The sequence below is a fragment of the Lycium barbarum genome, chromosome 10 (genome assembly GCF_019175385.1).
Source record: "Lycium barbarum isolate Lr01 chromosome 10, ASM1917538v2, whole genome shotgun sequence".
In the NCBI taxonomy this organism is placed as follows: domain Eukaryota; kingdom Viridiplantae; phylum Streptophyta; class Magnoliopsida; order Solanales; family Solanaceae; genus Lycium; species Lycium barbarum.
This window is the reverse complement of record NC_083346.1, coordinates 5,771,936-5,844,024: the sequence shown is the minus strand read 5'-3', so window position 1 is coordinate 5,844,024 and position 72,089 is coordinate 5,771,936. Positions and strand designations below refer to the sequence as shown.

The 72,089-nt window shown below is 35.5% G+C and overlaps 3 protein-coding genes across 8 annotated transcripts; all 3 read left to right on the top strand.

Annotated features, from left to right (window-relative positions):
- The first annotated feature begins 2,040 nt into the window (after positions 1–2,040).
- LOC132612648 (uncharacterized) lies at positions 2,041–3,429 on the top strand. The gene has a single exon (XM_060326763.1). The coding sequence runs from the start codon at positions 2,041–2,043 to the stop codon at positions 3,427–3,429; it is 1,389 nt and encodes a 462-aa protein (XP_060182746.1).
- Positions 3,430–22,643: 19,214 nt separating this feature from the next.
- LOC132614293 (pentatricopeptide repeat-containing protein At1g28690, mitochondrial) lies at positions 22,644–30,751 on the top strand. Of its 6 annotated transcripts, none has more exons than XR_009572242.1 (5): positions 22,644–24,375; positions 24,461–25,877; positions 26,293–26,399; positions 26,578–26,631; positions 30,152–30,751. XR_009572242.1 is itself a non-coding variant. In XM_060328706.1 (2 exons), the coding sequence occupies exon 1, from the start codon at positions 22,792–22,794 to the stop codon at positions 24,367–24,369; it is 1,578 nt and encodes a 525-aa protein (XP_060184689.1). In that variant the 5' UTR covers positions 22,644–22,791; the 3' UTR covers positions 24,370–24,375; positions 30,152–30,751. The 6 variants fall into 6 exon arrangements, 1 of the variants encoding a protein (XP_060184689.1); XR_009572241.1 differs by adding an exon at positions 29,592–29,823 and having other exon boundaries at positions 22,644–25,877; XR_009572243.1 differs by adding an exon at positions 29,592–29,844 and having other exon boundaries at positions 22,644–25,877.
- A 20,960-nt stretch (positions 30,752–51,711) lies between these two features.
- Positions 51,712–53,412, top strand: LOC132612647 (uncharacterized). Its single transcript, XM_060326762.1, has one exon. The coding sequence runs from the start codon at positions 51,712–51,714 to the stop codon at positions 53,410–53,412; it is 1,701 nt and encodes a 566-aa protein (XP_060182745.1).
- The last annotated feature ends 18,677 nt before the right edge of the window (positions 53,413–72,089 follow it).

Below are 72,089 nucleotides of genomic sequence, written 5' to 3'. Positions count from 1 at the left end.
CTTTTGTATTTGTTGTATTAATGAACGGATGGACCGGGTGTGCTATATATATAAAAATGGTTTTCCCGTTATGATTGTGAGCCTCCATAAGATTTATTTAACATTCGGGGACGAATGTTCTTAAGGGGGGAGGAATGTTATGTCCCGCGTTTTCGCAAAATTGGAAATCGAGAAATAACTACGACTTGGGTGTTAGAAGGACATAATTTGATTTTTTGTAAATATGACTGTGTTGGTTGTGAAATCTTTAATGCTAAGACCTCGGGGAAGGCCGAGGATAAATTTGGAATTTCGGAAATTAGTTTCGGGAATTACAAAACGGGACTTTTCTCGAATTGGGCCAAGAAAATTCAATACAAAATAAGCCCAAGAGTTGTAGGGTGGCCGGCCCCTTGTCATTGGCCCAAACCCATTTTAAAAGGGTCATGTTTAAAAGGGTCATGTACGGAGATTTGAAACCTTCTGGTGTTATGCTGTGTGTGGCGCCAGCGTCGGAGTGGCGACCACGTTCTTAAGCGTTTGCATGATTTTGTTTGCATAAAATATATGTATATGATTTCGATACAAATTCTGACATACCAGGTTGTACCCCACTTTGATATCTGATTTGCTTTCGGTTTTGATCCATATTTCTGTACTCCGTGCTTTACATACTCAGTACATATTTCGTACTGACCCTCTCTCTGGGGGCTGCGTTTTATGCCCGCAGGTGCAGATATCGGTGATCCTCCGCAGTAGGCTTCACTTCTTGCTTTCCGAAGTACTCTTACTTGGTCCGGAGTCCACTCTTGGTACAGACTCCTCTACTCTGTATATACTTTGTATATTTGACAGTTTGGGTACGGCGGGGCCCTGTCTCGCCATATGTTTTTGTTTTGAATTCATAAAGGTCTGTAGTCATCTTTGTGGGGCGAGGGTCCTATGTGTATGTTGTCTGATTTTGCTTTCGGGTCTTAAAGCGGTCTGTTTGATATGATGGCCCCAAATGGCCCTTCTGTATATATATTTGTATTTTGACCGGCGATGCCTATTCCGCCGCTTTGTTTGAGTTTGATTTGATATGACCGCTTAAGACATATTTTCGATATAAATTATGTTGATATAACTTTTGAAAAACTTTGAACTAAGTTTGGAATTGGAAATGAATATGCGATTTGGTCTGGGTACCCAGGTAGGGTGCCAGTCGCGGCCCACGGGGCTGGGTCGTGACATAGGTCCTCTAATCTAAGTTAAAAAAACTCTGATTTAGGCTAAAATTGGTCTTTGGTCTTGATCAAACTATTAAATTGGGTCCTTTACTGAAGTGGGTTTGAAGTAATTTTTAAGCTTTTTGGTTCATTCTTTAGTGTTTTATTCATTTGGGTTTCTACCATTTTTGTTCTTTAGCTAATGCTTGTTGGGTTTGTGCTTAGTTTTGTTGATATTTAGTTTATCAACATATGTTCAACTCATTTACTGCAACTATTTTGATGTTTATGTGGTGTGAGTAGAAAATGAGTTGTACTTAATTCATATTTTCTGGTGTGAATGCATTATATTGGTTTCCATTATACGCAGTCTTCTCAGTTCTCATTTTGCTTTATTGTTAAACTTCTGTTGTAACTCCTATTTTGCGTTTTTTTTTAATGTCTAGAAAAGACTGGCATTTTGTGAATATTGTGGTATGGATGCACTATGCTTATTTCCATTATGTTTGGTTTTATTATTCTCTTTTTTTGGATCAGGTTCTTCAACATTTAAGCAAAGGTCAAGCATATTCCTAGTGAAAATATAAAAAGAAAGTACGCAATTTCAAGTATTTTTCGTATTTATATAGTGAATGGTAATCCTTATTTCAATATTGGCATTGTATTTGTGCTTTGGTTGGAACTTTTATTGCATGCTAACACATAATCGTTGAAAGTGCTTTCATTTAAATAGAAAGCTTGTGACTTTTCTTATTATATTTGGATCTTGTCAAATTATTTTCCTTTTCGGTCAAAACAACTTATCATCATTTAAGCTCTAACATGTATTTGTCTTTGTGTCAGAGAGCACAATATGAATAATTCTAATCGTGAGTGGACGTATGATAGAATATTGGAAGATGAATTTATAAATCCTAGGTTTATTGATGGGGTTGAGGACTTCGTTGCATTTGCTAAAAGACATCCACAATGCATGGATGGTGGAAAGTTAAGATGTCCTTGTAATCATCGTAAGTGTCGCAATAAAAACATTTTGGATGAGTTTACAGTCATGTCACATCTTGGGACTTTCGGCTTTGTACCGGGTTATTACTGTTGGTATCACCATGGAGAAAGTTATCCATATCCAAGCGTGCTTAATGATCATCCAGGAGAAGCTTTGGGTGAAACTGTGAATTCTCAGTCTGATAATGCATTTCGGTCTATGGTTTTTGATGTTGCTGGGCCTTCTTATGATGGCAACTTGGAAGAAGACCCAAATCCAACAGCACAACATCTTTATGATTTGCTCAAAGCATCAGAACAGAAAATTTGGGCGGGAAACCCACACGGACATTCACAATTATCTGTCGTTGCTCGTTTATTGAATCTAAAGGCAGAACATCATTTTTCTGAAAGGTTGTATGATGAGTTATGTCAATTTCTATCAGAATTGATGCCAACTGACAACATAATGACAGGTACCTTCTATAGTACCAAAAAGCTAATGCGAGGATTGGGTTTGCCGGTGGAGAAGATTGACTGTTGCAAAAATAGTTGTATGATTTATTGGCGTAAAGATAGTGAACTTTTCAATTGCAAGTTTGGTGCTCACACTCGATTCAAGAGATCAAAACATCGACGTTCCAAGCAGAAGACTAATATTTCTTATAAGCAGATGTCTTATTTTCCTTTGACTCCGCGTCTGCAAAGGTTGTATGCATCTAATGCTACTGCAAAGCATATGAGATGGCATTCTGAGCATGAAAGGGATGGTGTCATGCGTCATCCCTCAGACGCTCCTGCTTGGAAGCATTTTGATCAGGCATATCCATGTTTTGCATCCGAAGTAAGAAATGTTAGATTGGGTTTGTCTACTGATGGGTTTCAACCGTTTGGTCAATCAGGCAGACAATATTCTTCTTGGCATGTGATAGTTATGCCATATAATTTGCAACCCTGGATGTGCATGAAGGATGATTACATGTTTTTATCTGTGATTATTCCTGGTCCAAAAAACCCAAAACAAAAAGTTGATGTCTTCTTGCAACCCCTTATTCATGAGTTAAATGAATTATGGGAGGAGGGAGTCCAAACATATGATGTTTCAAGTAAGAATAATTTTCAAATGAAAGTTGCATTGATGTGGACAATAAGTGATTTTCCAGCGTACCTCAATGTTGTCGGGTTGGAGTACAGCAGGAAAATTAGCTTGTCCTTATTGCAAGGAAGACTCAGATGCTTTTTCACTAACCAATGGTAGAAAGGTCTCATGGTTTGACAATCATAGAAAGTTCTTACCATCGGATCATCCGTGGCAAAGGAACAAAAAATGGTTCAAGCCAAACAGTACATAAAGTTGTATCAACTGAACAATTGGGTTTACAAATAATTAGGGAGATTGAAGATTTGGGGATCATGAAAGTCATAGAACTTGGTTCTGATGCGATAAATGCAAGAATCTCAAAGAACAGTGGTTGTGGTTGGAAGAAAAGAAGTATATTTTGGGACTTGCTGTCATACCCCCCATTTTAACCGGGTTGATTTAGGAGTACAACATATTGGTGATTCCTATTTTTTTTGTTTTAAGGAGTCGCCACCTAATTAATTTAACGGTGAATTAGGACACCTAAATGTTAACTAGGGTAAAGTTTAAAAAACTAAACCTCTGTTAATAGTCTGCTTAACCAATGTGATTCTAGGTAAGGGTTCTATATTATCCTAAAGGGAAGGTGTTAGGCATCCTTTAGAATCCGTTAACTACGGTTATCCGACCAAACTTAGGTTAATTAATTAAGATTAAATATATGCTTAATTCTTAAGAAGAATAGGTTGTAAATGTTATTGAGGTTTTAAAGGAAAACATAATAATGCTATTTAAACTAACTTGTAGGAATACATAATAGTCCACTTAAAATAAACTTATAAATGTCGTTAAGCTTTAAATAATAATATTATTTTTTGTTTAAATGGAAACTTGCCAAATATAATGATTTTTGCATATAAATAGAAGCTTTTAGAGAAGACTTAGCCAATTTAATCTTAGGATAAAATTATATTGTATAAATACGGTGGTGCAGAAAATCTAGCTTTATTTAGATGGGATGCGAAAGTATATGGGTTTTCTTTCTCTTATGCCAACTCTATTTAACTACATTTGGCTTAAACATGTATGATTAGAAGAATCTTGAAAAACAAAGTTTATAGAATATATTTAAGTTTGCTATTTGGTGACGTTTTGAAACGTTTATGATAAAAATGTGATTCTCTTTACTTAAAATGTATAGTCATGCCATTTTGCAAAAAAAACGAAAGCATGAGAAGAAGAGAGTAACTTATGAAATTAATTGTTAGTTTCTCTTAAATTAGCTAACTATAACTAAGACTAAACCCCACTAAATTCACTAGGATTCATCTAAGTTAAGAAAACAAAAAAATAAAAAAAAAATAAAGAGTTAATCATGCCATACAAATTAAATGCACAGAAATAAAAATAGAAGAACCAATATAATTTAATGGGCTCAACCCATTTTCAGAACTGCTGCTATTTTTTTTTTTGTTTGGACTTTGGCCCAGCATTTTATTTGCCACGGACAGAGCTGATGCGAGGGAGATTTCGTTGGGCTTTTTCAGCCCAACACCGAATGCAAAAGGAGACAAGTCCCTCGGACTCGTATGTGATAGTCATGCATAAAAAAAACGGAAGAAAAGGATTAGTATATGATTCAAAGAATCTTAATAAGAAAGAGTCAGACAAGATGTTCTATTCCTTGAAAATGTAATAACTTGCTTCAAGATCCGCAAATAGATAAAAATGACAAAAGTCGAATTCCTATTTATCAAAATAAAATAGTTCAATCTAATTCTAGTGAAGAGGAAATAGAACCAGCAACTCTCACCTAAATCACGTTTCAAATACGAAAAGGACCAAGTATCCAATTCAAAACAGAACAAAACTAAGGCTTTTATGTTGAACTTGGACAGAATCGAAAGGGAAAAGCTGCGAGATAAACTAAGCCAGTTCATGCTTGTATTTTAAAATCTCTTAAACCAAATGACAGGAAGAGAACAACATACAAGGATCATACTATGAAAGAATATATTCAGTTTGAAAGAACATAGTGAATTTAGTCCAGAAGCAACTGCTAGATAGCAGCAAAATGAAGCAACCAAGAACACTGTTAAGTAGCCATAAGCAGTAGCTGTTATGGCAGATATAACAAGAAGGGGGCAGTCCAAGAATACTGTAGTAAATTGAGTAGTACATGATGAACATTATTCTCAATCATTTCAAACATACTCTATACAGTTTTGGAATAAACACAGGCTAGATCTAAACAAATCCCATCAAGTTAGATCTATGATCCTTCATGCTTAAACAAAAAACCAGAATTTCAAACAGGAAGAAACCGTGACACTTGATACAGGCATTCCACAAAAAGGAGCATAGTACCCCTATTAAATTTTTGCTCGCTCTTTTAAAATTCAGCAACCGAAACGACAAGTTAAAACAATGAGCTTATTAAACACATCAACAATCCTGCTTAGACAGCATGATATAAGCAATGCAGACAAAGCTAATAATAATCATACATGGATGAAATGATTCCTGGAATGTATACAAACTGGTATGCAACTTATCATGAAAGGGTTCAACATTGGTGCTTAAGGTGAGCTTATACTACCAGATACCAAAACAGCCACTTAACTAATAGGAGAAAGGCATGATTATATACTAAGTTACCCCTACTCAGATTCAACTTTCAAAAGAAAACAAGGGGCAGTTAGAAGTGTTCATAATACACAAAAAGAAAGAAAAGTTTCTTTCATACATTTCAGATCTGTAAAATAAGTGGAAATTACAAGTTTCTCATAGAGCTCGAACACAGTGAGATTTAAGCAACCAACTCAGCCACACCTTAAGTTAAATCAGAAACCTCTTTGATCTCTAAATTAAGCTTTTTGTGCACTGAACAAGAAATTGAAAATGCCTACTCCTTAGCTGGTTAAACAATGCATATATTGAATTTAAACACATTTTCTGGCATCCTTATTGTAGAACTAACCAATGAACCAGACGACTTAAGATTCATATCTTATTAAGCAGGCCATATAGAGTTTCAAATTTATTTAATGAGCATGAAAAGCCTTAATCAATTCAAATACTTAAATTACAACAAATAGCCACATTTCATAGTGGTCTAATTGAGGGGCAATCATCAATTTTAAAAAAAAAAAACAAGGGAAAAGAGGGATCTGAATGGTTTATAGTTTATATGCTACTCAAATACAACCACCAACTGAAAAATGATGAAAAATAACAGGACCAAACAGAATTCAGCAACCAACATCGACATGTTGTATAATCACTTTATCGTATTTAAATCTAAGCAGATTACATTCGTCGCAGGGTACATTACTTAGAACAAATAGAGTAAAGAGGGATAGTTCAGAACTGTTTTAAACATACATACAATATACCTAAAATATACATATCAGGGTGTGTACATCTGGTGTATATCGAATGTATATCTTCTTCTTATCTTGTTAACCCACTATATATCCTATGTATATTCGGTTTTGAGTGTGTCCTGAGTCTTGGAAATTCAGTCTTAAACATCCGAACTACAATAGACATCTTTCAAATTCACTTAACGATTGATATCCTATCCTAACAGCTCCCAAACATCAAACAAATAACGCGACAACACAGAAACTACATAACCACTAAACATATAGCAGAGTAAACTAAAATCTTAACCAAAACAGAAATTAAAGACTATGAGTAATAATGCATTAAGGTTTACCTCTTTTGTGTGCAGCGAAGTGAGGTGCGGAGTCTCGATTTACCCTCGAAACACCACGAACTTCCAAGTTGGTATCATTTGGATTCGAAGCAGTAAAAAAAGGGAAAAAACGTCTGGTATGTTTTTCGATATTAATCGATATTATGACTGCTAAAAAAAAACAACTAATTCAGAGGCTGAAGAACTCAGTATTACCTAGTTCTTGGGAAATTTCATGAATCCCAGAAAAATCCTCTCTATTTTTAGGGATTTCGGGTTCCCCTCTTGTTTTTGCAAGGTAATTTTTGGGGGTTTTAAAACCTGTCTAATTTCGAGGGATTGCCCGTTTTTTTTTTCTCCCCATTTGATTCAACTCAACAACTTATTTATAGGTTTTTTTTTTTTTAGTTTTGTTTGGAGGAAGAGAGAAGAGCGGGTGACAAAGGGAAGTGGGAGCGGGGTGTAGGCGGCGGTGGTGGGGTTGGGAGATGATGAAGAGGAGCGGCGGTGGTGGGGAAACGAGAGAGAGGAGGGAGCGAAGAGAGAGAGAAAGAGGAGAAAAAGGAAAAAGGGGGGGGGGGGGGTGTCGGCTGAAGGAAAAAATATGAAACCCTAAGGTTTCATATTTTGTTAAAAGGGTATTTGGGCCGGGTCGGGTACAAATCAAACGGGTATGGGCTGGTCTGTTTGAATGAATAGTGGGCTAAAAAATGTTGGGCTGGGTATTAAAAATGTGGATTGGTCCGAAAATTGGGTTGGTTTCACAAATTAGGCTTTAGCCCAAAATAGTTTTAGGATTTAATTATGGACTGAATTAATATGGATTAAAATGTTACTTAATATAAAATATGTAATTATTAGTGCTCAGATAATAAAAAATGGCGTTGTAATAACCGTGCAATAATATTTCGAAAATTCACAGTAAATAAACACTATTATTTAATCATGCAAAGATAAATGCGATGCGTGTGCGTAAGCTGGTAAAATGCCGAAATAATAAAAATTGTGAATAATAATAATAATAATAATAATAATAATAATAATAATAATAATAATAATAATAATAATAATAATAATAATAATAATGATGATGATGGCTAGTAACTGTAATGGATTAATGAAACGCCGGTATTGATAAGAGGCTAATTATAGAAAAAAATATAAATATATATTTTTTAATTTTCCAAAAATATTAGAAGCATAAATAGGTATTTCGGAGGAGAGGCGGGACAAAATTGGGTGTCAACACCTGCCTTACTGGAAGACAAATCTTATTAGGCATAACCTTGATGTGATGCACATAGAAAAGAATGTGTTCGATAACATTTTTAACACCTTGATGAATGTCAAAGGGAAAACAAAGGACAATGCAAAATCTAGAGCAGATTTGAAATTACTTTGCCATCGTCCAGAGTTACATCAGGATGAAAGTACCAAAAAGTATCCAAAAGCTTGTTATATGTTAGACAATAATGCAAAAGAAGTGCTTTGTAAGTGGTTGCAAGAGTTAAGATTTCCTGATGATTATGTGTCTAACATGGGAAGATGTGTTGACATGAACAAGCTTAAACTATTTGGTATGAAGAGTCATCATTGTCATGTGTTTCTGTAACGCCTAATACTTATTGCATTTCGAGAACTGCTTCCACAAAATGTGTGGCAACCATTGGCAGAGTTGAGTCTTTTCTTTAAAGATCTCACCTCTACTACAATAACAAAGGAACAAATGGGACAATTAGAAAGAAATATTCCTCTCATCTTGAATAAGCTTGAACGTATTTTTCCTCCTAGCTTCTGGGATTCTATGGAACATCTTCCTATCCATTTAGCTTACGAAGCACGTTTAGCTGGCCCAGTTCAATACCGATGGATGTATCCGTATGAGCAGTAAATCAAATTAATTATATATTATAAGATATGTAAATGAACCCAAATACCATATTTGACATACTTACTTTAATGTATGAAGGAATCTCCGAAGGTTGAAGAATAATGTCAAAAATAAGAATAGACTCGAAGGTTCTATATGCAATGCATGTCTGGTTGAAGAAACATCATCGTTTTGTGCGCACTATTTTGAGTCGCACATTTCAACAAGGCATAGGAAAGTGCTACGAAATTCAGATGATGGTGGGGTGGGAGAGGGCCATCCTGGAATGCTTTCTATTTTCAAGCATGCTGGTAAGGGTTTTGGTAAGAAGAAAAAAATGAGGTTAGATGATAAAGAATATCATGCAGCTCGCACATATATTCTATTGAATTGTGATGAAGTGAAACCATATATAAAGTAAGTTAATCATGATTAAAATATCAATATCAATATCATTTACATTTGATATTGTTAAATCAAATTAGCTTTCTTTCTTCAGAATTTATGAAGATAACTTAAGACAAATTCAACCATACATTCAAGATAGCGAGATTGATACTAAACTTGAAACAGAGTTTGCATCTTGGTTGAGAGATACGTAAGTATTAATAGGTTTACATTATTCTTTTTTTGTCCATAAAATATAATCTATGTGCATGCTTAATTACTTATAATGTCAATAGGCACGTGATCCTTCATCCGCCATCAGCAATCAAATCATGAAGGATCTTGCGGAAGGGCCATTGCATAAGGTTCAACCCTTTAACGGATATGTCGTAAATGGTTACAAGTTTCACATCGAAGAATACGGTTCAAGTAGATCTACAATGAATAGTGGTATATGTATCAAGGGCTCTAGCCACAGTGCAGATGATATGGATTACTATGGTCGATCGGCAGAGATTTTGCAGTTAGAGTATCCTGCATCACCATTTAAGTGAACCATGTTATTTAAATGTTCTTGGTTTGATCCAACACCTAAACATGGTACAAGAGTACATCCACAATATAACCTTGTTGATGTTAACAGGAGAAGGACTTTTAACAAATATGAACCATTTATTATGGCTGTGCAAGCTACCCAAGTGTATCTTGAAACATATCCTACTCTAAAGAGGACAGGGAATGAATGGTTGGCTGTTTGCAAGATAAAGGCACGCTCAGTTGTAGATGTTCCAAACATAGCAGAGCAACCTCATACATTGAGCGATCCAGCTTTTCAAGAGGATGATAGTCAAGTGCATGAAATTGATTGTAATGCAAATGAAACATTTCAAACACTGAATGACCCAAATCGTGTGCTCGTTGACATGGAGGAGGATGATGAGGAAGAGGAAGAGGACGAGGACGGGACGAGGATGAGGATGAGGATGAGGATGAGGATGAGGATGAGGATGAAGAGAAGGAGGAGGAGGAGGAGGAGGAGGAGGAGGAAGAAGAAAGTGAATAATAGTTTGTGTGTTTTGATGAGTCTGATGAATGTACCTTTTAATGAATTTGGTCAGTAAGTTAAGCTAATGTTACTCTAGAAAATTTAGATTGTTTTAACTTTAAGTAATCGTATGTTATAAGCAGTTTTCACTTTTTTAATTATGTCCTTATATCTTGTAATTTGTGTTGGACATCTAATATTTTGTATCTACAAAATGAACTAATATAATTTGAAAGCTAGTTGCTTTATTTTCCAAGAACTTTGTTGCTGCAGTTGTTAAACTTTATCATGTTTTGAATTATTTCATTAGTTGTTTTGTTTTTATTCAAAGTTGTGCAAGGCATAGGTAATTGACACTTAAGAATATAAGTGATTCACCATCATCAGTTGCCGGTGTTCCTTGTACTCCTACTATTCCAAGCACTCCAGATATCTCTATTAGGTCTACTAGCGGCTCATCGACATCTAGTCGGTTGGTCATCTCAGTTATAGGAGAAAAGTAAGAAAATCTGTTTTTGTATAAATGGTTTTAAGTTTTAAAAAATATAAATATCAAGAAATGTGTTATTTATTTGTTGTCAATTTTGTTTCAGGTTTGTTCCTAGTGGTCATTCTATTTCGAAGAGCATCACAGAAACATTCAAGGAACGACAAGATGCTACTGGTTACTCATAAAAGGATGTTAGTGAATCCATTCATAAATTCTATTGGCATGAATTTGTGGTAATTATTTCTCTACATTAAAAACTTATATAAGTATTTTTCCTTTTTTTTTTTATTAATTAGCCCAGTGAAATTCTGGGTTGGAGTTTATTATAATCATAGGAGGATGTTATAGCCTTACCTCAGATTCCAAAAGAAACTGCAGATGGTATATGTGCCATCACAACAGCAACTGCAGATGGTACATGTCCAAAACAAATTTTGTTTTTACTACCTATTTTAGCTAAAAATTAGCATGTAAATATATCGACTTCATGATGTTTGGTTAAGTATTGGGCTCGTCAAAGATGTTACCAGTATGTTGTTGCGCCACGTTTTGAAATTTCCTATCGGAAACTTGTTTTGTTTAGTTTCGTTGGTGGTTGGTTTGTGACCTTAAAGCTTGTTTTTGTAAAGTTTTCAGTGCTGAATGTTTCTCTTAGTTTTGAATTATTTTCTCAGTCTTACAACATGAGTATGCTGCTCATTTAAGCTATAGCACTATTTTGAAGGAGTGTTCCTTTTTTGTGGTGAGATGAAGGGGCTGCTTAGATGTAATTTTACTAAAAAAGAAATTCGGTTTGAACTAGGTCTTGATGTCTGAAAAGTAAAAAGCTACTTGTTTTTTTTTTTTTAAATAACCTACTGCTTTGATTAGAGAAAAAAATTACTATTTTTTAGAGAAAAAAATTTACTATTTTTTAGAGAAAAAAAGTTACTATTTTGATTAGAGAAAAAAGTTACTATTTTTTTAGAGAAAAAGGTTACAGTTTTGATCAGGGAAAAAGTTACTTGTTTTGATTAAAGGGAAAGTTACTAATTCGTGAAGATTAAATCTGTTGAATATGTGATTAACTTCGTCCCTCGCCTAATTTCTGTTTTTTAAGGCTTATTAGAATCTACCCTGCCTTGTTTTTCTTAAAAAAAATGATGTTTATGTCACTGATCGAATTTTTTTCCAGAAATTATATCAGTGGAACCCTTCTGAGACTACCGTAATCGAACACACCTGGGGTAAAATGGCATCCACCTTATACTCTAAGAAATTGCACCGTTGGCGAAAACGTCCCAGACCTACTTTTGTTCCAGAAGATGTATGGGAAAGCTGGAAGACATATTGGGCCTCTGACAAATGGCTGGAAAAATCTCGTATCGCCACTCAAAATCAACACAGTGAGACCGGTGGTCCAGGCACTGGTCCAAGCAAGCATACTGGTGGTTCTAAATCAACAGTGGAGCATACTATAAAATTGGTAACAAATTCAACTTTTTAGTAGAGTAATTCTCTAATCTTATCTTGTACTTCAATATTAAACTCTATTTTCCAAGCAATAGACCTACGTTGTCCTGCAAATTCATGGGATGTCTTTAAGAAGCTGCACAAAAGAAAGGATGGCAGCTTTGTTGATCCCAAGTCTAAGAGCATTAATGTAAGTTTCTTTTGTAACTTAACGATCTGCGGAACGGTTATAATTTTGGGTTAATTTTTGCAACGAGTTTTTTTAGTACTTCCATTTTGGGATTAGTTACTGGTTTACACGACCTGTTTGCAACCAATATAGCCAAATTGCCAATATTTCCCCTGAACCATCTGCACATGAAAAGAGCAGCCTTTGTGCAGATTTTCTTGTATCTTAGCAGGCTCAGCACACCAGCGACAGAATGATATTTTGTCCATATTGTACCTTATAATCCCCTGATGCCTTTAGAACTTTTTAAACCATCTCCTATTTGCTAAAAAATAACTAAAAATCTGAAAATTGCATCATAATTAACTGTAAAGACTAGATTTTGATCATGAAATGACCAAAAAAATGGTTAAGTGAAGTGGTGAAATCTGCGAAATTTGATTTTTGCATATATGGCCTTTTCTGTTGTTGTGATACCCTATGACATCTGGTGCTTTCCTTGTATTTCTTCCCAGTTACTATCTCTGCAAACCAGCAAGTTGATCCTGCACATTCTTCAGTCCAACTGCTGCACCAGTCTTTGTTGTCCTTCCCATTTGTACATAACCTTGTATATCTGCCTTAGAACTAGGAGAAAAGCCAACCTGCATTCTATCCCTGTAATACTGGTTCCATCTTTGTATCTTAATCTCCACTGTAGTTCTAAACCAAGTATTATCACTACATTCACCATAAGTTGTCCACCCTTCAAGGGAATGAGCACTAGGTGTTAATACCACCCATTGAAGCATAGTCAACCAATGGATCAAGTGTGTCTTACCATGTAGCATCCTGAATTGTACCACATGATTTCCTATATGTAGGATCAAGAGGATACAATATGTGATGATAAGGGACTTTAGCTTGGACATCAGCCTATACAACTTAAATTTTTTGTCCTGGTGCCTTGACATGTTCCTTTATCTACTAAACCATCAGAAAGTCATGTTATTTTCTTTTGCCTCATCAGCTAAAAGTTTATCATTGTGTTTTTCAAGTCCTACCATAGTTCTTATGGAAGATAAATTACTGGGAAAGTGATACGTGATTGTTCTAGGAGAGTAGGAGTTGTCGAGTTCATGTGCAGTTTGTGTATATATTACTTTCTTATCTACTTGTATATTTTGCGAAAAATTTGGGCATAATCTCCTTGATGTATCGAGACATAGTTTAGGTAAACAACAGATATTCTAATACATTCAAAGTACTAAAAAGTTTATATTATGAATGCAACTCTACATTATCAGCACAATTAATTGGTTCCAAGCTAAGTATAAACTTTGCATAACTTACATTACAATTATATCCAAACGGGTCCCTAAATTAGATGGCTGGATGAAAAATTTAACTCTAAGCAATTAATAATTAGTTTGACTCTAAAAAAAGAAGTGTGATTTTTTTTCCAATTTATTCATTACCAAGAAGTGTGATAAGAGTATATCCCAACTCCAAAAATATTGTTGTTCTTTTATTCTCCCCACAAATATACTCTCTCCTATCTGCCTTTATGGATGACTCATGGCTATTAGTACTTTCACATTTAGATGTTTGGCAAAAATGCTCAGTATCTAACAAAGATTCTTATCCTTAAAGCCTTGGAAGAAAAAAAATAAAAGAAAAAAGATTTGTCACATCTCAAGCTCCCATGGATCGCATAAATAGATTTTGGTAGAAGTTCACTCTTGAATTGCGATAATTGAGTGAATTTTGATACAACACTAATGTAGCTCTGAAAGTTGCACTGCTCTTGGCAGATGATAAGTAGACTGGCTAGTTGCTGATGTGTTATAAGACCTTATAGTTTTGGCTGAAATAGAGGAGAACACTTTAGTGTCTGTTCCAGACAAAAAGCATTCAGATCTGGAAAAAGCACACAGCTCTGAGGACACATGCCTATGTCTCTTTAAATATGGACCTATAGTCTTTAAATTAGGAAGACTGTCACAGACTTGAAGGTTTAGATTCTTGATTCCACCACGAGTGTTGTTACTTTGGCTTACTCTCAAAAGTAACAGCTCCCTCATTTCCACATTTGATAACCTAAAAAGACTTGTATTTGAGAAAAAGAGTGAATAGGGAATAGGTAATAGGTAATTGGAGATGTGAAGTGCAGATTATATAAGAGTTAAGATGAGTCAGTTTCAGTGGTTTAAGAATTTCAAGGTGTGCATTTGCTAGCTGCATCAATGGATGCTTGGTTTCAGTGGTGTGCATTTCCACTCATGCACTAGGTATATTGTTGTTGTTGGTGGTGGTTCGGTATTCGGTTTATCAATTGTATATACCGAATCTTTTGGGAAATACACTGAGTATGTTGTTGGTGTTGTAATTGTATATGCAGACCATACCAAAGTTAGTTTGGTACAGTTCGGTATTTCTTATTCGGTCCGGTACGGTTCGATATTTCTTATTCGGTCCGGTACGGTTTCGGTTTGGTAGAATTCAAGACTCAACTTCAATTAAAAAGGAACTTCAAAAATTAAACATAATCAATCTGTTTTTGCTCGATTTCTAGTCGTAGTTAGGAATTCCATGAACAAATCTGTTTGTTCAGATGATCAAAGAAATCGAGGAATGCTATACTGAATCTCAAATTAAAATGTTAATTATTACTTCGAGTAATAATTTGGATCCAATTTGGAAAAAGAAAAAACCTTGACGAGATTGAAATCATACACTTAAGTGATACATGTTGAAGTAGCAAACTCAAATAGCAACTTCAGTCCTGGTCGAACCAAAATCATGTGATGAGAGGAATTAAATTCATTTTTTCTTGAAAGTGCAGCTTGAGTAAATCATGAGAAGCAGCTAAATTTAGAAGAAGAAAAAATTAGGACATTCTATAGCTGATAAGATTATCACAACATTTTTGAAAGACCAGGACACTTAAATAGAGACTTAAGAAAGGTTGGACCACATCATTTCCAGAAGAACCAGTGGTATAAGCAAAGTTTCAGAATTCCACCACTTGTGTTGTATGTAAATTTCCTTGCATAAATACCTGCAAAAAAAGAAAATAGAGTTAGAATAAAATACCACCAAGTTCTCCTCCCATAGGACTGGAACATGATAGTAGAAACACTTCCTTCTTTCCACACCAGCAATCAACTCCAACCATATTTTCTCCTTTAGTTAAGTAACACCAGTAACCATCAGGACCCTAGTTTGCTATAGTTCATTAATGCTGCATATGTGCAGAACTTGTGCCCCATTCTAGCCTTTAGCCCCATGCGTACCAATCACACACTGCTCCACCCAAACTTCAGTTGCTGCAGAGTTTTGCCAAGTTACTGCATGAGAAATTGCAGAAAAATTAGGCAATTCTGCAAATTCAAAGTTGTAATGTGCCATGTTGACATTCATGTAATGCCTTATATTCTTGTCCAAACGAGATCTCCTGTAGGCATGGTCTGTATCAGCAGTAACATCTCTCCTTATTTAAATGCCCACATTACCTGCAAACTAGCACAAACCAGCAATGATTTTTGTACCATAGCTTATTCTCATAGTATTCAATTTTTAAAATTTTCATATCTGCTCCTATGCATGTAGGCTCAATGAACTAGTAGCATAAATCTTCCATATGAATAGACTCCATGATGCAAGTCTTCTTCTCCTCCATGTGAAATTGTATTTCAAAATATTCCTGATGTAGTTATTTTTCTTGTAATATGTACTTATTTGTGGAAATCTTGGTGTTTGGTAGTTGATTATTTGGGTATTTTTAGGATGAAATGGAGGCTAGGGTGGCTACTGCTATAAGCTCATCAGATGATTCACAAGAAGTTCAAGAACTCGATGTAAATCGCATTTACTTGGATGTTGTGGGTGGAGAGAAAAAACGATGTGTGTATGGATTGGGCTCTCAAGCTTTGACTATGTATAAAGATTATAATTCTATCACTTCATGCAATATAGTGACTGATCGTGCTGCTGATCAAGAGCGCATCAAATTACTTGAGGAAGAGATGTTGCGAATGAAAGAAAATCAAGAGAGGATTCTTCAGGAGCGTGTAGAGGCGGAAGTGCAACAACGCGTAGAGAATGAGGTCTCAGATTGGTTTAAGTCTATGGAGGATCGATGGTCTCACATGATAAGCGTGATGGAGTTATCTTCTCGCTCATCTGATAGTCCTACTCTCCCTAATAGGGACTCACCAAATGCTTAAGTGTTTAAAATTTTAGACTTTGGTTAGTTGGATATTCTAAGTGTTGTTTTCAACGTTGTCAGACTTTTGTTAGTTGGATGCTTTGTAAGTTTAAAATTTTTGTAGACTTTTGCTTATTGAAGTTGTGTATTTTGTGTGTTTTAACTGTAAGTTTTTGTATTATAAATTTAATATTATGTTTGTCATATTTTGGTGGTTAGTTATTTTTTATGCTTTTAGCTAATTTACTATATATATTGAATAATATTGTCAAATTCAAAAGTATTGTTTAATTATTATTTATTAAATTTAAAATTTTAAATATATTTGTGATGAATTTAGTTTGTCTCAATCTATACTAAATATGTCACAATAAAGCTGCATGGCAAACAATTTGTGACCAAAGATTCTGTCACAATTTATTTGTATCAAAATATTCAGTTACAATTGTTGTGCTAGATATAGAAATTTGTCACGAAAATTATTCTGTCATTGTTTTGTGACGGAGAAAGCTGTCAAAAATCGGTCTCAATTTTGTGAAAGAATTTAAGCCAAATACAAGGCTCTATATTGTAAAGGACTGGGTTGTGACAATTCCGTGACAACTATGTGTGACGGAATTCAAATCCGTCACAAAGATTTTATGATCAAGGGTTCTGGGACGTCCGTAATTCCGTCACAATTCCGTCACAATCGATGATTTGAGACGAATTTGTGACGGATTTTTCTGTCACAATTTTGACATTTTCTTGTAGTGAATTGAGATCCTTAAAAAAAGGGGGAAAATTAAAGTAACAGTGAGACGATATCAAAACAAGTATGTACGGGTGAACAGTACAGTAGAATTAACATCTACAGTCCACTTTTAGTATTACTAATATTTAGTGTTCGTGCGTTGCACGTGTGTATCGTGCGAATCAATAAATAATTTATATAAGAAGAATACATTTTTCATTAAAATAAATACAATGGTCTAAATGATGAAAGTGAAATGTGGACATAATAGTTAAATTCAATATTTGCTGAACATTCAAGCAATGTGAATATAATTAAATTAATTCATTATTATTTGTACTATAAATATTTTAGTGTATGAGAGACAATTACATTATTTTGTGGTATCTCGTGTAATATCTCTTTATAACGACATTTTAGCGTGTGCTATATTACCTTATATTGTTTTAGTGCTCTATTATGATTGAAACTTTTTTTGATATCACTTTTGAAAGTGTAACATATAATTGTCATGTGTAATAATGATGTGGCACATATAATGCAACATTGAATATTGTCAACTTAGCCAAAAAAAAAAAAAAATTGTCTCATAATAAGTGTCACTTTAGGAAACTAAGATATAAATTGGCTAGTTTGTTTTTTTTTAAATTCTACCGTTAGACAAAAACTGACAAGTTAAAGTAACATCTAAATGATGATTGAAAAAGCCACATAGTAACTTGGTATTTTTGGATTCTCAATGTCAAAAGGTTTACTACTTGTGCATGTTCTAATCAAGATGAAAAAGTAATTTATTTTTATTATGTAGGGATAATTTCGTAAACTTTACATTGCATTATTGATTTCTTAATATGCGTGTTTTTTTTTGTTAAGGTGACACTTATTATGAGACGGAGGGAGTATTTCAAAGGAATTCCTTCATTTCTAGAGATAAAAATAGAATTGTGGGGATAAACATGCTTAGAGGCATTAGTGCACGTGGACGTGTTTTCTGTGACTACCAATAAAAATAAAGAAGTGTATAAAATATAGAATAAGAACGAATTATTTGCAATAAGAATTGATGTCGAGGTATATGCAACATTCCTTTAAATGGAAAAATAAATGTTATTACGTTGACGTAATAATTGAATTCAAAATAATTAGGTATCTTGTGAACTTGCAAAGATGAAAGTAGGGCTTGTAATTAATGTGCGATTCTAATTTGGAGAGAAAATAGGAATAAGCAATTTTTAGTTATTTCTTATTTCTTTTTCAGTAGCAACTTCTGGTTAGGAGTGGGGAGTTTGGATCTCTTATGGTATGTAATTATCTATAGATTTACATCTACGGAGAAAGTTAGTTACCTTTACCTTACATAATTCAAAATAACGAAAAGATATATAATTAAGGAAATTTTTCAAATGATTTTAAAGTCTAAATATTATCTTAATCGATTTCAATGTTTGGATTATTTTGGTAATTTGTTTACATAAGGAATGATATATCGTGCAAAATCTTAGTTGATTTAAAAAAAAACTAATTGTTATGGAAAATTTATTTTTATCAAGCTACAATTTCTACCTCTAAAATCTTGTCAAGAGAGTAATAACTTTTTATTCAAGTTTTCCGTATATTTGTCAGGTTTTATTGCTTGTAGTTTTAAAAAAATCTTAATCTATTTTAAAATCCTAAATAGTACGATTTCCTATATAGTTTAAATAAGGAAAAATTTAATAATTAAAATGTTACTTGCTTTAAAAGTTTTAATATTAAAAAAATACTAATTAAATGACTATTTTGCCTAGTGTGAAATCTATTTTTAAAAGATTAAAAAGTCTGTGCTTTTAAAGGACTCCTTGATAGTTTTATCTTATATATTGTTAGCGTTATGACAAAAAAGGAATCCTATGACAATTTTTAATTTTCGAAAAAATATATATTTAATGTTAGAATTATAACAAAGAAAGGACTCTTATAGCTATATTATTAGTGTTATAAATTATAATTATAACAAAGGATGCACTCCTAAGGCAGTTTTTATTTCCAAGAAATATATGCTATTAGTGTTATAATTATAACAAATAAAGGACTCCTACGACTATGTATTAGTGTTATAATTATAGCAAGTAAAGGACTTCTAGGGAAATTTTATTTTGCCAAATAATGGTAGTTTTTATTTTTCCGCAAAACATATATATCATTAGTTTTATATACAATTACAGCTTTATCCAACTTAAACGCACTTACAAAAGGATTAAAAAGAATGAAATTTGCCAAGATGCTTCGTGTTTCAGCTTTAGTAACATATGTCTTTCGAAGGTATAGTTGATTACATTGAGATACGACAAATCGTGATCTCTGGAATGTCAGGGTGCAAGGTTACTTCCAACTGCCATTTACAAGATGCATAGGATGACTTTCTGGCTCAGATGTGTCACATATATTCAGAATGGAGTCGGGAGCATTCATGCTCGGAAACTCATTCGCACAATGCTTCAGCTTACCAACGCAATGTTAGCAAATTTTCATTAAAATAAAAGAAAAAAGGAAGAAACATAAATTTGACTACCATTATTGGTAATTACCTTGGATCAAAACCTTGAGTATTGTTCGGTTTATTCTCAATAATCTCCAACTGTCATTTATCGGATGCATATGATGACTTTACAGAATGGAGTCGAAGGTAGTCATGCTCGAAAACTCATCCGCTCAATGCTTCTCGGATGCAGCTTTAACAAATTGTCATTAAAATAAAAGGAAAAAAGAAACATAAATTTGAATACCATTAGTGATAATCACCTTGGATCAAATTTTGAATATTGTTCGGTTTATTCTCAATATTTATGGTAGGACGTACGGAATTTTTCTAAAAATTAGTCAACTTTAGAAAAGACAAGAAAATTCATGTAATTAAGAAAATTAAATTACCTCAAGTAGGACTGATATTCTATGCATCACGCAGCAATAGTTGATAGAATACCTGTAAATTAAACAATTCAATATAAGACACTAGACCAAAGGTATTAAAATTGAATCAAGCACACAACATGTATACTTACCCAGAACCCAACAAATTAGCTCTAAAACCTCATCGTATGAGCATTATTGAACGAAACTAAGAAAGAAAAATACCCATACTCAAAACTCTAAAAAAACCTTAACCGTACCCTCATTAAACCAATGAGAAGATAATTCGTGTGCAAGCCTGCAATTATTGAAACTATGTATTCCTCTAAGTAGGTGTAAGACGCGGCTGAATTATGTGTTACAGACCAAACGAAATTATAAAAGAATACCTAAATATTAGGATTTATTACCTAGTTGAAATTGGGGGAGAGAGCAAAAAGAATGAAATAAGTATAAGATGGAGTATTGATACCTTAACTAAGATAAATAACTCATAAAACCCGATATTACAAAGATTACAAAAAGAGAAAAAACGGGAAATATTAGTTTTAAAATAGTTCAGAGAAGAAAGATTTGTTTTACCTCTTTACCCACCACCTCTTCTTTTCCCCAATCTCCAACTCTCCTCGATTACAAAAAACAGAAGTGATAGATATGAAAAAGTAGATAAAAAATAATATGTTATGCAAAGCAAGATTCACGAAAATTGAACATTAAATCGAGCATCAAAATAATAAAAATATAAAGTGGAGTTAAAAAGAGGAAGGCAAAAACAAAGAGCAAGAAGAAGGTATTTTGTGTTGTAATGGATATTACCTCGTAATTTGGAGTTATTGGAAGTTCATTGATATCTTTTAAAGTACCATAGTTAAGTACTACTACCTATCTAATTAAGGTAAAGACTCCTATTATTAATCAATTTTGTATCACACTTCTTACCAAAATAGACTATATATTTTTGAATAAAATTATAGTCATTTAATATTTAAGGAAATAGTAAATGACAATTTTGTCTATTATAAAGTTTTTTAATGAAGGGCAAAAAGTTCAATCAACATTTCTAAGGGCCTTCATGCTTTTAATATAGTATAAATATAGATATAGATTATTAAAAACATCATTATTATGAAATTTCAAATTTCACAAATGAAATTCCATGAAATGTCCTCAGAGTTTTATATGGAAAATTTGGAACTCCACGATAACTGCTATTTTTCTTCTTTTTTTTTTTTTTTGCGCGGATTACCCTTCTTTAGGGGTGGTCTTTAATTTTTGCCCCTCAAATTGGTGGTCTTTAATTTTTGTCCTTCGCCTAATACTCCAAGGGTTTGAGTTCAAATCCCAGTAAAAAAAAAAAAAAAAAGAAATTTCGCAAGGCAGAATTTTGCCTGCAAAACTCTACCTTAAGGCCCCATCAGGCATAATTTTCCTGCAAACTCTGCCTTAAGGTAGAGTTTTACAGGCAAACTATGCCTGATGGGGTAGAGTTTGTAGGCAACCTCTGCCTAGCGACATTTTTTTTTAAAATTTTCGCTTGAGTAGGGATTCGAATCCGGAACCCTAAGGTTTTAGGCAAAGGGCAAAAGTGAAATACTTTCATTTTGATGGACAAAAATTAAAGACCACCCCAAAATATGGACGGTACTGCGAATTGCCCAATTTCATTTCCAAGGACTGGAAATGGGCAATTTGCAGGATTGTCCTTCGCTGAGGGGTCATCTTTAATTTTTGTCCCTCAAAATCGGTGGTCTTTAACTTTTTCCCTTAAGGCCCGAGGCAGAATTTGCATAGACAGAGAGTTGGACTTCGAACCCCAATCTCGGGGTATTAGGTGAAGGCCAAAACTTAAAGACTACTAATTTGAAGGACAAAAATTAGAGACCACCCCAAATGAAGGCCAATCTGCGCAAAAAAAGAGACTGGAAAATGGTTATTTATACGTGGGCCAAATATAACTATAGCCCGTGGGCTTATGAATTTTGTCAGTTAGATGGCCTCTGGTCCAACTCCACAAAGTGTACCAACTGCAATCCCATTTCGCTTCCAACACTGCAAATATGGTCACTTTTAGGGGTCGTTTGGGAAGCGGGATATCCGGAATTAAGTTTGAAATAAAATTTATACCTTATTTGATTGAAAGTATAAATTTATCCCTAGATAAAATTATACCTTCAATCAAATAAAGTATAAATTTTATCTCAAACTTAGACATAAATATCCCATTTTATCCCATCAACTTTGGTATTATTTTATCCCACCTCATTTTCTGGAGTTAAGCTTAATACTCCCTCCGTCCCAAAAAATTTATTCTCTTTTAATTTGACACAAAATTTAAAAAATAAAGGGATACTTTTAAAATGTATGGTTCAAAATAACCTTTAAATATTTATGTGGTTATAAATTATTTTTAAATATAAAAAAAAAAGATAATTATTTTTGGACAGAATAAAAAAAACAACACAATTTTTTTTTGGACTGAGGGGGGTAAGAAATAAGCAGAAGTGCAAAACTTTAGCGCCTCTTTCTACTTCGGTCCGTTGCATACAAACCGAAACTCTATAGCCATGGTCATGTAGCATTAGACACAGTCTTGAGCTTTCATTCCAAAGTGAAAGATGACAATAATTACCAAAATACCCAAATTCAAATCCTTAAAAGAAACAGACACTAATTATCTTTTATGGCCACCAAAGTTTTCTTCACTGCCTTCATTTTTACAACACTATATCAATTCAGACACTCCTATTTACGGCCAAAAGATCCATTCATATATTATTAAAACTGGGTATAAACCCAATACTAATATATGTATTAAACTTCTAATACTTCATTTAAAATCATCTTGTCTTTTTTATGCACGCCAAGTGTTCGATGAAATGCCTCAACCAACTCTTTCTGCTTATAATTACATGATTTCTGGTTATGTAAAACATGGGTTTGTCTTAGAATCTTTTAATATTGTTAGAAAGCTGTGTTTTTCAGGTGAAAAACCTGATGGTTTTACGCTATCGATGATCTTGAAGGGGTCTACAAATAGCAATGCTGAAGCATATTCGCGATATATTGGAAAACAGGTTCATGCCCGGATATTTAAATGTGTCGTTGAGGGTGATGATGTGCTTTATACGGCGTTGGTTGATTCGTATGTGAAGAGTGGGAGAGTGGATTATGCGAGGAGAGTGTTTGATTTGATGTTGGAAAGGAATGTAGTTTGTTCCACGTCGTTGATAACGGGGTATATGAATCAGGGCTGTATTGAGGATGCTGAGGATGTGTTTAGTAAAACAATGGAGAAAGACGTTGTGGTGTTTAATGCAATGATTGAAGGTTATAGTAAAAAGGTTGAAAATGCTAAGAAGGCAATTGAGGTTTATATCGACATGCAACGTTTTGGTTTTAGGCCGAATATTTCAACTTTTGCAAGTATTATTGGTGCTTGTTCTGCTCTAGTATCATTTGAAATTGGTCAACAAGTTCAAGGACAGTTAATGAAGACTGAATTAATTGAACTTGTGAAAATTGGAAGTGCTTTAATTGACATGTATTCGAAGTGTGGATGGGTTGAGGATGCGAGAAGAGTCTTTAACCACATGCCTGAGAAGAATGTCTTTTCATGGACTTCGATGATTGACGGATATGGAAAAAACGGGTATCCAAATGAGGCACTTGAACTATTTAGTATAATGCAAATAGATCATCTCGTTGTTCCAAACTATGTTACATTTCTAAGTGCTCTCTCTGCTTGTGCACATTCGGGGTTAGTTGCTAAAGGAAGAGAGATTTTCGATAGCATGGAAAGAGATTACTCTATGAAGCCAAGGATGGAGCATTATGCTTGCATGGTTGATATCTTGGGCCGCTCAGGGAGCTTAAATCAGGCATTAGAGTTTGTGATTAATATGACTGAAAGGCCAGATTCTGATGTTTGGGCAGCTTTACTCAGTTCTTGTAGACTGCATGGAGATGTGGAATTGGCTAATTTAGCTGCCGATGAGCTTTTCAAGCTGAGTAGTAGCAGTCGTCCAGGGGCATATGTTGCACTATCTAATGCTCTAGCAGATGCTGGGAGATGGGACGGTGTGAGTGAACTTAGGGAGATTATGAAGATTAGAGGAGTATCAAAAGGCACAGGCTTCAGTTGGGTGGGCAGTGATGGCAGTTTGAAAGCTTTCTTTGCGGGAGAACAAACTTAAATAAAGGTCATGGTAGCATGATTTCACTTGTTTTTTTTACGAAGTGTTTTCACTCAGTTAATCTGATAACTTGTGTATTTTTTATATACAGTTTAAAATCTCTTGACACTCGTAGTTCACGATAAAGAAAGGCATTGTTTCCAACCTGTACCCACTTAATCATGCTGAACAGGAATATAGAAAATTGATATGTGACTAGGTGAAAATACCCAAAGGAAAATATACCTATTCAGCTACATGGTTTAGCTTTCTTCATCCTTGTACAACAACAACAGCAACAACAACATACCCAGTGAAATCACACAATGTGGGGTCTGGGGAGGGTAAAGTGTACGCAGACCATACCCCTATCTCAGAAGATAGGGAGGCTGTTTCTGAAAGACCCTCGGCTCAAGAGAATTCTTCATCCTTGTACGAGGATTCAAATTTGTTTCTATCTTCTTAAAGGATTCAATCCTTCTATTGTTCAACAACAACATACCCAGTGAAATCCTTATATTGTTCGATCTTTTAAATTCAAGTCTTCCACTATTCATGCTCATGTTAAAAAGGGCAGCGCGGTGCACAAAGCATCCCACGTCAGCATGGTCCGGTGCACAAACCATCCAAGTGTCAGGGAGTGGAGGAATAATTTGTTCATAGTCAAATCATGCTACTAGAGTCTGCTAGTGAGAGAGGAGTCCACTTTCCCGCATTATCGATCAGGATCCCCAAGGCACCCAGGAAAGCATGTTTCATTGCTTGGTTGGCAGCTAAGGAAGAGATATTGGCAACGGGGAATCTAAGGAAGAGGAGGATTACTATATTAATTGGTGCTTCTTGGGCAGATGTTCAGGTGAAAATATAGATCATCTCCAGTTGCATTGCCAGATGGCAGCACGTTTGTAGTGGGTGGTCCTCAATTGGTTTGGTGTACAATGTGTGATGCCGTGCACAGTGAAGGAAGTGTTGCATACTTGCATATCTGGGCCTTCAAAATGAGGAAGAGAAGAGATAGGGCATGGATTGTTCCGATAGCTTTTATGTGGGTAACATGGATGGAGAGTAATAGGAGAGCATTTAAAGGGGTTGAGATTGATATCTGTTTCTAGTTTCCTTTTGGTGCACCACAAGGTCCCTGTGTGTGTAGATGATTGGTGTCCTTTGTAGAGAATCATACTTTTGTGTAGGTTGTCTACTTTTTGATATATGACTTCTATACAGGGTTTCACCATTAATAAAATTGTTTGCCTTGTTGGAAAAAAGTTGCTATTTGAGCTAGGTCGGACATCTAAGATTGCCATGTGCGAGAAGAGGTTGTCAGCTGAAAATAGGCCATCGTGAGACTATTGGAAACCTATTCATACCAAATCAAAGGCAGATACTTAAATGTTGGACTGCCTGACCAAGTGGAGTGTGTTTTCATTTGTTAAAGCTTTTTTCCATTCTATTGAGCTTCAGAATCAATAGCCAGTGAAGGTATCTGTATGCAAGCAAAGCTGTCCTTGCGGCTAGATTTTGTGGAAATTGTAAGTTTCACCATCATAGTCTTATGCGTAACTAACCTAAAGCAAAATGGGGCTCAAGTCCATTGTCCTTGGCCTGCCTAACCAGCATCAAGTGAATGCCTAAGACAATCTATCAATTGATGTGTTAAACTTATTCATTTTCTGGGGTACTTGACTTCTTGGAGAAAATAACTTTTACCATTATGGAAAACAATATTTTTTGGATAACTTGTAGTGAAAGGTAGGTCTTATAATATTTATACATATGTATGGATTTCAGGCATGTTAAATTTGCTTTTGCATATGCCTTTAGTTGGTTATGGCAGTTTCATCATCCTTAGTTGTAACCCTCTGATCCTTCTTTTAAAAAATACATATTTCCTTAATCTGGTCCAGGCATTGATAAGTAAGGACTTAACATAATGCTTCGCTTCAGGATTTGTGGAACTAAATTCTTAATTCTGTGCTATGCTTGGAAGTTGGAATTGCTCTCTCATTATTGTGAAGTTGTCAAGAAGACAAAGCTTGACAAGAGTTACATGTGTAAGGCCTCTTGCTTCACGATTATTGGTACCATCAGAAGAATTCTGCATATTAGTACTTGCTGGATAAGATAAACAGTCTACATTTTCTCCCACCTACAATATTCATCTTGAGCTAGTAACAAATTCTATTTTTAACTGGATGTTGTTGACAAATCATCGTTCTTATGCATGAATAGGACCTTGCAAAAGGGCAGTGCTACCATCAAAATACTGGTGTTTTGTGTATAAAGGTATTCTTTTCAGCTCATGGATTTCAGACATTATTATTGTTCCTAGAGTTCTTTCTACAGTTTATTGCTTCTCCTGTTGATATGCCTTCATAGAAGAAGTATTTAAATTGAAGGAGCTGGAGTCGATATCCTCAAGGCTATGCACTAATGCAAGTGCAGGAGGAAATAAAAGTGAAGATGGGACAGAGTTTAATTAGTTTCCTCAATAAAGAAGACTAAATATGTTTTGAAAGCTAGTGGATTTATGATTTATTTGAATAAAGAAAAGCCAAAAGTAAAGAGTCAATAAATAATGAGGAAAACCTATTGATATCACTAAGTTCATTTTATTGAAATTGAGCCTCCGGTAAGTGGTGTAAAATTTGGACAAAAGGAATTTTTGTTCTTTTCCTGCTGTGATTAATGAGGCGCTTGTTTTATGCCTTTGAGATTACCACAATTTAGGAGATTAGTCCTGATTCTTTGACCCATTACTTCTTCATTCCCAGCCCAATTAATTCTCATGTTATTAAGCTGCATTGTGGATATTTTGGATATTCTGCTTCTTTGGGTTAAGTAGCTTAAGCTGATTGAGCATGCACAATTGACTTGGAAGGTGTGTATTCCTGTTTCTCAATTTTGCTTTTGGTGCCAATTTGTGTTAACCCTTTACAAGTCGATGTAGGTAGCCATTACAAGTCGATATAAGCAGCCGTATTCATCAATGTTGAAGACATAATTAAGTACATAAAAGAGTGCTCTCTCTGACATCTTATGCTTTTAATGAGATGATCACACAACTTCAACATGGTAGTAGAGAAGGCATAGGTCCTGGGTTCGAGTCTCACCGCCATCCATTATCTAAAAGAATTTCCATGTGCTTGGCCCATGAAAAAGAATCAAGCCCTCACAAGAGGGGGCGTTTTGAAACATAATTAAGCAAATAAGTGTGCTCTCTAACAACCTAAGCTTTTAGAATGAGATGATCACACAACTCCAACAATCAGGAAAAGGAAAAGGTAGCCTGTAGTTCACTCTTACAGCTTCCTGCTGCTTGAATGAACTATTTTTGACTTTCATGTAGTCCCATGATTGAATGCTGGAGATTTTGAGGGTCATATGAATTGTTTGGATTTTCTTTCTAAATTGCTCTTTTTAATTGCACTTACTATTGAAGTCCTTGGGGGTGGGGTGGTGGGGTGGGGGGGCTGCAGGGGGGTAATTTATTTTTGTGTAATTGACTTTATTTTTATCCTCTGGTTCCATCTTGGTCTGTTGGGATAAGATATGGAGGTCCAAGGGGATTATTGTGATGTGAGGAACATTGGTACATTAACTCGTTAAGTGATAATTCAAGCTTGTTTTCTAGTTAACCTTATATTTGGGCCATGAAAATACTTCTCAGATTTTTACTTTGGTGAGATAAAAGAATTACCTTTTCTTTCTCTTAGCAGATTTCACAATTTAAAATTTATAATTTATCATGAAACCCTCCTTAGCGGTTGTTGAAGGGCGGAAATTAATAATGGTGATGCTAAGCTTGTGATTTTTCAAAAGAAAATTTCAGCTTTTTTCCTTGGCTAATACTCGGTGAATTCATTCTTTGAGCTTTGTTAAGATATTCAGCTTGGTCTTTCACAACTACCAAAAATTGTTTTAAATGGCTCTGACTTGAAGAGCAATTTACTTTTGATTAAAACAAGAAATATTATTAAATATCAAAAGATGTTAGCGTGGTATAAAGGTGTTAGGTGGTGAAGATATAGTCTCAAGTTCTGCTTTATACACAAGTAGATATGTCAGTTGTTAGCACATCTAAGAAAATTGAATTCCGTTGCTATTATGTGGGTGCAATTACATTTTTCCACTGAATTATTTGATTGATTGATACGTTGTCCAGTGTGATTTTACGGGAGAAAATTATACCAGGAGCAGCTTTATGCTAGAATTTTCAGTCTCCCCCAAGGCACCTCAAGAATGGGAGGCACTGATGCAAAGGTTGCACCGACAGTCAGTTCAAATTGCATGTTTGGTTTAATTTGCAGAATTTTTATTTGACCATTAAATATCAGGAAAATAAAAATCATGACTAATATAGAGTACAAAGGTGCTGAGCAGCAAGTATCTAGGTGCTTATGCGTCAATATATATCGATGTCCAAGGCTATCCGGCAGATGAATCTTTCATTGTTTCATTTAAGCATCTGTTTGATTAAGTTGATATTGGTCCTGTTATGGTTTTATGGCTGAATGTTAAAATTAGAGCAGTTTGCCAGTAGTATAGTCAATCTCCCACTTCCACCTTGAGGAATGGGGGGACACAGACAAAAAGCAATCTTGCAACGTAACCAAAAAGAAAGAAGAAAAAAATAATAAAGGACAGTTATGTGGTCATCCATGCCTTTCTCTTTTGATTGTTCAGTTATTATGATGAACCTGCTTTCCTTTACCTTCGGGGATGGAGGAAAGGTCAGGGACCATTCACCATTACCACTCCTTGATAAAGACAATCCCTTTGGTAATTTTATAAAACCGATATTAAAAGCTGATTCTCCAACAACTGCTGGTGGGAGCCATCTTGGATGGAGGTGTGAGTTCTGAACCTGCGCACTTTTTTGTGAGTGCCACTCGTGTTTACTATAACTGGATTTTGATACTGACTGAAAGATATACTTAGTTTAGGTTGCTTTTGTCGATTATACAACCCTGTGGGACTTCGTTTTTTTTATGTGTTGCTTTAGCTACACATAGATTCCTAGAGATTAAAGAGTATGATTATAGGTTCTCTGTTCTATATAATTAGACTAACCTCTATTTAATTTCTCAGCATTAATTTGTTGTTGCTGTTATCAAATTCAACTACAGTATTTTGGCCTTTCAAAGTTGGTGCTAAAATTGTGATTGAGGCATATACAATCTTTTTTTTTGGTGGATGGATGGAACCATTACCAAACTGATTATTTGTTTTGCTTTCTCCTCTAGTTTGTCGTTGGAGTTCTAGTTTGTTTACAGTGGGAAATGTTTTCGAGAATCGGGTGATACTAATCGTAGTTATAAGTTATTAGCACCCAAGGGTGTGGCGAAATGGTTAATGGAGTGGGTCGAGAAACATGAAACAACTTCAGCAGAGGCAAAAACACTAGATTATTTCTACCTGTGTTCAAACCTTGGTGGATTAAGTTACCCGATACCTATGCTGGTGGGAGGCCGTCAGGTACCCGTGGAATAAGTCGAGGTGGGCGCAAGCTAGCCTGGACACTACTGATAGTTAATATTGTCAAGAGAAACTGAGAACTTTTGATATTAACACTAATCGTAGTTAATATTGTCAAGAGAAACTGAATTTTTTTGACCAGAACACCCCATCCACAAATTAGAAAAGGGTGGTGAATGCATGTCATAACACCATTCCTAGCTGCAAATCTAACAAAGCATATGCAGGTTGAAGCTACATGGTGACCGAGATTTTTCTTTCCATTTTCCGCTCGTGTTTTTGTGGTAGTTAGAAGTCTGATTTTAAATTTTTCTGGAACTTAATGCAGATAGTCAGTGTCACTTAACGTCCGAGCTACAAGTATCTTGCATGAACTGATCCTCTTCACAAGATCTTATATACACATAAATGAGATAGCTGGGAAGTCCTATCAAGAAAATTGATCAATCTCTATTCTCCTGCCCACCGGTCACCAGGTCTCGCTATCAGGTCTCTAGCAATGGAGCTTTCATCTTCAATCCCAGTTAACTAGTCACTGTGCCATCTGTTTCATGGAGGAAATTTCTCATTAGACTCGAGGCACAGGTAACCATCCCCACACCTATGATGTTAACCTTAGCCTTGGAAATATGAATATGTGCGGGTCTCTTTCTTCTTTATTATTATAGTCCATAAGGACTACTATATCCAACCCCTGAAAAAAGCCGATGTATGTAAAGTACCTTTTAAAACCCTTATTCACTGTTGATAGGACCATTATCATTTATGCCTAGGAGAGAGGGTTAATCAATAAGCACCTTGTAAAATTTGCAAGTTGTCATTGAATTGAATATGCAGGAATTGGCTCTTCATTTTTCTTTTTTGTTTTTGTAAACACAAAGTCTACATCAATCTGATCTGATGGTCATTAATGAGTTCTTTTTTCTGATACCTTGTGTCTGGAGTAAAAATGGGCAAAGTCTTTTCTAGTCCCTTTAGAGTAAGTTTTATTAAAGACTAATTGGGTCCATTAACGTTGACAGATTAATTGCTTGTTTTGTTTTGTCAAATTTTAGCCAAATTTCAGCAAAGATTGATGTCTTTTGGTAAAGATTTCTATACTTGAATACATATGCATCTAACAACCCAATGTTTTACTATTTGCATCCAGTCCCTTGAAGCTCATGAAATCCATAAAACTAGTAGTAGTAATATTATCTTGTAGCCATATAAGCCTTTTCTCTTCTACAAACAACGTAATGAGAACGAGCAGTTAGGACTATGGGGGTAGTGATCACTGGTATCCTAAACGAGAGCTGGTACGTTTAGAAACAGGTGAGTGATTATAAGCAAACTTAACTAGTCCCTTTTAGGAAGGCTTATACGTTTTAGACCTGTGCTTAGTCTCTTTTAGGAAAGCTTATACGTTAAAGCTTTTACTTTACCATGCGAATTATCACGAAGAATTTGGATAATTGGTAGACTTTACAAAAGCCTATATGTTTTTAGAACAGTGCAAGTGACCAGTGGCGGAGCCAAGATTCTTCTGGGGCATAGAACCCAATAAGTTCTTGTTCGTGAATATCTGAACCGGTTGTTTATTGTTCATACAGATGAATAAGAAAGAGAGTAAAATGAAGGAAGATATTAGATTGGAATGTTTGTGATTCCAACAACAAAACCAAGAATATCTTCTAGGAAGAAACCAGACAAGTTCAGTTTTGAGTGCTGTGGAGACCAGTTCAAATGGACCAATGAATAGTGGGCATATGGGAAGGGGTTTTCAACTTTTAGCCATAAGTACTGTTGTTGTAGGTGGATAGGTCAATGGTGGTAGCTACTGTCAGTAGCTACTCATAAAAGCATTTCTTAGCTCCTAATCTGTAGAATGGTCCCCTAGTTTCTGAAAACGAAATGTAACTAAAACTTACGGAAATTATACAGAGGACATTTATACTGGGAAACAGTTGTGCCAGACTTGCGTTTCTCAGACCATAAGTTTCTATTTTTATTACCAACATGTTATTTATAATTTCATATTCGGTAACAATAATAATAATAATAAAATTATAGTTGTTGTTGTGAATGTTTCATTTTAAAAGGAGGCCTTAGTAGGTGATGAATAAGCAGGTTGTTATGAATGGTTTAAGTAGGGACGTAGAGGCGGAGCTAAGGGGACGGAATTTGAAAATTACCTTGTACATATAATGTTATATAAAGGTTGGCATCATCCATTAAAGATTCTGGCACAACAATTCCATTGAAATGAAGAAATTCATCGCTAAATTGATTTAATTATGCATTTATTCCAAAATAGTCGAACATAATCTAAGTGATAACCAAGACATACACTGTTGTTAAACGATACCAACTCTGTACAGAAGTTTGCACCACCCCCCAACCCCCCCCCCCCCCCCCCCCAACAAAAAAAAAAAAAAAACACCCGCACACGACAGTGGAGACTAGAGAGCAGGGTACAAACTCTGTGGTTAGTAAAGACAAAAAATGGTAGGTGCTATTTTTTCATCGCTCAAGTATGGGTTAGAGTTGCAGGCGGAAAGGTAACAGATATTCATGGAAGTAGTAAGTTGTGCGTAAGCCGACTCGAAGATCATAATTATTAAAAAAATGAATATATGTACTAGCACCTAGGGGAGTGATCTAGTGATCAATAAAGTAAAGTAGAAAATAATGAGGTCTTAAGTTTAGATTCCAGCGTAGACAAAAATTACTAATAAGTAATTTGTTCTCACCTGTCTAAATCTTGATGGATAGAGTTACTGATACATGTGCTGATAAGAAGTAACAAGTGCCTGATGGACCGGTCAAGGTGCCTAAATGAGAAGCAGCATTCCTAAACCCTGGTTTCCATCTAATTTGATTCGTGATCGCATCTACAAACCTTATTCCGTAGGTTTAGCGGTCGTTTTTCATTCTTCACCCTGTTCTTAGTAGCTTTTACAAAGTAAACTTAACCGCCTTCCTTTGGAGAGATATTGAATTAGTCAAATTGTCTGAAACACGAACAAAGTCGCCTTTCTTCCGAAGGCCTAGCTAGTTTCTTTTTTGTTGAGCTTGGTGAGATATGAAAAATTACCAGCTAAAGAATCAGGGGCAGAGCTACCCTTGCTCGAGGGGGTGTCAAACGACACCCTTCGGCGAAAAATTACATTGTATAGATTGGTGAAATTTTGATTTTATAAGTATATATACTAGTGTTGACACCGTTTAACACAAGCTTAAGGTTTAGTGCAGCAGTTAAGGGGTTGCGAAAATTTGTTAAGGTCTGTTCGAACCTTGGATGGCAACATGTCTATATTTTTTGATATCCCTTAATAGAATCCTGGCTCCACCACCGTAAAGAGTAGGATCGGACAAATTTCTATAGAAGCTGATGAGAGGTAGCAGTATCTGATAAAATAGTCACTGTGTGCAAGTTGAGCCGAATACGTGTTGAAGACATATATTATATGTACAAATAGACTATCATATAAGCACGAGTGGTTATCGGCTCAAAAAGTGGCTTGTGAAGCCAGCTTGAAGATGAGTCAGAGTACTACCTCAAATTTTATACATTTTTTTATTTTAAACCACAAAGGAAAATGAAAACCAGAAGTAAAGAGGGGAGAGAGTTGCACAGAAAATCAGGGGGCAGATAGATGAATTTCATAATACTCATTTGCATAGGGATCTGTGCCCCTATGAAATGACAAGATGTGTGTAGGCCAATCCAATGGCCTCAGAGTCAAAAATGGCTGACGACTCTACAGAACTTAGAGTGGGACCCACTTCTTTGATCACATCCAAAAGTAGAGAGAGAGGTTGTTTATTCTCCTACGTGATGTGTGGGTCCCTTTTTTTTCTTTTTTTCTCTTGTTTCTTTTCCCATTTTCTTACTATTTTGTTTCTTAATGTGGAATGATACCTTTGATCTTGTACTTAGAAGTTTTGCAAAGGTGTAAGTGCTCATTTGGTCCGTGGAATAAAAATGATAATTTCGGGATATTCTATGATCGTATTATGTTATTCTTCCTTTAGTAATGGGTATTATTTAGTCTTATTATAAAATAATTTCATGAAATATTCTTATCTATCTAATCTCGCTTTATGTGATATTTTATTCTTTTTAGCAATTCAAAAAAGAATTATTTAATAACAATTGAACTTCAAACCTTTTTTTTTTAACCTTTAATGCTATAATAACTTATAGCCACATAAATTTCTAAAATTATTTTATATCACAAATCTAAAAAGTGTTCCTTTTTTGCATAAATTTCGTGTCTGATCAAACACTTTCACGCTACGTATATGTGCTCTATCCCTTAGTTTAATTAACTGTAGTTTGAATTTTGAGGCCTTGTCTTATTTTTTTGGTTCTACAAAAGAGTTAAATTTATACGTGGAAGTACAACGAGGAAAGTTGCAATTACCTACGGAATGTTATACAAAGAATTATTATGATATTCTACTCATTTTTTTATTTTATTTTAAATAACGACTTTACTGTAGTAATGCATAAGCGGTTCGAAAGAGTTAAAAGATGCAGCAGCATCAGTTATAATTCAACTAGGGAAAATTAAACAAATAACCTTACGTAATAACGAAATAGAAAACTTAGCTAAATTGTGCGCTAGCATATTTCAAGATCTAGAAATATATACAACTTGCACATTATCAAAGAAATTCATAAGCTTTCATATATCTTCACAAGTAGTCTATATGTCTCAGCTACATTTCTTTTTTCGTATCATATCCACCACAGTTTCTACTCATCAACTGAATAGATAAATAACATATTGAGTTTCATTAGAGACCACACGCATTCCATGAACCACTTAATTTGTTTTTACCAACTGAAACCCAAATCCAAACCAAACTATGATATGTTGGCCGAACACAAACCCGGTAAAACTAGCCGGATGGTCAGTTTTTTTTTTTAATTGCTTATTAAGTGCTCCAAGTCACTGTCTCAAATGTGATTGAGAAATTAATTATTTTTAAAGCGAAAATAATATCTGAATGTAGTTTAACTTCAAAAAAGATCCTGAAATTTTGAACGGAGGCAGTTCTAACTTTTAACTTCTTTTTTCTAGAGTTCTATATGATGTTATTTAATGAAACATGAATATTGAGATAACTACTTTATTTTCAATTCCTTATTTATATAAGGGTGACAAAATTAGCCCATACGAACATGATCTGCTAAACCTTCTTAAATCTGGAGGGTCATTGACTCACCCATATATTGGCTTAGGTCATTTTAATCCGTCCAATTCAACCCATCTAAAAATTAGGCTGATATGTTATCTAAAATTGATCCATGAAATTTTTTGTCAAAGTATTTGCAATTTTTTTGTTTTATATGTTACATATTTTATAATAAAGAATTTGTTTATTAACTATTTTAAAAATATATAAAAAAATTAAACAAACAAAATAGAACTTAGAAAAAAATTGAACGTGTTTAGTTATGACTCATTGTTAGCTCATTGTAGTCAAACTCATTTCAACTCAATAAACTTTTGGCAAGTTAATAACACGTCTAAATTTTGGGAGGTGTTGTACACTTGCTAAGGAGTAGGGTAAGCACAACTTTTGTTTGATGACGCGGCCCTATAAGATGTTCGTTTCATAGGGCCCATTTTTGTCGGACTTGATAGGGCCTTTGGGCGTGTGAAATGGGCCCTACATATGAAAGTGGCCTTTTTTAGTGGGCCCAATTAATTTTTCTTTACAAGTGGATGGCCCAACCCGAGGGTTCTTACTGTGGGTCCCATCTTTCAGAAATAACAATCACTACATGGAGCTAAAGTTGTCAGCTTTAGTTTTTTATTTTTATTTTTTCTTTCTTATGTCATCCTATATTCCAAGGTATTCCCATTTTCCTCTACCTTGAAGCTAACTTTCAACGTTCAATAAAATGGTAGTCATCCTTATTCACACACAATTGCTTGTGCTACCGTCAGGAATTTTTATCCAAAACAGTTTCTTTATATTTAAGGTAAGGATAAGATTTTAATCTCTCCAGATTCACTTTGTAAGTTGTGACAAGGTGAGTTTCCGTCATCAATTTGAAAGGCAACTCGTTAGGATTTTGCTACCTAAAGCCGATTGCGAATTTATTTTTGCATTTTTTAAAATGGAACTAAAATTTAAACAGCACTAAAAGGTCTTATTTTACGCAAATCACCCCTTGAATATACATATATTGGCAATTGAAAATATGAGGTTACAAGACTCAAGGTGGGCTGGTGGGGTGATGTAATTCGGTTGTCTCTTCTTCTCAGCATGGTTTATCATTAAAAACAAAAGAGAACAAAAAGATCAGGCAAGGAATGCCCAACAAACTAATGGATTAGTTAAAATTCATCAGGAACCATTAATTACTAGTACTATTTTATTAACTATTACAAATTTTACTAAAGTTGTATTTCTATATTTGGACTTCACATGGGCTCCGTGTTGCTAAATTCGAAGTAATAAACCTAGGATCAGCTGCTAATGAGAGACGTTGATATTTGTTCTGTCTGAAAATACCAAAACAAAAACCTATTCTTGAAATTTTTATGCAAGTGGGATAACCTTTCTCAACTTGTAGTTCTTTTCTTTTTAAAATTTAATAAATTTAACATAGCTTTGCATCGAATTAAAATATGTCCATTAGAATTGTTTAGTACTACTAGTAATTGTCAAATATAATTTACGCGCCACCAAAAATCATGGTGCGATAGAAAGGATCCCTTCATCCTTAACTAAATATCGTATAATGAGTTCGCCATAGTTTGAAAAATCTTGGTAGGAATCACTTCCCTATTTAAAGAGCCTTAGGTGTAGCAAATAAAAATTATTCGGGTCCCCAAATATAGGTTTTGGATAGCGAATGAACAAATAACAACTATTATTATCAGAGGCGGATTCAAGATTTTAACTTTATTGGTTCTGAATTTTAGAACGGTGACTTCAAGTGCTATTAATTAGTTTGGTTCTATATTTTAGCATGTATACATATTTAATGATTTTCTTAACACAAATATACTGTTAAAAGCAAAAGTTACCGAATTTTTCTGAACCGTAGTTAAAATTGTACTTCCGGCCCCGATTTTTATGCAGCAATTCCAAACAAGTTGATGAATCCTCCCTATTCGGTTTAACATCGTTTTAATTACCAAGAAGCTCAATATTCTCTATACCATCTAGGCATCTATGATAGTGTGTCATCCTTAATTGTCTGCCTTACATCATGAGAAAGAAGGCAAAAAAACTGACTAAGAATCTTTAGTGGACTTCTGTTAATAATAAAACATTAACAAGTTGTTGATCAATTACTACATCAGATGATCCAAGTCTAGCTAGGTCCCTCGAACCCACTTAATTTATTCTTGCATCACTAACTAGGATAATTTGCTTTACATGGATCTACTCATATATTTTGTAAACAAAAAAATGAAGAATAAAGTGAAAGCAATAACGCCAATTAATGTCTTCATAAACAAATATACTTAGCATACATCTTGAAGGGGGTTATTATAAAAGCAAACCTTTTCTCCATCTATGACTCAAAAGCTTATGGAAATTGAAAAAAAAATGGTACGCTATATTTCTGTACAATACTAGCAATGTTAAAATATTTGACACACACTAAGAGTTATGAGCTGTTTGGGTTGTATATGGACCAGTAAAATGAGTTGAATCAATAGGAAAATTATAATTCGTCCAAAACTTACTTTGACTAAAGTCCAATTTGATCATTTTTTTTTAAATTGGATGAAATTCAATTGATCTAGGAGTAATTCCCCACGATTTTACACATTTTTACACTATTGTTTTTAGAAATTTATTTTTTATCTCGTACAGGCGTTGTCTAGCAAATAACAATAATACACTACTGGTCATAAGAGAAGAAATCAAAATCATTTAGGAGGTCTGAGCAAATGAATTCTACTGAGCAGTGGGTATATATATTTTTTTGTAGACGACTTAAATACATGACAGGCCATTGTAATTAAGTGGGAGAGTAGTAACCATGATTAAGCCTCAGGGTAGATTATAATATTTCCTTTTTCTTTCTGCTTCATTGTTATCTCTTTCCTTGATAATTGCAGATTAAATATGAGCTAATTATTTAATTAATGCAAAATGCATATAGATATTTCAATGCATAAGATGCTGAAGCACTCGCATTTCCTATTATGCGTCAACACAAGAGCCGATCAATGCATGTGAGAATAATGCAATATTTCAACAAAAGAATCATTTTGCAATATATTGGCATATAAAAACATTTAAGTATATGCAATAAAGTTTCCAAACTTTTGCCAACCCATTGTGTACCAGTTCTTCGAGACATAAATAATATGCCATACTTTAAAAGCAGGTCATCTCAATAACATTGGGCATAAAGCCAAACTCAAATAAAGGCCCCAAATTTTTTTTTTTTTAAGGAACGATCGTCATATATATTTTTAATTAACATCTATTTTTCTAACTTTTTCAGATGCGAAGTCATTAATTACTGTTTTATAATCAATTTCTTCTAACAATTCCTTTTCAGTTGATAATATATCTAATCCATTTAGTCTCTCTTCAGACATTACTGATCTTAGATAAGATTTTATTAATTTTAATTTTGAAAAACTTCTTTCGGTTGAGGCAACAATTTATATATAAAATATATCTTTAAAGAAAAAATGGGACCCTAAATTTTTGGAGCCCCCAAGTGATTGTTTTATTGGCTTTATAGTCGAGCCACCCCTGTTTAAAAGGAAATAATTAGACACCAAACGGACAGCATAATAACAGCAAAGAAAAAAAAGAAAAAAAAATAACAGCAAAGAAATATTGATTTAGTGGAATATATTGTCTTCCTTTAAAATGATCATAGACCAATTTTTTTTTATATATATTTACTTATTTTTCACTTACCAATGAATGCAAGAACTTTATGAATTTTTAAAGAATTTGTTAAGTATGATAGTACTCATTAATTGGAAAAAAGATAAAGCTAAGAAAGGGGAAATCTATCAAATTGTATTTTATTTATATTAGTAATAAATATATTAAAAGAATTGTTACAGAAAATTAAAATAAGGGAGGTAAGCATCACTACTAGAAACAAAGTTTTTTTCCCGCCGCGAATAAGTGAGAATTTGTGTTATACACCTAATTCCCACCGACCCAACTCACTGGGAAAAAGGCATGGTGGGAAACAACCATTGAAACATTGGGAAATTTCTCAATTTTTTGGTGTGAAAACGCTGCTATTTTTTCTTTTCTTACTGATCAATCAAATATATATCGAAATAGCTAGAGAACATTTTGGAGTGGGAAATTTTAGTGGAAAAATAATATTTTTTAGTAGTGTATAATAATACAGTAAACCACAAGGAATGTCCGTGTGATTGAGCAAAAGGTAAAGGGAGATATCTGAAATTATTCCAAATAACAATCCGTATACAAGAATTATCAATTATGTATTCCCGAGTATAGTGGTAATGCCAATTAACTCGGCGAGGTAGAATTACGTTTAAAATTCCTCGTGGCTGGCTTAATGAGCTGATCGATTACAACATAGATAGGGACTTAAGTGTTTTTTTCATCTTATTAACCCATCTAGTCCCTTTCAAATTAGCTAATAAAATATAATGTTATCTTTAATGAGCAAAATTTGTTTCTTTTTTCAATGGTTATGTCCCCACAAATTGCATATAAAAACAGATACCTAACTGAAATTTCAATAAAATTGAAAGTGAAAGGTTAACGTTTTTATATATATCTGTTAGAAATCAATGTGCTGAATGAGCTTTGTGGATCATCCTTCAAGTTTTATTTTGAAATATCATTTTCGATCCATTTTTGGGTAATTTTTCAGTCACCTACTTGAACCCAAATTTAGTTATCAGTCTCTGTGCTCTTACATAGGCCATAGATTTTTTTTAATCCATAGTATTAGTAGTTGGCATTTATTTTTCTTATTTTCCTATTTTTACACTTATAACTGAATTGAGCTAGTGGTTTACTGATGATGGTTTAATATTATGGTTTTCTCCTACATGGTAGTGACGTTTTCCCCTAATTTGTAAAGTTATATATGCCATAGTTTTTTTAATACATGGTATTACTAGTTGATATTGTTTTTCTCTAGTTTTTCTATATTTATACTTATAATAATTAATTGAGCTAGTGGTATGTTAATGATGGTTTAGTATGATAATTACGTGGTTCGATCCCTACATGGTAGTGTCCTTACGCATTTAATCTCACTTTAATTTATAATATGGTAATTTAGTGACATATATAATTCCTTGCTAGGTAGAATGATCATTCAACCTCGGTATAGACAATCAAGACACCCTTCTCTGTCGAATGAATTTTTAAATCATCATCCTCAAATCACGACTCTAATCACAATTTTCAGCTGACTAACACTTCACAAAATGTGTTTGACAACGAGTATAGAACTTTTTAAATTTTGATATTTTTCTTGATAATTCGAATAGGAGAAAATGACTCTGAAAAAATCTTTTACGTTTGACTATAGTTTACCTGTACTATATTTTACCGACCTATAACCCGCCGGAAAAAGAGTTATAGCATTAAAGGATATTTGTAAAGAGTTAAAAATATCTCTTTGGACCAATTCTATGTATATTGTACAAAATGCTATTATGAACCTAAATAGTTCAAGAAATTCGTACTAAAAGGTGATTAAAGTGGATGATTTATTAACTAATGACTCCTTTAACTAAGTGGAAGACGTAGATTACTAATATTAAACTAAGCTTATGAGAAGCACTTGAACCAAGAAGTTGGAAAAAGCAATTGGTCATGAACTTCTTTTCTTCCCAATAATTAGCCTTTTGAGGTTGGAACATGTATCATCCAATGCATGATTTTTTAATAAAACATATTTCCCACTCAGTTATCAATATTTGTTTTAGGCCAGAGCCTAAATAGTCATGCATATTTATGCTGCGCTTATTGAGGGGAGCACTTCCTATTAGACTTTATTTTATTTTTAGGGCTCCAATCTGAAATTTTAATTGAGAATATATATATTTTATTTATCGTACCACAATCGTTGATGATCATGCATGGTAGCTTAAAGTAGTCACATTATAAGGTAAGGCAGAAAAGAAAAGAAAGGGAATAGACGGGAGACATTGAGTTTGAACCCTTGAAGAAATTTTTTATATAAAGTGTTTCCCGGCCCTTTATGTGTTTTAAACGGCACGATCTGAATTAATCTGGTTAATAAATTTTGAAAATCAATTAATCATAAAAAAGACTATTAATAATTGGGTGACACATCATGTGGCCTCCACCATATAGACCACTTATTATATACAATATGAGTAGGAATAGGAATTGAGCTCCACTAGATACAAGAGAGGACCATTATATTTCTGAACCTTAGAAAGTAGACCCCTAGCTATAGGGGAAGAAAGCAAATATAATTGTGGGAATCTCCGAAAATAATGCATTCCACCAACACAAACGGCTAATGATTTCGCATAAAATACGGTCGCATTAGAGCTGGTATATCATCCTAGTTCAATAAAAGAATCTATATTAGGATTTGTTTGTTGTCTCGATCGGTGACATAATAAAATTGGAAATAAACGGGCATCGTCCGCTCCTGATCTTTATTAAGGAAATGGGCAGCGACAAATTGGAAATTTATATACACGTGTGAGTTCGGAATAGAAATGGTAAATTTTAAAATTATACTTTCCTAATTTTATTTATGCTTATTTTTTGTAGGTATATATAGAGCTTGAGCAGGATTACCATGACGAAGGGCCGGCCTATGAGGGTAGGTCAAAGAATGGTGCACATTCCACGTCAGAATGGAAGAAAAAAATGAAGAGGTTTATAAGGTATATTTATCACAAGTTTACATGGTACACCGGTTCAATAATAACGTAGCCCAAAGAATAAATCTTGAGGCATGTTAAACCAAAACGTACAACTATGAGCTTAGATTGTGGCAAGTATCTTTTTACCTAACTTGTGACGGTGAGTCTGTGAAGTCACAAGCTAAGATAATTTGGTTTACCCAACACCTATCTAAGTTGGTTCAATGAGTTAGAAAAGTCAGACACATACACACTAGAGTATATGTATGGAGGTGTCACAGTCGATGGCATGTGCGTTTGTGCAAAAAATGAGAAAAGAGAGAAAAGGGTGGGCGATATTTCCGCTTATAGCCAAAAAAACGTACTACCAAAAAGAGGTGTAAACACCTAATTTTTGATCAAACATAAATTTTTATATCATTTTTAGCGTTTAAATACTCTTGTAGGTCTAGATCAAATATTTTAATTTTTATTTCATTTTTAGTAAGTCTTACTTTTAAAATTTGAAAATTACAAAAAATAGTCACATTTTAGGATAATTTTCGTCATTTATTTTTCAGGAAAAAAAAAAAGAACACAGAAAAAAAAAAACAGCAACCACAAAAATAAATAAATAAAGGTTTTCTTTAAAGTTCGAGTTCGAGGTTTACGTTTGCGGTTTCGAGTTCGTGGACTTGAAGTTAGTCGTTATTAACTGAGAAATCGGTAGAATATTGTAGCTTCATATTATTATTTTTCAGCGAGGTATTTACGCAAAGGTAACACTCAGTCTTCATTTTATGATTTAATGTCATGATTATATGAGACTTTATTCCAATGTTATGAAGTTTTTTTTTTCCTCAGATTTCGTACGTGTCTAACCGGTTATTATTCCTTGACATTATAATATGATGTATGTTGAGATTTTGTATTAATAAATTTCAAGTAAAATTGGTAAAACCCGTGATTATTGCTTGCACGTTTAAAGTCCATCTTTTTACTTCATATTTTTATCAGATGATTTGCATGTCTATAAACTGATAATCAGCTTACATGCTATCCGGTGGATTTTTTTTTTTTTTTCCCCACCCCATTTAGGAGGATTTATAGTGTTTCCACACTTCCCCTCCAGTGTGACTCGAATCCAGGACCTACCGATCGTGGGTGGAGATGCTTAACCACTGAGCCATTCCTCACTTGTCTGGATTTTGGTTTGATCTTTTAGGTGCCAGGATTATTTTTGTTAAAATTAAGAGATTTTGTTTTCACTCGAATAGTATAATTTACATGTTTATATGTTTGCACCAAATCTGCAGTAGCACAAGTTTAAATAACTATAGGTGTTATGCTTAAAATTCCATTATTTAATTGCAGTTCTTCGTTGGTTTATTTCGTGCTTCATCATGTTCAAACTTTTGTTTATTAATACATTTTGTTGCATGCAATTCAAGAGTAGATTAAAAATGGTGAAGGACTCAAATCTTATTCTTATGTTTGGATTTGATACATATACGTTCCAGAACAACAACTTTTGATTATAAATTTTTTAATCTTCCTTGCTCTCTGTTTTAATCCAAGCCTTTAGAAATTAATTTTTTTTTCCTCGTTCAATGTATGGAAGATTTTAAAGAGCATCAAGTGGACTTAGTCAATTGGTTTTCTTTGATATTTTAAATGCTAAAAGAGATAACATAAGACCAAGTTGGAAAAAAAGTATACTTATCTGCTGTGATGGGTTGCGAACTTACTTCAAAATCCGTTGCAGAAGAGTGGAAAAAGGATCAAGTAATCATCACAATTTAATCGATACGAGTAGGCTCAATCTTTAGGTGCGATACACAAGTCGAAGTCGTACTTATGCGTTTTGACTGGTGTACGTCGAAGCTGAGGTCGCAACTATGCGTCTTAGTTGAGACTATTAAAAGTTCAACAATATTTAAGGGAATAATAGGCATAGCTAAATGAATACATTTTAACCAAAATTATTTAAGCCGAACATATAAGTTGATAAAGTGACCGTGCTAGAACCACGGGACTCGGGGAATGCCTCACACCTTCTCCCTGGTCAACAGAATTCCTTACCTGGACTTTTGTTTTCGCAGACCAATAAAAATAGAGTCATTTCCTTTTGATTAGGGATTCATAAGGTGACTTGAAACACCAAAACTCAATTCCAAGTGGCGACTCTGAATAAATAAAATAATCCCTATTCAAAATGTCACTTTAATTGGAAAAACCCTTAATAAATATAAATCCTGTTAAGCGGGGAGGGAAAAAAAAGGGGGTGTGACAGATGGCGACTCCGCTGGGGATAACCAGAATTCGTGCTTTGTATATCGATTTATGTTTGGCTTGTGTTATTTTTATTTATTTTTCTTGGATATTTTGTATATATGGGACTAATGTGCTTTATGCCTGCTTATTTACTGCTTTGATATTGTTGAACTGCAATATATTTGTCTCCTCTCGCGTACCCCCTCTGAGTCTTCAATAATACATTTTTGCCACAAAAAACGGGAAATGCAAGTACGCACCCCACTTTTGCTGAGATAAAGCCAGTGGGCCCTTGGTCCCTGGTGAAGGATTTATAGTCACACATGTTTAGGATGGGGAGGACCCACAACAAAGCCGGAAAGCGCTGCTACCGGTACGTTGTCCCTCGCCCGACTCGATTCGTCCGCTAGTTTTACAGCCAGTCTAGATACCTTTCTCCATTAGGTTTAACCTTAGTAGAACTGGAACACAGACATGGTATCCCTAGTAGGCCGCGCTTTGTTTGCATCAATTGCATTTGACCTAGTGGGGCTCGGCACAGGGGCCGAGTCCGTCTAAGATAGGCACCTGTTTCTCTTGACCAACATGTGCATCATATGTGCTATTTGCAATATTATTCGGAATGGTTGTTCATTGTTGATCGGCTTTTAGGGTGATTAGAAAAACAAAGAAAGAGATTTATTATATACCTTTTTTTTTTAAAATAAACAACCAGAAAGAATCTAGTCTTTTGTCTTTTCACAAAAATTCTCAAAAAAAAAAAAAATGAGTCTTTTTTTTTAAGTAAAATTAAAAAAAAAATCCTTTATTGTAGTAGTCTTCACAAACTACGCAGGCCTGATTCTCACCATCTGGTGTGATATGTAGGAAATCTCCCTCAGGTTCGGCCCACCTTAAAAAAAAATCATTTTTGTACTTTAGTTTTCGCGTCTGGCCGATTTTGCCAAGATAATCCTAAAATCTTGCTACAAAAGCATATAAGGGTTGTTTTTGTGAAAAATAGCACTTTTTACATTTTTTTTATTATTTTACTCTATTTTTTCTTTTTGTGTTTAGGTCTTAATTCGAAGTCATTTTTATTTTTCTAAATAGGCAAAAATGATACCGATGAGATGTGATAAGAGGCCAAGAGATGAAGCAGTTGAAGAAGTCAATGAACCCCCAAAGTTTATGATTGCAGACAAAACCCCACCGTTACTCCCGGCTTGGTGGAACGACATGGGTCATTATCTACAGACCCCGATATTTAAACACCTGGCATTCCTCACAGATATTATGAGAATCAGCCCTGACAGGGACCTAATTGCGACTTTAATTCCGTTCTGGGACTCTACAAACAACGTATTTCGCTTTAGAGATTTTGAGTTGACTCCTACACTGGAAGAACTAGGTGGTTTCACGGGGTCAGGAAAGAACCTTCGTAACAAAACGCCTCTAGCTCCGAGAAATGTTAGTGGAAATAAATTTTTGGAGCAAATGCACATTAACCACCCTCGTATGGCATGTTTGGACAATGGATGGGTTACTCTAGAGTTCTTATATGCGAGATATGGAAACAAACAAGGATTTCTACAATATGGAAAGCAACTGAAAAATGGGAATCACTACTTTACATGGGAAAAGCATAGGCAAGAAGCATTCATGGTAGCATTCCTGGGAACCATGGTTTTTCCTAGACGAGACAGAAAAATCGACATTCGTTTGTCTGGGATAGTCACAGCTATGATGAAGAGAGAAGATTCCACAATCTTACCAATGATCCTAGCTAATATATACTGTGCTTTGACTGAATGCAAAGAGGGTGAAAAATATTTCGAAGGTTGTAACACTTTATTACAAGTGTGGTTTCTAGAGCACTTATACCGCCATCATTACCAGTCAAAATTCAAATCTAATTGGAAGAGCAATATCTTAGATCATCTAGACAGGGTGGAGAAATTAAGGAAAAATTTGCCAGAGGGCGTCAAGGCTTGGGTAGAGTATCTTCGTGAGTTGACAGCTTCTCAGATTACTTGGAATTATCATTGGTTTCCTTCGACTAAGGTGATCTACATGTCTTATTATCGGTCTTTTTTTGTTCTAATGGGCCTCAGAGGGTTTCAGCTGTATGCTCCACTTCGAGTTTTACGCCAGCTAGGTCGGAGGAAAATCATACCTATTGTTGAGAATATGCAGAATTTTGTATGGGAGGTAAAATCAGAAGATCGGCGTCGAGAATCAGAAGCTCAAAGAATTTGGGGCGGCTATCAGGTCCTAGGTTTGAGTACTATGATAGAGGATCGTCATCAAGGAGAGAGATCCCCCGTACTTTCACTGGTTTCATGATCAAGCTCCCCTCAAGGTTAGGCCCGAAGGGTCTGTAAAAGAGGCAAGAGACAAGGAGGCAGAGGTTGAGGTCAGAATCAAGCAAGCTCGGCTTGAAGTTGAAGAGAACTATCACTCCACTCTACATGCTCTCGATAAAGAACTAAAAACTGCCAGAGAGGATTTGGCGCAGATGGAGGCAGAGATGGATGCTAGAGTTAGGACAGCCCAAAAAAGGGCTGAGAGGAAACATCACTCTACAATTCAGACCTTATACGAGGATTTGGGCATTGTTAGAGAAGCCGTTGATGTGTTACAGAGGGAGCTCGATAAGAAAGGAGATTTCTTTGATGCGGAGAAAACACGTTTTGAAGACAAGAAAGCTCAATTCTTAGCCCTGCAAACTCGACAACAAGCTGAATTCGATAAAGAGAGAGCTCGGTTTGATGTAGAAAGGAACCAATTAATGAATGACCGAGCAAGGATTCGAAACCAGCTTGAATTGGCATTGAACCGTGAGGTAGGTATAAGAGAGATAGTGTCACGCCCCAAAACCCACCCTAGACGTGACCGGCATCCGGCATCCTGAACAACATCGGAAGAACCTAAACAACACAAGGATAATACTTGAACCCGCCAGGTTCAACATTCGCCTCCAACAATTTATAAATTAAATGTAACAAATAATGAATACATGAATTAAATCAGCGGAAGTCTTTATTCATCCAATACTTAGTCAAACGTAATAACATGCCCGAGAGTTAATCAATAACTCAACAACTGCCCACAAGAATGTATACTATGGAGTTTCTAAGATAAAGGAATAATAGTTTGACTCATTGGGACGCAGCCCAAAAAAACTAATAATGAACACACAAATAAATAGGGTGTCCCACGAATGAACGTGTGGGCTCACCAAATCAGCAGCAACAGTAAGTCCTTCCTAAGCGCCTGAAGTGTTAAGAACCTGCTCTTCTCCGTTACCTAACATACCATCAAAAACAACAATGGTATGCCTGAGTACTTTCGTACTCAATGAGTGCCTCGGGGATAACAAATATTATAAAAATAAAATATAATAATACATAAAGAAATCGGTTCTGAAAAGATGGCATAAAAACAGTCATTCCACTTTGTGATTCTTAATATCATTTGTTAAACAGTTTACAAAGCCATTAATCAATATAAAACAAGTATTCAGCATGTGTATCTCAATAAGAATTATCAAAACCGATTATAAAGCCTTTCGTCAAGTTACAACTTTCAATTATGCCTTTCAAATTGATCATGATTATCAACAACAGTTCCATGAGAGATTACGAATATCACACATGCCGATACAGGCCCAAGAATAAATCACATCGAGGGGATGACCGTAGGGTTCCCTTGTCACAGCGCACCACACCGAATTATAAAATCCTCAGTGACCACTCATCTTCCCGAATGGCTAGGCATAAACACACCGGAATATGAAATCCTTGGTGACCACTCATCCTCCCGAATGGCTAGGCATAAACACACCGGAATATGAAATCCTCGGTGACCACTCATCCTCCCGAATGGCTAGGCATAAACACACCGGAATATGAAATTCTCGGTGATCACTCATCCTCCCGAATGACTAGGCATAAACACACCGGAATATGAAACCCTCGGTGACCACTCATCCTCCCGAATGGCTAGGCATAAACACACCAACAGAGTTCATAGCATAAAAGCTGAATTACAATTCATCTCAAGGTAGTCACATCACCATTTACCATTAAGGTTCGTTATGCCATATCGTAAAGATAAATCATTTCAAAGAATGTCTTGAAAACGTTTCACTTCTTTAAACAAGTTTCAATTTCCACAATTCGTAATAACATACTTTTATGAGTCAACAACCTTTCAAGTAACTAGTTAAATCATCCATCAAGAGAATTCCAATATCATTACCAATCGTTATCCTTCATTATTAAGCATCTCTTATAGGGGAAAACATTCATAATATCATATACATATATAGGGTTTGTTACAATCTAGGTTTAATGTGGGTTTGTCCTCTCACACACATTAACCACCATTTAGACATGAATTGGAGTTCAAGAACCATGAAAAGAATTACTTTTCCTTTCATTCATTAAAGAATCTTCAATAAAATTAATACTTCCAACAATAGTTTCAAAAGTGATTTTAAAAGAGACATACAAATCACAACCAAAGAGTTCGTAAAAACCGATAGAAACAGTATGTTCAAAAGAGACATACCTTAATATGTTAAACAAAGTTTAACAATTCACTTTTCTAATGAAGAACACCCAAACCCTAGCTTGAATCACTTTGGGAAGAATTATGTTGCAAACCCTAGGTTTTGGTCACAAAAAACATGTTAAGAATCATGGGTTTGATATTAGAAAGGGATTAGGAACTTGAATTCAACCTAGAATCATGATAAAACTTACCTTGTAGGGTTCTTGAGGCTTGGGACTTGTTCTTCCTGACTTTAGGGTAATTTCTCGTAACTAGGGGTGTTAGGGAAATAAACCCCAAGCTTAAATATAACTTAAAACGCGTAAACCCGACTTTTTGACCCGAACCCGACCTGTTACACGATGGGTCCGCGATGCGGGGCCATCACGCGATGTTCTGCAGCTCAATACTCAGACTTACGTGATCGGCCCGCGATGCGGGGATATCGCACGCGCCCCCACGCACCTGAAAAAGCGACGTGTGTCGGTTCTGCACAGAGTTCGGTAAAATGGACATAACTTCTTGTACGTAACTTTTCTTGGGCTGGGCGACCTACCGTTGGAAAGATATTTTAAAGATCTACAACCTTCATGAAAGAAGTTTTTCCAAATGCGCAACACATTTTTATGAAAATCGCTCAGAAGACGGACCTACCAAAACTTAGGCGAATTTAAGAGGCCTTAAGAACTTCACTAGTTGGTTTGACTTCAAAACGACCATCGTCCACCCGAATTCATCAAGAATGGTTTCATATAGATATAATATCATCTTAAAACTAGATTTTTACAAATTCACACCTTGTTCAAGTTTACGGGGTGTTACAGATAGCCACTACTTCCCAGCATCAAGTCCAAGACCTAGAGCGGAATTATCGAGATGTTAGAAAACATGTCCATAATTTAGTTGTTCATACAACTCAAAGTTGTCTGGACTGTCAGGGGATGGATTATGAGCAATTAGCTAGAAAGGTACCTACCTTTGCACGCCACTTTGCAGCAGAATTGAAATAAATATACCGCATGTTAGGGGGTCAGCCTGGGCCAGAAGCACCTTGAGAAGATATACATTGGTTCACATAGAAGATCGCAGATTTCTGAAGATTGAAGTTTAGTTATAATTATCAAGAGTTCTAGTTCAGTAGTTGTATTTTGAGACTGACTCTTTTCGAGTCTTCATTTTTAGTTTGTTTTGGATATTCTAGTCCTAATTTAGTCTTTTTGAGTCTATGGTGCCTTTCTTTTTGGTTATTTTCCTTTATATCTTTGTATTGAAAAATACTAATTTTAAAGTCAATAAAAATATTTTTGGTTGATTCAAAAAATCTAAATTTGTTCTTTTTCATGAACTACGTAATGATCTGATTCATGTTTAATATGATACGTAGGCATCCCTTAATGGGTTCGATCAAAATATTTCAAAATCACTGAAAGAGAAAAATGAAAAAATAAACAAAATAAGAAAAGTGTTGAAATGAATTCACCCAAAAGCCGGGATGAAACAAGAAAGCTTTCTAATGCTTATATTAGATATGAAATAATTTAGGTTCATGGCCTACAACGTGTGATTAAGGTCTGCAGAATGCTAAACCCTTACTTATTTGTTCTTGTCTTAAAGATAAGGTGGTTGGTTTGTGATTTAACTGGCTCCTCACGATTATAACACAAGGTCTAAAGGAAAGGGGATGATGGCCCATAAGGATGGAAACGACACAGACAATGACGAATCTCGAGGTCAGATGGTTCAAAATGAAGCAGCATCAGCAGAGGAAGTAAGGATGTTGAGACAACAAATGGCTGACATGTACCAAGCTTGGATGAATGGGCAAGCTCCACCATATTCAATCCCTGGATTTCCGGATGTGACTATGTCAATTCTCATTGAAACCCCGACAAGTGATCCACTTTTTCCTCCTAGATTTGGTCCAAATGTTAACATATCCAACACTTATGGAACTTCCACTATGCGCCCTCCAAATGCACCCCTCAGAAATAACCCACTTTTCATCCCCACTGTACAAACTACTACAATCCCTCAACCAACATTGGTACAAAAGTCCAATAATGAGCCTCCATCTAAAGGTCACCACGATCAATATTATTCTCCGGAATTAACTTTTAAAGTCCCAGACTCATATAACCCCTTTCAGCAGTATAGTTCCCCTGTCGAGATCGAGAAAACTGCTAAGAATGAGTAACAAGAAGAAATGGCTGGAAAAATGAAGAGTCTAGATCAGAGTGTGAGGAATATGCAAGGATTAGGAGGTCCAAAAAGCGTCTCATTCAGAGATTTGTGCATGTTCCCCAATATTCATTTGCCGTTTGGTTTTAAGACTCTGAAGTTTGAGAAGTACGACGGTCACGGTGACCCCGTAGCACACTTGAAGAAGTAATGCAATCAACTAAGAGGGGCAGGGAGTAAGGAAGAATTGCTCATGGCATATTTTGGAGAAAGTCTGGCGGGGATTGCCTCAGAATGGTTCATCGACCAAGATATTTCTGATTGTCCTACATGGGATGACATGGCACGAGATTTTGTTCGACAATTTCAGTATAACATTGATATTGTGCCTGATCGCACTTCTCTCGCCAGTATGAAGAAAAAGCCTACCGAGAGTTTTAGAGAATATGCTATCAAGTGGAGAGAACAAGTTGCCAGGGTCAAACCGCTGATGAAGGAGTCAGAAATGATTGATGTTTTCCTCCAGGCACAAGAACCTGATTACTTCCACCACTTGCTTTCCACAGTGGGAAAGACATTCGCAGAAGCAATTAAAGTTAGGGAAATGGTTGAAAATGGCATCAAGTCCGGCAAAATTGTGAGTCAGGTAGCACTCAAGGCTACCACCCAAGCAATTCAAAATGGGTCTGGTGGTTTTGGAAATCGAAAAAAGAAAGAGGAAGGATCCATGATGGCATCAGGGTCCAGTGCTGGTCAAAGGGGGACAAACCACCAAATCCAACAGGGACAATCCAACTCACCTCAATATTTTTATCCGCATCAGGATCCCCACTACTCAATTGCTCCACCCCAATATATGGTTTTCAACACCCAGGCATATGCCCGACCTCCTCAACGCCAACAATGGAGGGCGCCTGCTCCATAAGGCTTTCGTCCCCAACAACAGAATTTCCAAGCATCTTATAATCCACGTCCTAAGACTGATTATGTAAGAGAGCAAGGACAGAGGGAAAACTTCACCCCAATTGGAGAATTATACACAAGCCTGCTGCAGAAATTGATACAATTGGGTTTGATTGAACCTATCATGCCGTATAATGTGAACCCAAATGCAAGAGGTTTTGACCCCACTGTCAGGTGCGAGTATAATTCTAACACTCGGGGTCATAGCACAGAAAATTATTTTACTTTGAAGAGAGCCATTGAGAAGCTAATTGATGACAAAACAATTGTGATACATGACGAAGAGGCTCTGAATGTCACTAACAACCCACTTCCTGCTCACAACAATGCTCATGTTTTTGGGATGATCTGTGACGATAAGGAATACAAGCAAATAAACAAAATAGTAATGGAAATTGACACCTTAAAAGAAAGGTTGGGTATGGTGACAAAGTCTGCACAAGAAGCACCGTTGATTGTAAAAGGTGCAAGTTCTAATGCAAATCTCAAAGGCTCGGGGAAGTTGTTATTGTATGTCCCTGGAGCCACAAAGAAAAAAGAGATGTCAGTGGCTGGACCAAAATTATATGTTCCTAGTGGTTTTCCCAGGTTTGGTCAAAACCAGAATAGTTTAGGAAAGATGACAGAACCAATTGTGATAAGGCACATGACACAACTTCCAGTGACAAACATGAAAACTGTCCCATGGAACTACAACAAAACCACTGTGACTTACAAGGGCAAAGAGATTGTTGAAGAAATAGATGAAACTGGTGGCTTAACACGTTCTGGAAGGTGTTATGCTCCAAAAGAATTAAAGAGAGCCAAACAAGCTAGGGATAGCCAATTTCCGATGAAAAAATCTATCACCGAAGAAGAGGCTGAAGAGTTCATGAAAAAGATGAAAGTTCAGGATTACTTTATTGTTGATCAGTTGAGAAAAACTCCTGCTCAGATTTCATTGCTATCTTTGCTCATATATTCTAAAGAGCACCGTCAAGCATTGATTAGAATTCTGAACGAGGCACATGTTTCAGACAAAACAACTGTAAGTCACTTGGAAAATATGGCCAATAGAATATTTGAGGTGAATAGAATCACTTTCATTGACGATGAGTTGCTTGTGGAAGGAGCCGGGCATAACAAGGCTTTGCTTTTAACTGTCAAATGTGAAGAACATTATGTGAAAAGAGTCATGATTGATGGAGGCTCGGGTGTGGACATCTGCCCCCTCTCTACTTTGCAGAGTTTGAAAATCAGTACAGATAGAATTCGTACTAACAATGTGTGTGTTCGAGCTTTCGATGGCGCAAAAAGAGACACCATTGGTGAGATTGATCTTACTTTAAAAATTGGACCTGTTGATTTTGGGATCACATTCCAAGTTATAGACATGGACACTTCCTACAACTTGCTTTTAGGAAGGCCATGGATCCATGCAGCCAGAGCGGTGCCATCTACTTTACACCAAGTGGTCAGGTTTGAATATGAGAAACAAGAAATTATTGTTCACGGTGAAGATGATCTTTCAATATATAGAGACCCTTCCGTTCCATCCGTTGAGGCCAAGGAAGGTTGTGAATCCCTCGTATTTCAGACCTTTGAGATAGTGGCAGCTAATCAGTTTATGGAAGGGAAGCCTATCACAGAGCCTCGTCTATCCTCTACTTCATTCATGGTGGCTACACAAATGCTGCAAAACGGTTATGAGCCAGGAAAGGGCTTGGGGGTGTCGTTGCAAGGAATTGTTGACCCTATCTCTCCATTTGGTAATCAAGATACTTTTGGTTTGGGTTTTAGGCCAACTAATGCTGATAGGAAATGGGCAAAAGAGCAGAAAAAATAAGGTTTGGAAATTGCCAAAGTCCATTCTCCACATTGCCAAGTCTTTTACTAGGTCACGTCTTGAAGAGAATAAGGACATGCCTGTCCAAGATGATGTGGATGAAATATGTCAAGGTCTCAATGAAATATTCTATGGGGTAAACATGGTTCAGATTGGTGAAGGCCCTAGTCATGCAGATGTGCAATGTATTGGCCCAGAAGTCAAGCTCACCAACTGGGAAGCTACTTCTCTCCCCTCAAGGAAGGAGTCTTGGTAGTTTATTTTGCTGTTTTCCCTATATTTGGATTTTTTTTGGGTGGTAATCCAGATAGTTTAGTTGCTATGCTCTGATGTGAACTACCCTTTCCAATTCAATAAAATGAAGTTTCAGTTTCTTAGTCAATTCTATTTTCTCCTTTTCCCTAATTTTTTTATTTAATTTTCATTTCAGTTTCATTAACGCCGACTTTAATAACATGACATGCATGCGGAATTCACGTCCAGATCTTAAAGAGCTGTCTAATCTTGAAATAACGAATCGAGAGGTTGATGAATATGATGAAGAAGAGGCTTTTGAAGAAATAAAAAAGAAATTGGATCAATTTGAGAATAAACCTAAGCCTAATCTAAATGAAACTGAGGCAATTAATTTGGGAACTTCTGAATAAACTAGAGAAACAAAGATAAGCATTCATACCGAACAAAAGACCAGAGATGACATAATCCAAGTTTTGTTTGAATATAAAGATGTGTTTGCATGATCTTGTGATGACATGCCAGGTTTGAGCATTGATCTGGCAGTACACAAACTTCCTACATACCCTGATTTCCCACCAGTCCAACAAAAGCAAAAAAAAAAAATAAGAAAGAGGTGAGTGATAAGATTGAAGAGGAAATCATGAAATAATTGAGTGCAAATGTGATCAGGGTCGTCCGATTTGCTACATGGCTAGCAAATGTTGTGCCCGTACCAAAGAAGGATGGGGAAAACCAGAGTTTGTGTTGACTATAGAGATTTGAACAAAGCCAGTCCAAAGGACAACTTTCCCTTGCCTAACATCCACATTCTTGTTGACAATTTTGCCAAACACTAGATTCAATCTTTTGTGGATTGTTATGCCGGGTATCACCAAATTTTGATGGATGAAGAGGATGCAGAAAGGACTGCCTTCACCACCCCATGGGGTACTTACTATTACAGGGTCATGCCATTTGGTTTGAAGAACGCAGGGGCAACTTACATGAGAGCTATGACTACTATCTTGCACGACATGATGCATAAAGAAATCGAAGTATACGTCGATGATGTGATCATTAAGTCCAAAACTCAAGCTGACCATGTGCGTGATCTGAGAAAGTTCTTTAAAAGATTGCGCAAGTACAACCTCAAGCTCAATCCAGCCAAGTGTGCGTTTGGAGTTCCATCCGAAAAACTTTTAGGGTTTATAGTTAGCCAGCGAGGAATTGAATTAGACCTCTCCAAGATAAAGGCCATTCGGGAATTACCGCCCCCGAAGAACAAAACTGAAGTCATGAGTCTTCTTGGTAGGTTGAACTACATCAGTAGGTTCATCGCTCAGCTCACCACTACATGTGAGCCCATATTCAAGCTGTTGAAGAAGGATGCCGCCGCCAAATGGACAGACGAGTGTCAAGAGGCTTTTGATAAGATTAAGGAATATTTATCGAACCCTCCAGTGCTTGTCCCACCAGAACCGGGTAGGCCTTTGTTTTTGTATCTGTCAGTGATGGATAATTCCTTTGGGTGCTGTCACGCCCCGAACCTGGGCCTGGATGTAACACGGCACCCGGTGCCTGACTGCATGTGACCGAGCGAACCAACTGACTGGCTGAATCAACATGTGATATCAAAAACATAATTGAATGTGAAAACAACTAAACACATGCTGATATACTAAAGGTATGACTGAAATCATAATGCGAAAATACTTAGACAATCTGAAATATCTGAACGTAGCCAACATGGCTTAAACCAAAACAACTGAACAACTGCCAACAAGGTTAACATAATAAATATCTGACTGTCTGAACTGTGTCTATGACACCTCTAAGAGTACTGAATAATAGAGCTGTCTATAAACCGAAATAACTGGATAGCTGACAACGCCCCGAAGGAATTTGGGGCTCACCAGTATCTGATACGTGCACTCCTAAATAGCTGAGTCGTCAACCTGTATATCGTTTCCTGCATCGCGAGATGCAGGCCCCCAAGCAATAAAAAGGGACATCAACACATTTGAATTGTACTGGTATGTAAAGCAACTGAAGCAATAAAATACTGAAACTGAAACTGCAATTGATAACTGTAACTGTAATAGCAAGGTGTTAGAGATATGAATACTCCCTGCTCTGTATCTGAATCATCTGTATTATCTGTGTTTGTATATGTGGGGCCTCGGCCCAATAATAAATGCACGTTATGGCCTCGGCCTAGTAGTGCGTCAGTCAATGGCCTCGGCCATGTATACGTATACACAAGACTGTGCTGTGTCCTCGGGCAAAATCACATATGTATAATTATGGTTAATTAATAAGGACTGAGACCATAACAACAATGAACAATGCTGAACTGAAATAGACATGCTGGACTGAATTGAAAACACTGACTGTTTCTGAGCATACTGAATTTCTAGACTGACACTCATGTGGTAACAATACATAAGTCTATAAAGATTACGTGCTGAGTTCATGATATTCAAATTGATAACCATGAACGAATTTTGTAACTGCAACCCTAGAAGATAACAGTTCTACAACATATCATAAAGCTGGGCTAAACTGTATTCTGAGTCAAATTACTGACAAGTATGAAGAATGAGGCGTAGGGAGAATCATGAGCATTCCCTAACGTAGATAGTTAGCCTCACATACCTTAATTCCAGCCTTTGAGTGTAATGCAATGTTCGTCAACCCTTTCAACTTTGATCTATATCAATACAAGTCAAAGGGATTCTATATTAGCAATAATATCCATGCTTTTAGTCATCTAAGCATTTTATCAAATACTTAGTGGGCATAAAGCTCCACAATCTCCATTAATGGTGTTTCTTCACCCAATTCTCATTCTATTACTTCTAGGTGATTCTACAATCTCAATTAGGTGTAATTGACATCATTCTCCATCACCCATATCATTATAACAATCTCAAGTCAACAATCCAAAACCCTACTATAGTTCGTTTAATTCTCTTTACTAAACCCATTTACTATTCTCCCAAGAACTCATCAATTCACTATTATGAATGATTAGAGTGTAGAAGCATTACCTTTTTGACGTTCCATCCTCTTGAATTCGAGATCTAGGGTTTCCACGCCCAACAATAATGTTCCACTCACAACTCTATTGATTAGAAGGGTTTACTCAAGTTAGAAAGAGAATAGGGACTTGAATTCAACCTAGAATCATGACAAAACTTACCTTGTAGGGTTCTTGAGGCTTGGAACTTGTTCCCTCTGACTTTAGGGTGATTTTTCGTGACTAGGGGTGTTAGGGAAATAAACCCCAAGCTTAAATATAACTTAAAACGCGAAATCCCGATTTTGACCCGAAATCCGACCTGTTACGTGATGGGTACGTGATGCACGTGCATCGCGCAACATTCTGTAGGTCGATACTCAGAGTTGCGCGTTCGGCCCACGATGCGGGGCCATCGTACGCGCCCTCACGCGCCCTCACGCGCCCTGAAAAGCGGCGTGTGTCGGTCCTGTGCAGTGTTCGGTAAAAAATGGTCAAAACTTCTTGTACAGAGCTCTGTTTGGGCTCCACAATATACCGTTGGAAATCTATTTCAAAGATCTACAACTTTCATGTTTTAAGTTTGCTCAAATTCCCAACTAATTTTCACGAAATTTGACTGGAAGGAAAACGTATCGAAAACTTAGCCGATTCTATAGAATTTTAAGTGCCTTACTATTAGCCATATTGAGACGATCATATCTCCTTGCTCCGATCTCTGATTGGCCTGGTCCTTATATAGTTAGAAAGGTATTTCTACATAATACAACTTTCATTAAGGGTACTTTCCCAAATTCCTAACTAATCAAGGATTTATGGCTGCCCGAAGTAGGCCTATCAATCATTTTCGCAAAACGTTCAACCCTTCAGTTTTTCCACTAGAACTCTAACGATACAGGGTGTTACAGGTGCGTTCTAGGATAACATGATGCCACAGGCAAGAAGGAACAAGCGATATATTATTTGAGCAAGAAGTTCACAAGTTATGAGGTAAAATACACATTTTTAGAAAGAACGTGTTGTGCTTTGATTTAGGTCGCCCAGAAACTGAAGCACTATCTTTCATCCTATACGACTCGCCTCATATCTCGAATGGATCCTTTGAAGTATATCTTTCAAAAACCTATGCCGAGTGGAAGGTTGGCAAAGTGACAGATTTTACTTACGGAGTTCGACATTGTCTATGTCACCCGCATCGCTATCAAAGCATAAGCATTGGCCGATCATTTGGCAGAAAACCCAGTTGACGATGAGTATGAGCCTTTGAATACTTATTTTCCTGATGAGGAGATTAATTCAGTTGAGGAAGAAGTTCACAATGACAGTCACGTCTGGAAATTATACTTTGATGGGGCGGTCAACATTAAAGGTGTCGGGATTGGGGCAATTCTCATTTCACCAACGGGGCATCATTATCCCGCCACAACACGACTTCGTTTCTTCTGTACCAATAATACAACAGAATATGAAGCTTGTGTAATGGGTTTAAACATGGCAATACATCTGGATGCACATGAGTTAATAGTTTTGGGAGATTCTGACTTACGCATTCGGCAGGCTCATTCCGTACAAACAATGTTTGGAGGACCTTAGCAAAAGGTTTAAGTCAATCGAGTTCAGATATATTCCCAGATTTCACAATGAGCTGGCTGATGCTTTGGCCACTTTAGCCTCAATACTTCCATACCCAGGCAACACTTACATTGATCCGTTAGAGATTCAGATTAGGGATCAACGTGGTTATTGCAATACAATTGAAGTACAGCTAGATAGTGAGCCATGGTATCACGATATCAAAATATTCCTAAAAACAAAAGAATATCCAATACATGCCGATGGAGATAAAAAAAGAACTGTTAGGCGACTTTCCAATGGTTTCTTTCTGAGTGGGGAGATCTTATACAAAAAGACCCCGAATTTTAATTTGTTGAGATGTGTGAATACCCAAGAAGCTGAAATGATCATGAATGAAGTGCACTCCGGAGTATATGGCCCGAATATGAACGATTATGTTCTAGCAAAGAAAATTCTTCGAGCAGGATACTATTGGCTTACCATGGAGCGAGATTGTTTTCGCTTTGTTCACAAGTGTCATCAATGGAAAATTCACAGTGAACGGATTCATTCGCCCCCTTCGGAGTTGCACCCTATGTCTGTTCCTTGGCCTTTCGTAGCTTGGGGATAGATGTTATTGGGCCAATTGAGCCAAAAGCTTCTAATGGGCACAGATTCATTCTAGTTGCCACTGACTACTTCACCAAATGGGTAGAAGTTGTTACGTTCAAATCAGTCGCCAAGAAAGCGGTGGTAGACGTTGTTCACTCTAACATCATATGTCGTTTTAGTATACCAAAGACCATTATCACGGATAATGCAGCCAATCTTAATAGTCATCTCATGAAGGAGGTATGTGAGCAATTTAAAATTGTGCATCACAACACTACCCCTTATCGACCTAAAGCCAATGGAGTTGTTGAAGCTGCAAACAAAAACATCAAGAAGATCCTCATGAAGATGGTACAAGGATCCAGGCAATGGCAAGAGAAATTGCCTTTTGATCTTTTATGGTACCGCTCGACTATCCGCACGTCTGTTGGCGCAACTCCTTACTTATTGGTTGATGGAACTGAGGCGGTCATACCAGCAGAAGTAGAGATCCCCTCTCTTCGAATCATTGTTAAAGCAGAAATTGATGACACTAAATGGGTCTAGTCTAGACTAGAACAATTGTCGTTAATTAATGAAAAGTGGTTGACGGCGGTTTGCTTTGGCCAGTTATACCCGCAAAGGATGGCTCGCACTTACAACAAGAAGGTGCGTCCAAGACATTTTGAGGTGGGCCAACTTGTTGTGAAATGCATCCTTCCGCACCAAGAAGAAACGAGTATGTTATCAAACAAGTGTTATCAAAAGGAGATTTGCAGTTGTTCGATATAAAAGGAAAGGTGGCTGACATAGCCATTAACGCAGACTCAGTCAAAAGATATTATGTTTGATATGCTTTCACTTCAACGCTATCGTACTTGGCATTTTCAGGTTGGGATGACGAAAGGCCATCGTTCTCACTATCCAAACACCGGTCTCCCCTTTCTAGCCTTTTTGAGCTTTGTTTATATTTTCTTTGTTTTCCCCTCTTTGGAACTAATGTGGCGCAAAAAAATAAAATCAAATGTGTTTATTGAACTACGTTCGACCTGATTCCTAAAAGGATACGTAGGCAGCCTTATTTCGGGGTTCGGTCCCACCACTCAAAAGAAAAGAAAAATCATATTTCCCTAGTATTCGAAGAAACTGGGACATTTTTTTTTTCTTTTTTCCAGATATTTCATAAAAAGGTTCTAAAGTTGTAATTCAATCTATGATTCTTTTTGCCTTTCCCCTTTAAGACCTTCTAATCGATCTTTGAGAATGCCAAATCAACGTGCCATGACTATGGTGACGTATACAACACTTTATTTGAACGCAAAGTTCAGGAAAAAAAATGAGAGAGTCTTATTGGTGAAAACCTTCACGGGCACTATAAGACGATTGTAAGTTCAAAAAAAAATGAGAGAGTCTTATTGGTGAAAACCCTCAAGGGCACTATAAGATGATGGTAAGTTAAGAGAGGTCAGTTGGTGAAGACCCGCAAAGGGAACCATTGATCGAATGAGTTTCTTCTATTCCGGCATGAACACGATCAAGGTAGAGAGTTCGGTTTTGGATTGAAGGGTACTATATTTTGAGATTTAGACAGCTCAGACGGATCAAGCGTCCAGTCCAAAATGCATGTCATGATTCATTGAAGTTGGCATATACCTCCAGATAAGCCTCTTCCCTCTTTGCCCGAAAGGGACACCTTTTTGTTTAAACATAACTCCTTTTATTTTATTTTTTATTTTTTGTTTGTCATTTTCTTCTCCTTATCTCTAGTATGTTCTTTGAGTTCCTTTCGGTATAATATTGCGTCAAATTCAAGAGCAAAGGAAAGGCTGCAAAATTGACTACACTTTCCTAGTGGTACAAAGCAAAGATTATTGGGCACGCATTGCATCGGCAACGGCATAAAGCCATTTGTGATCTATCCAGGAAAGTGAATTGCCCGAAAAACAAAGCATTATTTCGAGGTACTAGGGGGAAGGATCACCACAACAAAAATTGCTCTAAGAATAAGATCGGTTACAACGCATACGCAAAATGATACTGAGTACAAAATAGTCAAGGCGGGCATTGAAAGATCATGGTCTCTCGCAAGCAAAGATAGTTTCTAAGCAATTTGGTCGATTACTATCAGCCTCGTTTTCCTTAAAGTGGGATGGGCTCTAAGACAATTTCCACAGCGAGTGAAGGCCACAAACTGACCACCATTTTAAGACTAACAAATTCTTCTTTGTTGAAAACTGGGGCGAAGAAATTTAGGAAAAACAGTTCTTAAAAACAAAGTGATGAACGCCATAAAGTAAAGTTCTCAAATGTTTTTTTTCCTTTGATATGCATATAATCATGTTATTATTGGTTGCATTTTAGGGAACTAAAACCCCTACCTTTTTTTTTCATGCCTTCATAGGGTACAACATCCCTTGGTTGCATTTTAGGGAACCAAAACCCCTACCTTTTTTTTTCTTGCCGTCACAGGGTACAATATCCCCTGGTTGCATTTTAGGGAACTAAAACCCCTACTTTTATTTTCATGACTTCACAGGGTACGACATTCCCTGGTTGCATTTTAGGGAACAAAAATCCCTGCTTTTCTCATATTTTCATAGGTTGACTACCTCAGAATAAAGTCATATTCTCATAGGTTGACTACCTCAAAATACAGTCATGTTTTTAAATTTCAGGTTGACTACCTCCGAATAAAGTCATATTTTCAGGTTGACTACCTCAGAATACAGTCACGTATTTTGCTTTCAGGTTGACTACCTCAGAATACAGTCACGTATTTAAATGTCAGGATGACTACCTCCGAATAAAGTCATATTTTCATAGGTTGACTACCTCAGAATACAGTCACGTATTTAAATTTTAGGTTGACTACCTCCAAATAAAGTCATATTTTCAGGTTGACTACCTCCAAATAAAGTCACATTTTCAGGCTGACTACCTCAGAATGCAGTCCTCAGAATACAGTCACGTATTTAAATTTTAGGTTGACTACCTCCAAATAAAGTCATATTTTCAGGTTGACTACCTCCAAATAAAGTCACATTTTCAGGCTGACTACCTCAGAATGCAGTCACGTATTTGAATTTCAGGTTGACTACCTCCAAATAAAGTCATATTTTCAGGCTGACTACCTCAGAATGCAGTCACGTATTTGAATTTCAGGTTGACTACCTCCAAATAAAGTCATATTTTCAGGTTGGCTACCACAGAATACAATCATATATTTAAATTTTAGGTTAACTACCTCCGAATAAAGTCATATTTTCATAGGTTGACTACCTCAGAATACAGTCACGTATTTAAATTTCAGGTTGACTACCTCCGAATAAAGTCATATTTTCATAGGTTGACTGCCTTACAATAAAGTCATGTTTTAAAATTTCAGGTTGACTGCCTCCAAATAAAGTCATATTTTTAGGTTGACTGCCTCACATTAAAGTCATATTTTTAAATTTCAGATTGACTACCTCCAAACATAGTCATGTTTTAAATTTCAGGTTGACCACCTCCAGATACAGTCATATTTTTAAATTTTAGGTGGACTGCCTCACAATAAAGTCATATTTTTAAATTTTAGGTTGACTACCCTCAGAATATAGTCATGCTTTTAGGTTGACTGCCTCACAATAAAGTCATATTTTTAAATTTCAGATTGACTACCTCCAAACATAGTCATGTTTTAAATTTCAGGTTGACCACCTCCAAATACAGTCATATTTTTAAATTTTAGGTGGACTGCCTCACAATAAAGTCATATTTTTAAATTTTAGGTTGACTACCCTCAGAATATAGTCATGCTTTCAGGTCGACTACCTCCGAATAAAGTCATGTTTTTAAATTTCTGTTTGACTACCTCCGAATATAGTCTCAAGCGGTTTATGATTTTGCTAACACTCAAAACTTTCCTAGTAAAAACTAGGGCAGAAATGTTTTGTTCGTTTTTGTTTGTCTTTGATGGCTTGCAGGTTCGCCATCAAGCACATAATTGATATTCAAGAATTAAGTTCCATATTTGGTCAGAGAAAGAATGTTCAAAATCTCGAAGGCAGCTAGAGTTAGCTTTGACACATAAGGCGGCCACACGTCTCAAGATACATCTTCTCAACTTCTAATCAAGAAACAAGCATCCAAGAATATTTTACGAACTGTTATAAGGAAGAGCATCAAAAACTCATTCCAAGTTGCAAGTTGAAGTCACAAATTCTAACTTAAAGATCATACTTTGAGATCAAGGCACCCACCGAAAAAAGGTGAGGTGATAACTGAAGATCCAAGTGAAGGTCTAAAGGAAGGTTCAAGACAATTAGAGTAAATAGGACCTTGTATTTCCTTTCATCTTTTATTGTATTTTTCATTCTTTTTATGTAACAACAGGAGCCACGGACCGGAACCTCGAAAGGACCTCACTCGATTCTCCGACTCATCATTCCATCCATATACTCACTTGAACTACACGTGACCTGATTCCATTATAACCCGGGATATGTAGGATGTCCAAAACTAGGACTCGATCACATCCTTTTCTTTTACATCTTTTCGCCTTTCAAATAATGGTCAGGTCAAAAATCAGTCACAGTGTTCACGTCTTTGCCTGAAAACTCTTCATGTTTCCAAGCAAAGAGGGACATTCTGTAAACACCTAATTTTTTACCAAACATAAATTTTTACATCATTTTTAGCGTTTAAATACTTCTTGTAGGTCTAGATCAAATATTTTTATTTCATTTCATTTTTAGTAAGTCTTACTTTTAAAATTTGAAAATTACAAAAAATAGTCACATTTTAGGATAATTTTCGTCATTTATTTTTCAGGAAAAAAAAAACAGCAAACAAAATAAAATAAACTAAAGGTTTTCTTTAAAGTTCGAGTTCAAGGTTTCCGTTTGCAGTTTCGAGTTCGTGGACTTGAAGTTAGTCGTTATTAACTGGAAAATCGGTAGAATATTGTAGCTTCATATTATTATTTTTCAGCGAGGTATTTACGCAAAGGTAACACTCATTTTATGATTTAATGTCATGATTATATGAGACTTTACTCCAATGTTATGAAGTTTTTTTTTTCCTCAGATTTCGTACGTGCCTAACCGGTTATTATTCCTTGACGTTATAATATGATGTATGTTGAGATTTTGTATTGTTAAATTTCAAGTAAAATTGGTAAAACCCGTGATTATTGCTTGCACGTTTAAAGTCCATCTTTTTTATTTCATATTTTTATCAGATGATTTGCATGTCTATAAACTGATAATTAGCTTACATGCTATCGGGTGGATTTTGGTTTGATCTTTTAGGTGCCAGGATTATTTTTGTTAAAATTAAGAGATTTTTTTCTTTTCACTCGAATAGTATAATTTATATGTTTATATGTTTGCACCAAATCTGCAGTAGCACAAGTTTAAATAACTATAGGTGTTATGCTTAAAATTCCATTATTTAATTGCAGTTCTTCGTTGGTTTATTTCGTGCTTCATCATGTTCAAACTTTTGTTTATTAATACATTTTGTTGCATGCAATTCAAGAGTAGATTAAAAATGGTGAAGGACTCAAATCTTATTCTTATGTTTGGATTTGATACATATACGTTCCAGAACAACAACTTTTGATTATAAAAATTTAATCTTCCTTGCTCTCTGTTTTACTCCAAGCCTTTAGAAATTAATTTTTTTTTTCTCGTTCAATGTATGGAAAATTTTAAAGAGCATCAAGTGGACTTAGTCAATTGGTTTTCTTTGATATTTTAAATGCTAAAAGAGATAACATAAGACCAAGTTGTAAAAAAAGTATACTTATCTACTCTGATGGATTGCGAACTTACTTCAAAATCCGTTGCAGAAGAGTGGAAAAAGGATCAAGTAATCATCACGATTTAATCGATACGAGTAGGCTCAATTTTTAGGTGCGATACGCAAGTCGAAGTCGTATTTACGCGTTTTGACTGGTGTACGTCGAAGCTGAGGTCGCAACTATGCGTCTTAGTTGAGACTATTAAAAGTTCAACAATATTTAAGGGAATAATAGGCATAGCTAAATGAATACATTTTATCCAAAATAATTTAAGCCGAACATATAAGTTGTTAAAGCGACCGTGCTAGAACCACGGGACTCGGGGAATGCCTCACACCTTCTCCCCGGTCAACAGAATTTCTTACCCGGACTTTTGTTTTCGCAGACCAATAAAAATAGAGTCATTTCCTTTTGATTAGGGATTCATAAGGTGACTTGGAACACCAAAATTTAATTTCAAGTGACGACTCTAAATAAATAAAATAATCTCTATTCAAAATGTCACTTTAATTGGAAAAACCCTTAATAAATATAAATCCTGTTAAGCGGGGAGGAAAAAAAAAGGGGTGTGATAGGAGGTTAAGAAAAAGACCATTTGCTTTTCTAGATAGTAGTAGAAGTACACATTTTGGACTACGTCCTACTAAAGAAGTTAGAAAGGGAATTGTACATTCATTTTTCAAAGTAGAGGCATTAAAGCAGATGAAGAGGGGGATTTTTAACAACTACTCTAAATTGGAGGGGCATAAGTGCAAGTGTTCTTTAGCACCATAGCTCAGGGTGTCAATGGTTTGGTTTATGGGACTTATTTTAAGGAATTTATATTATATCAATTTTTTAATTATTTTATTATGCATAATAAAGATTAGATTTTTCGATACCATCCCAATCATCTTTGTTTTTTGTTCCAATTTCTCCTCCTACTTTCCCAAAACTATTGCCAACATGCTACAACTCGTGATGACTTCTACTTCTTTCTTCTCTCTTGTCTTGTGCCGATTGTCAACAATTTGATTTAACATTTTGCATGAACTTGATATTGTCCTTCCATGTAACTGTATCTCATATCTAAAATTTGTTGGGTTAAACGGTCCAAAGATACTCTTAACATGATGTGATATTATCCGCTTTAGATCAAGCCCACACGGTTTTCCCCAAAAGGTCTCACATCATTAAGAGTATCCAACTCCTTATAAGTAGCTCCTTTTTCTTTCCAGCTATCAATGTGGTACTTTGTTCGCACACCCAACAATCTCCCTCTCGAATTAAGTTCCACGTGGCTCATTATCATACCACGGGTCAGAGATTCAACATGTCTGTGTGCCACCCACACTGTCAGAATATTTACGGTCACTGAAGCCCAAAGGCTGTGAATGCGTCTTCAAAGCTACGGTTAAAGGTTGTAAACCGGCCCATAGACGGGCAAAGGCACTAAGCCGGGCCTTACGCCACACTCCGCCATCTTCATACTCGTCCCGCCAAATCATTGGCTCTGATACAACTTTGTTGGGCTAAAACGACCCAAAGATACTCTAAACATGATGTGATCGATATTGTCCGCTTTGGGCCAAGCCCGCACGGTTTTCTCCAAAAGGTCTCACATCATTAAGAGTATCCAACTCCTTATAAGTAGCTCCTTTTTCTTTCCAGCTATCAATGTGGTACTTTGTTCACACACCCAACAAAATTTACTAGTCTATTTAATTCAAATGCACCAAATCATGCATTTCCTTTCTTACTAAAAAAAATACGAGAGAGCGAATGAGATTGACTGAAAACATAGTCCGAATTGGATGTGTAGGGCGGAACCCGCAGTTCCCCGCCAGTAGTAAGTCGTCGACTTACTATTATTTTTTTTAAAGGGAAAAAGGTCAAAAATACCCCTCTACTTTGGAAAAGGGGCTAAAAATATCCTCCGAACTTATTTTGGGTAAAAAATACCCCTCCCTTGCCTTGATGGAAATTATCCGCCAAAATAACCCGAAATCATTCTTTAAACCCGCTCCATCATTTAAACCCGACCGAACGAAATAGTAACCCATAAGATCCCCTTATTCCCCCAATACGTAGGTATGAAGCTTGAGAGAATTTGGGGAATAAGGGGATCTTATGGGTTATTATTTGGTTGGGTCGGGTTTAAATGATGGAGCGGGTTTAAATAATGAATTTGGGTTATTTTGGCGGATAATTTCCGTCAAGGCGGGGGTATATTTGAAAATTGTAAGGACGAGAGGGGTATTTTTGACCCAAAATAAGTTTGGAGGATATTTTTAGCCCTTTTTCCAAAGTAGAGGGGTATTTTCGACCCTTTTCCCTTTTTTAAATGGTTTCAAAGGAATCTTTCAGCAAATTCATTTAATTGAGCGATCTTTTCTACTTTTCAGTTTATCTCGTTTAAAATCATGTAAGGTAGAGGAAAAGTGCTCACTATCAAGAATATTTATATTTGAAGGTTTAACCTAAAACCTTTAGTTTAAGGTGAAGAATCTCATTCATCTCATATAAAAAATCAACATCGCCCATCCAATCTCCAAGTATTTTCTTGAATAATGGAATAAATCAATCCCGTTGACAAGCAAGATGATCTTTTGTGTAGTATATACATATAATATAATATTATGCGTTAGCTAGAAAGTCCTATCAAGATAATCCAATCAATTTTATCAGATCTCATGCAATGGAGCTTTCATCTTCAGTGCCAATTTCGTGGAGAAAACTTCTCAATAGCTTAAGGAAGCCGGTATATAACCATCCTCACAGCTACTATGATAAACTTAGACTTGAAAATATGAATATGTGCTAGTCCTTTTCCCTAAATTTTAGCCTGGAATAAGGACTACTAGATTCAACAGAGAAAATAAAAAAAATTGCGTGGAATTTTTTTTGGTGTGAACTCACATTTGGAAGGTGGATTTTTTCTATGTTTGTTCTATTTCCAGAGTCCAGTGTATCTTTTTGTGGTGCAGCTTCTGCTATTTGTCTATTTTGGGAGTCTAGTGCAGTTTTTAAGATTTGATGGGACTTTCTTAATTAATTTTCTAGTTAATTTTTTTTTTAAGTTCTCCTCAAATCTAACAAATAGTTATTAAAACATTTGATGGAACAAATTTAGAGGATTAAATTTGTTCAAAAGTACGCAATATATTTAAGGGATTACTTTGAACCTACTCCAAACATAAGAGATCATTTTTGCCATTTTCTCGAATTCTAACTCCATAACATAATTATTAAAGCCAGCAAGTGTATAGAACCTTTGAAAGCTCCCATTTATTTTTTGGTAGGACCATACATAGCGATTTATGCTTTATTAGGAGACAAGATTAATCAATAATCACACTGAAAGATTTGCGACTTGTCTCGTAATATTGACAGTATGTTGGAATTCGCTTTCAATTGTTTTGAATATACAGACTACAAGTCTACATCAACGTGATTTGATGGTCATGACTCATGAGTGTGTTATGTGTAGGATTAAGCAAAATTAGAGTCTTTTTTAGAGTCCCTTTTAGGGTAGATTAAGACTAATCGATTCAATCAAGGTTGCAATTTAATACTAATTTGTTTTGTTTAATTGCCTAACTTGTAGCCTAATTAATCGTTAGGATTTGACATCTTTGATGCCTACATTTTATTTACGGAAAGGGTCATATTTATCTGTACTCTCAGAAAAAAAAGCTATATTTGCCCCCGTACTCTATGTTTGAGTCATATTTACCCTACATCCTTTAAATTCCCTTGTCCCTGCTTTTATTTTCATAAGTGGTGCTTATGTGGAATTTTTTTTTCTCTTAATTTAAATCCGATCCCATTTTTATTTTATTTTTTCTGTTCTTCTTCACCATTTTCCTTCCATGGAGACCATTGAAGGTCAAATTTGGTCAAGTTTAAAGTGGCCTTAATATCACTACCAACAAAATCTCAATGCCTGAACGCCGCCAAAGAGCTTTCAACTAAGAATTAGACATTTTCGAACCATCCAAAGAGCTTTATTAATTATTACCGGTGTTGGTTTCATCTGGTTTGATATTTTAGCACCGGTATTAATTAGATCCACCAAAACAGAAATTTTGAGGATGTTAATTTGGAGACCAATGCATTAGGTTCTCTACCTTTTGTCCAAACCCAAAGCGAGTTGTAGCTTGTATAAATTGAAACGTCTACAACTTTCTATATAAAGATGTGTGTGCAAAAAATTGAAATGAAATTTATGTATGCAGGAATGAATTAATCAAACGAAATAATGAATATTTGAATAAACCCGAACAAAAATCCGAAGTGGGAATTTCTTCCTCAGCTGAAGGAAAATGGTGGAGAGGAATAGAAAAAATAAAATAAAAATGGGACCATATTTAAATTAAAAGAAAAATATTCCACATAAGCACCACGTATGAAAATAAAGGTAGGGAGATTTAACAGACGGAGGGTAAATATTGCCCTAAAATAGAATACAAGGACAAATATAGCTCAAAGTTGGATGACATGGCAAATATATAAAAAAAATATAACAAAGGGCAAATATGACGCTTTTTCGTTTTATTTATTTGCATGACCAACACTTTTTCTTTCATCAAAGCCTTTGAAACTGATCATCATGAAATCTATTAAAGACATGTAAAATGGATGGATTGAGCTACATTTAAGTAGGTTAAAATTAATTGAATTAATAAAGAAATTGGATCAAACCTTGTAAATGTTTGATTAAGGACCAAGACGGGATTCAAAATTTTAACTTTGATAAGTTTGACCTTCATAATTCTCAGCACTTACTTTGTTGCACTTTTAACAATTGTGGGCTTAAGTTAATTATTTGTTGATGTTCACACAAAAAATTATACTTTACATAAAAAATACCGAGTTCGAATAAAACCAATTCCAAAGCAGTGGAACCACCCCGACTAGTTCAATTGTCCAGGTTAGATGGAGGATTAAGTTCATGGACATATAGAAAGTGTGTTTCAAGTTTCAACTTTTAGCTATTAGTGTTGTCAATGGTGGTAGCTACTGAACATATATACATATAATATATAGTCAGTTTGCTCATAAAAAACTCCAGTGCCGAATTCTCAGCTCCATCATCTATAGAATGGTCCCCTAGATTTTGAAAACGAAATGTAACAAAAACATAGACAGATATTATAGAACATGCACATGGTGATCAAGTGGGATGTAGATAAGAAAAATATTAGAAGTTGTAACTCGTGTCGATTGTCTTTTTCAATCTAAGTTTCTATAGTTCGTACACACGAATTTGGGGATCTGGTTCATGCAGGAATTTTTGTATCTGGATATACTCTTATCAACTTATAATTAGTAATGCACTATATTTTTATTTCACATTTTATTTTTACATAAAATAATATATAAATTCTAGCATATAATTTTGCTTGTATTCATAATAAAACTTTTGTTTGGGTTCTAAACTCTGCAATATGAAATATGGATGCAATTTTTTGGAAAAATCTCCAACCAGATATTTAGAATCAAACAACTATTAATAACGTGCTTTCTTAGATGTTTCTGGTGGGGTACCTTCATAGGGTTATATCAATAGAAAAAAGGAAAAGATTTCGAGTTTTTTAATTGTTGACCAGGTGACACTAGGATTTGAACTGGGAAAAAGGAATTTTCGATTCTTTGTCTTACTACTCGCCAAAATGTTACAAATTGCATTACTATACAAATTCTAATACCTCAAACAAAATAATCATGTGAAGCTTAATTATCCAAATGGTATAGATTCAAGCAAACAATTAAAATGTCTTCCCAAATCCCTAAAAATATTTGGGAAGAGAACAGTATCATATGTTTGCCAAACACAGCGATTTAGACCCTGACGTTCCGAAATGATGAAAATGAACGAAAGCTTGACTTGCTTGTTACTTTTAATCCAAGTTACTCCAGAAATAGACCTCTCATTTACTATTTATATCTGTAACTAAAAACTTAACACACCTAAAATTAACTCTGTACACAGATTTGTGTAATTTCACCAAGAAATACCGTAGTCGTGCCAAAATTGACTTGGTCACTACGTCCTTTTAAAATAAATTCAACACTAGTCAAATATGTGTATGCATGGCTAATTGGCTCGAATAAAATGTACTCAAGTACTTTGTAGATTGGAGTCCGGCACTTTTGTAACCCAAAAAAAAAAAATTTGGAACCAAACTAACCCATTAAAAAAAAAAAAACAAACTAGGCTTCACGCACAGATTCTATGCGTGAAAGGACCAAAGTGTACATTTACATTTTGTCCCTTTCACGCACAGAGAAACCCTTCCCTAAAACCAGTGGCGGATCCAGGATTTTCATTCAGGGTGTTCGGAAAAAAAAAAACTAAACATACACTGTAATTTTTTGCCGAGGGTGTTCAAAAGTTAATATATACACATAAATACAGAAAATTTATCCTATATATACACTGTAATTTTTTGCCGAGGGGTGAACACCCTCACTTACACGTAGATCCGCCCCTGCCTAAAACCCCCGACCCAACCTTTATTCTTTCTCTTCTCTTTCATTTTCTCCATCTTCACCCTTTCAACACACTTTTGCACTTCCAAAAACATGTCTCAAAGTTTTGAAACTTCAATGTTTGCTATACAACCCGATATTTGCGAATGCAGTTATTACTGTAAACTAAAAACATCAAAGATCCAAGATAATCCGGGTCGCCGTTTTTGGCGTTGTAAAGTGCCCGAAGTAAGTGTTTTTACATTTTTTAGTGTTTTTTTTTTCACGTTATCCATATGTTTTACTTTAAAAAACTGATTTTCTTGTAATGTTTATAGGATATGGGCGGTTGCAAATACTTTCGGTGGGAAGATAACATTCACGTGGATAAAACGGTGGCGGCGAAGTTTAAAAATCCAGTTTTGGATAGAGATACCGCGACTTCACATATCTCTAGAGATACCGCTAAGTTGGACTCGCAATTTAAGCTTGTGGTAGCTGAAGAAAAAATTGAAGGTTTGGAGGTGTTGCTCACCGATTCCGGGAAAAAACGAAATTTGCTGAAGGCTAAACTTAGAGAGGCTCAACATGAGAAAATAGCTTTGAAAGAAAAACTTAAATTGTGGAAGATTATTTGTGCTATCTTGTTGTTGTTCATTATTTATATGTATTTTGTTTATTAAGTTTAATATTTCTATGGATTATGTTTTTTACTAGTTGTACCTTTTCCCGTATAATGTAATCCGCACCCTTTATGTACTAATTTAGTTGTGTTTCTTTGTTAAATTGTCAATTAATAATAGACTTTAACAATACAAACAAATTTAAAACATGCCAAACTAATTCAAATTGATGACTTCATCATAAAATAAAAATACAAATTAACAGCCTTAGTCCGAAACTTAAATGACCCATAATCTAAGACAGTGAGCCTAAATAGACCCTAATCGTCATCAGAATAGAAGTCCTCAATATCATCCTCAGAACGATATTGGCGGTCTCTTAACACACATCTTTTTTCAGGAGATGTTAGTTCTCTATCGGTTGATGATGCTTGTT

What these genes read in the sequence shown, in the direction of transcription:
- LOC132612647 (XM_060326762.1), top strand. Translation starts at nt 51,712, where the DNA reads ATGCCGTATAATGTGAACCCAAATGCAAGAGGTTTTGACCCCACTGTC.
- LOC132614293 (XM_060328706.1), top strand. Translation starts at nt 22,792, where the DNA reads ATGACAATAATTACCAAAATACCCAAATTCAAATCCTTAAAAGAAACA.
- LOC132612648 (XM_060326763.1), top strand. Translation starts at nt 2,041, where the DNA reads ATGAATAATTCTAATCGTGAGTGGACGTATGATAGAATATTGGAAGAT.